Source organism: Gopherus evgoodei, chromosome 5 (assembly GCF_007399415.2).
Source record: "Gopherus evgoodei ecotype Sinaloan lineage chromosome 5, rGopEvg1_v1.p, whole genome shotgun sequence".
Classification (NCBI taxonomy): domain Eukaryota; kingdom Metazoa; phylum Chordata; order Testudines; family Testudinidae; genus Gopherus; species Gopherus evgoodei.
The window spans coordinates 121,324,953-121,397,041 of NC_044326.1; positions in this window are offsets into that span (position 1 = coordinate 121,324,953).

Here is a 72,089-nt window from a genome sequence, read left to right on the forward strand (position 1 = left end):
CTTAGTTTGTTTTGTTACCTCTTGGCTCACTTGCCCCTTTTGTCAGATTTGTCCACCATGTCCTGTCTGACATGTAAACCGCAAGCTCTAGGGCAGTGACTATCTTATTACTAGTCCATAGAGAGCCCTAAACAATGGAGCCCTGATCCTTCATTGAGGTTCCTAGGTGCTATAATAATAATAATAATAATAATAATAATTCAGGATAGAATTTAACCTTAACTTTTTTGCCAGTGTGGATACAAAAAAAATCACAGGTTTAATGTTATTTGAACACGTTTGGTAATTTAGTTCATCTCAACTTCAGTTCCTCCTCCCTAGGTATACTTTCAGAAACACGTACGGTACTCACTTAGAGACAAGGGCCTCAATCCTCAGATACATTCAAGGACAGCACAGCACAGCTCAGACAGGCTATGTGCACAAAGGCAGCTTTGCACTCCCCTGATTCTTGGCCAGCTGAGTGCCAGGGCTTTAGGACTGCATTGTCCCGGTTGAGTGATACAAAGTGTTCTTAATGCAGTGGAGAAGTGAGATAATAGATTTTATTTATATCACTCCATGACATCCTGCTCAGGTCACCCAAAACTGTGAGCCACTGTATTAACACTCTGCCTCAGCAAGAATGAGTTTTGCTGCTACTAAGCTGTATGTCAGCACTTTGACACACTAGCTCGTCTACCTTGCCAGAAAACTCTTCTGGACTCTGCCAGTCCAAACCTTGCCTTGCAGGTAACGGTTAGAGAACCCCAATTCCTGATTTCTCCAGAGCAGTCTTCCTGCAGTGTCCAGTCCCTCTCACTGGACACTCATAGAAGTTTAGTTATCTGCCTCCAAAAAGGCAGAGCAGACATCCACCTCTAAGGTTCCTGAAGACCAAACACTTCACTTCAATACAACAACACTGAGATCGTTTTGTAATAAAAAAAGAATAAGTGTATTAAACAAAGAACATAGGTTTAAGTGATTTCAAGTAAGAGTGAAAAAGCTATGAAAGGACACAATTTCTACTGCCTAAAGCTTGAAGTTAAGTTAGGGCATGGCTACACTTGCAGATGTAGAGCACTGGGAGTTAAACCAGCCCTCAGAGACAACAGCAGGGAAAGCGTTGCCGTGTGTTTACACTCAGCTCGAAGCACGCTGGGGTGGCCACATTAGCAGCTCTTGCAACGCCACAGAGAACAGTGCAACGTGGTAGCTATCCCAGTGTGCAAGTGGCTGCAGCATGCTTTTCAAATGTGGGTGTGTGTGGAGTGAGACAGGGAGTGTGTTGTGTGTATGTGGGGGGAGAGACAGTGTGTTTTGGGGCACTGTCTTGTAAGTTCAGACAGCAGCAGGGGGGAAACCCCTGTTCCCACCTCCCTTCACACACACACACACACACACACACACACCCACGAATGCCTCGGCAGCAGGAGCATTCCACAGTAATGGTTTGCTTTGTTCCAGAGCAGATAAATATGCTGGATGTCAGAAACGGAGCTTTGAAAGGGGATATCTGCATGCCTGCAGCCAAGTTCAAAACAATGACAAGAATGGCCACTTGGCTTCAAGGGATTATGGGACATTTCTGGAGGCCAATCAAAGTGCAGTGATGCAATTCATCATCCACACTGACACCCGGGCATTTCAGCCAGGGTGCAGCAAGCTCTATGCTTCTTGTGGAGTTGGATTGCCAGGAGTGCTCCAGCTGCAGAGTCCAGGCACTCTAAGTGTCTTGCCAGCATGCACAACTCTGCAATTAGGGTGACAGGGGTTGATTTAATGCGCGCTAACTTGCAGGTGTAGCCAAGGCCTTACAGTCTTTGTCTAAGTAGGTTTCTCACCTCTAGCCTGTTCCCAAAAAGACTTCAACTCCCTTGGCTGAAGGGCTGTCAGAAAGTGAGAAGTGGATAGTCAGACCTAGTGATTGAAGCAGCTGTGGTGATGCCTAGTGGTTTGGCCAGGGACCAGAATCAGGGTAGAACAAGGCTGGAGCAGAAAGACGCTGAGATTGGGGCAGTTTGTCAGAACCCCCAAGTTGCAGGAGATACTCCCAGCAAAATAGTGATGTTGAGCTGACTCAGGTGGCTGCTCTCATTAGGAGCCTATATCTGTAGCCTAGGGGTCACCAGGTTAGACCTTTGCTTGTGGATTGGATGAGCGGTGGTTGATTTAAGTGGAGGTGTCAGGTAATCAGGCTGAGGGATGGCTAATCACACTCAGCAACATTTTTTAGGCTGAGGCAGTACTCATTGGGCTCAGAGAAGACTCATTATATTGATACTTCTTGTGTCCCTCAGGTGATCGTTAGCAAAATGGCTTTCTATTTATATTTCCCAAAGCCAAGGGTCTTTGTTTCAAGAGCCAGGAAAGCTTCCTAGGGGAACAGCCTCCAATCCGCATCATAATTTCTAAGCGGTAATCTCCCTGACTTGCTAGTTTGATGGCTTTGTTTATCTTCTCTGTAAATATGCTTCCACTGTTTCTTGTCTTGCCTTGCTCAATCTACACTGGAGACACAGTCAAGGTGAAACATTTCTTTGTCTAGGACAGGCTTGGCTTATGCACTGCATGCCAAACACCCTTCAAGATCGTATTTCCAGCACATCTAGAATTCTTTATATACACCAGTATCTGCATCATGCAATAATAATAACCAGTCTGTTACCAGTTTGCATTTGATACCTTACATGACACCTTTTAGATAACAGATTTTACCGGCAAATTGGGGCAATCAGCATTCCAGGTCAGATTTGAGTTATGGTATGGTGTGCCTTCTGCCAGTTGGAGTATGTGAGTTAGGAGCCCCTCACTGCCCTAACATTTTTGCTGACTTTCTTTTTGGTCTTGCTTAGTTGTTGTAAATGTGTCTTATCTGTACATTCCTTCCTTTCTGCCTAATTCAGGACAAAGAAACAGCCCTGCACTGATAGCTCAGACATCTAATTGAGCTTTGGTTTCTATTTTAATTCATTTCTGAATAAGAACACAAGTAATCCCTTTTTGTTTGTTGTTCTATGCCTTTAAATGGTCTTCTGGGAAGGAGTCATTGAAGTGTGTTCTGTAAATTCAGAATTAACAAAGCAAAGCTAAAGACACTTCGGTCTGCATCATAAGTTATAGCTATTGTCTGGAGAAGGTCTAATTTCTTTCCCGGGCTATCTAATTTTATAACCTTTCAGATTTCTCTTGTTGATAAGCTTGGGAAGCCTCTGTAATTATCGATAGTCTCCACTAGGCTAAACTGCAAATACAGAAGATAAACAGAACCTGTGGCTGAGTTAAATGAATTGTATAATTTTCCCAAGCTGACTCAGGGTTGGTAGGTGAGTTTGCATTAAATATTGCAATAAGGAGGGAGTCAGGTAAAGGTCAAATATATATATATGACAGCTCTAGAGTTTAAATTATATCATCATTTCAACAAGTTTTAAAAGCACAAATGTCTGGATATTTAAAAATTAACTATAGAGTTTTATTTTATTTTATTTTTGAATTTCCATTTAAAGAGAGACTGTTTGATGTATATCCTATTTTTGTTGTAATGTACATAAAAACCACACAGAAAGCCCATAGAATTTGTTTCTGGTATGCCTCTTAGCACTTAATATTTTTTATATTATTGATTGGCTCTAAGTGGTTCTACATCTCTTAAAACAGTGACTTGGGACACTAATTCTCAGTTACAAGAAGTACCTTTCATTTAGTGGGGCACTTCACTTTGCGTTTATTGGAAAGATCCTGCATTGCTTCAAGATGTCTCTTGAATGTTACATCTTTGCTAATCTCTGTGATCTGTTCATTTACATCCCTGCTCTTATGAAGGAAAACTATTATGAGTCACTTCAAATAGAATAAAATATTTGTTATGTAGAAGAAGTATATAAACAGACTTACTTGCATTCTGTCTTCTACTTCAGACAGGAAAAAAAAGCACTTTATTTGCATTGTGATGCTGTAATATTTATCTGATACATCTGAATTATTTGTCATTTGAATTTATGGTTCCATGTGACACATACAGTTATGGAAGACGTTGTTTGCTGCTTTGAAAAGCAAACTGGAAACAAGGACTCCAGAACTAGCTTCTGTTCCCAACCTTGCTGACTTTCACTGATTTGTTTATGTGACCTTGGGGAAACTAGTAGGGTTGCTTGTAGCCAAGTCCTGGTTTGACAGGAGAGAAGGGGGGAAGAGGTCCTATGCAGAGGCCATTCATAATCTTGTAACAGAGTAAAAGTTTTCAAAATATCACCACAGAAAAAATTCTACTTCAACTAGAGTTCTGCAAATATTGCAAAAACTTGTGTGTTAATCATTTGAATTTTTAAATATATTTGCTTTGACAGTGTTAACGTATTTTTATGTTGACTTGTCTTGAATATTTTAGCAAAGGAGTTGATTGGCAGGAATGCCTGCCAGAAGCAGTGAATTTTACGCAAACGTTGCAGAATATTTGTACAAAGAAAATTTTGAGTTTGTATGGTTTTTAAACTGGGACTATTCTTAGCAATCCCATTGCAGTCTTGGACTGCTTTTGCCATACATTATTAGAAGACAATTTGTTTTCAGTTCTTTAGCAGTTCATTTGCATTTTGGGACTCCACTACAGCAGTGGGCTCAATCTGGGCACAAGACCGAATGCAATCACTATCACTATTTGGAAGCCAGGAGTTTTGATTTTTTTTATGAAGGACATATGATGAAGACAATTCAAAATGGATTTTTAAGATGTTAAAAAGAACAGAATAGACTTATATCAGGGTAACAAAGGGTCCTTTTAGTTACCAACCCTTTTATTAATGAAAAAAGTGAACTACTGAGATACAAATAACTCTTAAAGAGAAGAACAAATACATAAAGGTAAGGGTGGGAACACTTTTTGGCCTGAGGGCCACATCTGGGTGGGGAAATTGCAGGCAGGGCCATGAATGCAGGGATGGGCAGGGGGTTCAGGTGTGGGAGGGAGTGTGGGATGTGGGATGTGGTTCGGTGTGCAGCAGGGGGCTCAGAACAGGGGGTTGGGGTGCAGGCTCTGGCCCGGTGCTGCTTACTGGAGTGGCTCCAGGATGGCAGTGGTGTGCAGTGGGGCTAAGACAGGCTCCCTGCCTGTTCTGGCCCACACCACTTCCGGAAGCGGCCAGCACCACATCCCTGCGGCCCTGAGAGGGGAGGGGGCACAGGGCTCTGCATGTTGCCCTTGCCTATGAGTATCTCCCCTGAAGCTCCCATTGACTGTGCTTGCCCATTCCCAGCCAATGGAAGCTGCCGGGGGCAGTGCCTGCAGGCGAGGGCAGAGCAGGGAGCCCTCTGCCCCTCCCCCCACCCTCCAGGGGCCACAGGGATGTGATACTAGCCGCTTCCAGTGGCGGTGCAGGGCCCGTGGTGCCACAGGGGTGGCAATCCCATGGGCCAGATCCAGCCCATGGGCCATGGTTTGCCCACCCCTGGGATAGAGCAAAAGTGAGGCAATATAAGTCATGGATTACATACTGTATTTTTATTTATTTTTTTAAAGAAAAAAACATTCATATAACTTTTGTAGTCAGCTAATGACATTTGGTTCATTTTCCTTCAAATAGATCATTTACCCCAACACAGAGAGTAAATCATTCTATTTCTCTTAATTCTTTTATTCTGGTCAAGAGTCCTTTTAAAAATCATTCCTATAGGCAACAACAGGAAACTTGTGTACATATGGAGCTGTCCCCTTCTGCTGTGTTTCTCTTTTCTCATACACTGCATGATTAGTCAGAAGGAGCTACATAGCAACAAACACACTGAAGAGCAAAGATTTACACAGAAGCACATAGATAAAGTACAAGATTCAGCCATCTCAATATCAGTGACTTATAAGATCAGGAGAGCACAAAGCTTCAGCTTTCACCAACTAAACAAATGACTGCAGTCATACCTGCTACTTTGGATTACCTGGTCTGAAAATTTCATAACTGTGTGATAGCTGCATTTTACCAGGTGTCCCTCCTGTCTCTGGAATATAATGGAAGGATGGATTGTGTTCAATTCCTGGCTCTGGGACAGACTTCTAGTGTAACCTTGGACAAGTTACTTCATCCATCTATGCTTCAAGTTCTGTTTAGATTGTAAGCTCTCAGGGGCAGAGCCTCTTTCTCTCTCTCTACACACACACACACACATTCTATATATATTCATTTTAGTGCCTAGCACAATAGGGCACCAATCTTGGCTGGTGGGTCTAGGTGCTAGGCAATAATAGCCTCTAAGTACTAGATAATAATAGGTAGTCTCTAGTCTAGATAATAATAGTATCTTTGAAAATAAATTTTGTGTGTGTTTAGAAGCATGCCTGGAAACTACCTGGCTTCAGCTAAAAGGAGATAGGAAGTGCAGAGTTCTCTCTTTGCACTCAACACAGAATTTTGTTGGTGCCACAAGTGCAGGTGCACACTGCTTTACAAATTTGAACCAGAATGCTGTTTCATGTTAGTATGGAGTCATTAAGGTGCTTAATCATTAAATGGCGTTTCTTGTTTAGACAGTTCTAATTTTGAATATCCTGGAGTGATTATAAATCCTGGCCTGCTTCACAGGGACCATTCTTATATCTCTATTACAGCAGATGAGTGTCTGGCTTATCATTCTGAACCTCTTTCTTTGTCTTACAAACAAACACACCAGCTTAATCGGCTTCTAAAGTAATCATATGTTTTAATTTCTCTAAGCTGAAAACTTCGTTTAGCATGAAAATTACTGGGATACAATCTCAATTAGATTAACCAGCACAGTCTTTTGTTCCATTAATTTCATTATTTTCAAGAACATTGACTTGTACTTTTTAATAGAGTTTCTAATTGTTTTACATCCTTCAATGTTTATAAATATCCTTACAGAAAAATAGAATAGCATTTCTTTTTGCTCCTTTTTATTGATCTACGAGTGCTTAAGGAGCTGAGTATTTCTTCTATTGTAATAATTACTTATATTACAAGTGTTTATGATGCTTAGTTTCTTAGGGACAGATTCTGCAAATATTTACATCTTGGTACAGAATATCATAGGTGTCCCTGGCTGCGTCTGGTAAACAGAGTCCTAGTCACAGTGCAGTTAGCGTCTTAATGGCAGATGCTCACATCAGTGCAGTTAGCCCTTCACTTTTGGGAGAACCAAATCCACGTAAAACATTTTAAAAGAAAGGTAAATAACTAACGTCTACACTGAAGTAATTTTCTCTCACCAGCGCTTGAATTGTCCATATTCTCAGTTATGAAGGATAAAATTGCTATGCATAATTTATTGTTTTTAATGTCAGCCTGATGACTTATTAAGACACTTGCTTATACTAAGAACAGTAATTTAAGGCATTTAAAAAATATCAATTAAGTTGCAACTATTGCTGAAGCTAATGTATAGCCCAGCTCCTCATTATTTTGAATATCCCTTGTTAAAGAGCCAAGGTCTTGTCTCTTTCCCATGGGAAAAGTCTCACTTCATAATGTGCACTTGAATTTATAGAAGCAATAACTCATGTGAGCCAATGTTTCAATTAAAGTGCGTCATACGAGTATCAAGGCACTTCTTTCCCATCTCACAGCTATCAAGGTTTCAGTCTCAATGGATCTGTGACTTGCTCTACATTACACCTCCTTTTCTCACATTATAAGTTATATTCTTCAAAGTCAAAGTTCTGTGTGAGCTAAGTATTTCTAGGTCACAAAAATAACTGCATAAGACACATGTGGTACAGGACAGTTTTACTTGACATAATCGGTCCAAGTCAGGCAAGCCAACAGTATCTGTACAAAAGGAGATTTATTCACTTATGTTCCCAGAGTTGATGAGGTGACCTGCACCTAATCAATCTTTATGTCAGTGTCTTTCCATCACAGTAATGAAACATTAAAATAATATACTACCAGTTACTGTATATGACTCCTCTGACTCCTAACCCTTGCATTTCTTGCCAGGATCAAATTCTAATCATCATTATCCTCCTCCTTATCTTTAAGCCTCCTGCTTGGAAGGACTCCCCAAGTCCTTCCCTCCTTCTGCTTCCTAAGAGTTTTCAAATCTGTTCTATAGAAATAACAAATTAATCTCTTCCCCATATGCTGGGCTAGATTTGTTGTGTGATTCAGGATTTGGCTGTTATTTTAAAATTAGATTTCTTTTTTTAAAAGCAGATACAGTTAAATAAAAACAAAGAAGGAAGGAAAAAACAGGGTAAAGCAAAGGAAATGCACCTGGCCCAATGTCCTGTTTCGTCTACATCTTTCCAGTTATGTGTAAAACCAGTTTAATGGTTGTGACACAGATTCTCAGTTCATGTAACTCAGCACCACTCCTTTGACTTCAAGGGAGACTTGCTGATTTACACTAGCTGCGGATCTACTCTGGTGTTTCAGTTTGGTGCCTTATTCCATACTTCCTACTATTCCCCTATCCATTCTTTTGTAATCCAAGAAAATTCTCTGCTTTATTTCACAACTATGTCTGTAACCAATGTAGCATCAAAGATACAAACAACAAAGTTGTCCCCAAACTTTTTGAGCAATGGTAGTATTTTACCAGATTCAGAGTCCAGCTTTCCTGATGACTCTTACCTCCCATTCAACTATGTGTGAGAATACAACACTGAAATTTGAAGCATCCACTGCTAAGTAGGATGCTAAATAGGAAGTGGCAATGCTAAGACTTCAATAAAGAAAATTAATAAGGTAGGAAGGGGAAGTTAGTACAAAAACCAAAAACAGAGGTACTGCTATGGGTACCACTGTGATAATAGGCCTTCGTCTTCAGGTTACGTAGGAGACTACTCTTGATCACATTTCTGATTGCAGTCAAACAGCGCCTCATAGCATCTCTAACCAGCTTTCTATTTGAGAGACCACCTACCTTAGAAAGATATTTCTGAGCTTGTTAAGAAATATTCCCATCCGTACTGATCTGTCTTCTGTATGTCACGCTCAATGTCCTATGTGACAAGAGATATGTCTTGTCTGTAAAGGAGGAAGATATTTCTGGAAATCGGAGAGGATTTTGCTCTTCTCTGGTAATGCTTAGTTTTCTTTTGTTCTAGTCCATTCTCTGGAAGATGTTCTGATGGAAAGAAAAAGTTCTTTTGGCATTCTTTTATTTAGATTCTGATCTTTAATTTATCTCAAGTTCATTGTGTAGCTCTCATTTTGGAAACATTTCTTAAAATCTAAATTATATCACTCTGGTGTTAGTTTACAGAATCATCAATCAAATATCATGCCTGGTTGGGTTTTAAAAACCCTCTCTTGTGGATAAATGGTTTACTAATTAGCAGAATATAAATTAAAGATGGTCTGAAGAGACTCAGATAAAGGTGCTTTGTTTTATTTTCACAGTTATTCAATAAAGTTGGTCAATTGCAGAGAATCCTGACTGAACTGTTTTTTGTTCTCTCATGTGGCAAAATCCAGTGATGTAACCAGTGCATGATTTAGTAACACAATTAAAACTGAATAGTCTGGCAGTGACCACACTATGAAAGAAAGTGCCTTTTTGCAGTGAGATAGCCAGCACATGATAGCTCCTACTAGAGTTCACCCTGGCAAGCTATAATTGAAGTAACGTTAAAACTTGTCCTGTCTTCTCTAGGACTTTCCAGTGTGATAACTATCATCAGTTAGTTACCTACACACACCTACACCTAGAAAGCCATGGTATCTTTCCCCAAGCCTCTTTTATCACCATCCTGGAATAGAAAAGTAATTACTAAGTTTTGCCACAGTTGCATTCAACAGGAGCCATTCCTCTTCCTCCCCTTTTATAAAAAAGAGAAGGAGATGGGAGTAGAGCATTCTCTAAAATAGCCCCTTACCTTTGGAGTGCTCTTCTGCCGACATCCAAAATAGTTTTTTTTTTTTTTTTATCCACCCGGGTACACTGCAGAACCCATCTCTTTCAGTGGGCATTGGCAGGTGGCTGAGGGCAGGATCTGTGCCTAGTGAGAAAGTGTGATGGACATCTTGAAGATGTATAGGTCACATCACTGGGGATTAGACAACCTATGAGAGAGTAGGAGGAAAAGGTACTGCTGCTTTGGCCAATTTTGACTTTATATCATCTATACGGTTGTATTTTTCAGTATTTTTCAAAGGTACCCAGAGATTTGGATATGTGTGGAGTTTGTGTAAGAATGAAATCTAAGATTAATAAATAAATAATATTCTGGAACTGATAGATGTTATGAACAGCAAAAGGTATATTATCAGGAGAATGCTTGTCCCTTCTTCCCCTTTTTTTCTCTTTAGCATATTGACTTCCTTTCAACCTACATTAAATTCTCTATTTCTGGTGCAGCAAAGGGGTACGTCTCTCTACGATACACTTTTGCAGAGTTTCAAGATGAAATGCAATTTTGTCTGTAAAATGTAATCTGTCTCTAATACATTTACATCGATATCCTGCCATGCATCTTCCAACCAACCATCACATTTCAGTTAGAATAACAGAATATCAGGGTTGGAAGGGACCTCAGGAGGTCATCTAGTCCAATCCCCTGCTCAAACCAGGACTAATCCGCAACTAAAATCACCCCAGCCAGGGCTTTGTCAAGCCTGACTTTAAAAACCTCTGAAGGAGGAGACTCCACCACCTCTCTAGGTAACTCATTCCAGTGCTTCATCACCCTCCTAGTGAAAAAGTTTTCCCTCCCCCACTGCAACTTGAGACCATTACTCCTTGTTCTGTCATCTGGTACCACTGAGAATAGTCTAGATCCATCCTCTTTGGGACCTCCCTTTCAGGCAGTTGAAAGCAACTATCAAATCCCCTCTCATTCGCCTCTTCTGCAGACTAAACAATCCCAATTCCCTCAGCCTCGCCTCATAAGTCATGTGCTCCAACCCCCTAATAATTTTTGTTGCCCTCCGCTGGACTCTTTACAAAAAAGATGTGGAAAAATTGGAGCGTGGGGCCCAAAACTGGACACAGTACTCCAGATGAGGCCTCACCAATGCCGAACAAAGGAGAATGATCATGTCACTCAATCTGCTGGCAATGCCCCTACTTATACAGCCCAAAATGCCATTAGCCTTCTTGGCAACAAGGGCACACTCCTGATTGATATCCAGCTTCTCTTCCACTGTAACCTCTAGGTCCTTTTCTGCAGAACTGCTGCCTAACCACTCAGTCCCTAGTCTGTAGTGGTGTATGGGATTCTTCTGTCCTAAATTCAGGACTCTGCATTTGTCCTTGTTGAACCTCATCAGATTTCTTTTGGCCCAATCCTCTAATTTGTCTAGGTCCCTCTGTATCCTATCCCTACCCTCTAGTATATCTACCACTCCTCCCAGTTTAGTGTCATCTGCAAGTTGCTGAGGGTGCAGTTCACACCATCTTCTAGATCAATAATGAAGTTCTGAAGTAGTTAAATTTCCTGCTATTATTTCCTGCTTTCTTCAGTTTTCTAATTTTAAAATATAAGATCAGATCCTCAGGTGATGTAAATTGGCATAGCTGCACTGAAATGAATGGAGTAATGCTAATTTACATAAGCAGAAGATATAGTCCATAAACTGCACTTTCTTGCCATTGCATACACAATATTTGATCTCTTTCTCTGATGCAGTAAAGATTCTCATCTATTGTTTGGTTTTCATCTCATCCACTTGACTAAATATCGAAACTACTATCTCATTTTCCTGAGACTACTACTGTTTGATTCTTTTTTAAACAGAAAACTACAAAAAAGTCCTAAAATCAAAATTGGCAGGATTTACAATTTTACTGGGTTTGATTAACACTGTACTGGTTCACAACATTCACGTCAGGTGGAAAATAGTAACAAAATTTGCGAAATTATCTCCTCGGCTACTTTTCAGCCTGCATAAGTCCTGGCTTGTTTAAATATCTAAGAATTTAGGGTGGGATTTTCAAAAGTGCTCAAACTCCCATTGACTTCAGTAGTAGCAGAGTGAAGTCATTGCTGAGCAATTTTGAAAGTTCTTTCTTTGGGAAACAGCTTACACCTTCCAGGTGCTTATGTGTAATTTGGCCTTAATCTGGTTGTCCTAATAATCATGAGTTCAATGTTGTCTTGAGTCCTGCTAATCACAGGTCCTTGACCAATGAATATGGTTAAACCGCCAATACTGATTCCTTACTTGGTATGAAGAAGTATCAATAAACTTTATTTTTCTTTCTTCAAACCAACCATTTTTTAAACTACTTTTGAGCAACGGGCATTCCCATGCAGGCTTATGGGGCTTTTGTAACCAGTGTCAGTACGATGCAGTGACTAATACTAGTAAACTTTATAGCTTTAGACCAAGATTTTCAAAAGTGAAAAAGCAGAACTGTGGAAAATATTACAAAAAACCCCACTCCTCAAAAATACAGGTTTCTGGGGTTTGTTAAAAATGCAAGGCTCAGGATATATTTGTTCGAAAGATTCATTAATGCTCATGAACCTTTTGTTCAAATCTGGGCCATTTTATGGTTTTCTATTAAAGCATGCAAAATTCATATTTTCCACAGTTCCAATGTGTAACCAGATAAAATTAAGCTGTGTTTACTGAGTTTCAGTTTGAGGTGTTTTGTTTGTTTGAATGCAAAACTCAGAGCAATATTCAGGGGGCCTGAATCACTGACGTAGATTGAAAATGAAGAATGTTTTATAAACCTCTACAAAGTAAAACCACAAAGATCTTGAACAAAAAACAAACAAACAAACAAAAAACTTAGCGACACACCCACCACACAACCCATAGCCAATTTTGCCAATAAACCCTGCTTATTTGTTTGGAGTTAACATCACAATTAGTAGTAAAAATGAAATCCCGTGTTCATCCAGAGATACTCGGTAGGGTATATAAGAAAGAATTAACACTACAAAAAGCAAAATAACTCTGCAATATCATCTTTTCCCTTCATCCAAATATTACACGTTAATGTTGTGAGATAACTGTTCAAAATCATACGATTCTTTTCATTCATGCATGATTCACGCTGGAATCTATTTACAGAGCTATATAAAGTCTTGGAATGGTCAGCTAGGCCAATGATCTGTAAGATTCACCTCATTAGTAACTTTAAAATGGATTACATAACAGTTTACTGGGAAGAATATAATAGGCCTAATTCTTTGTTATACCATTTTGCTATTTCCATGTCCACTCTCTGGATTTCATGTCTCTGTTCTCCTTAAGAAGAACATCACAAAATTCTCCAGTCTCATCTTCTACCATTTGAACCAAAATGGGCTAGTCATAAACAGCAGACATTTAGCTGTACTTTTGGGCCTGTGAATCAAAGAGGAATAGTTTTATTTTGTTATCTTAACTATTAATGAAATATACTCTAACTTAAATGGGGATCCAACCTCCATTGAATTCAACTTATGTACTTAAAGTTAAGCACACGCTTGAATGCTTTTGCTGGATTGAGCCAAAGTATATTCCTGTTTTTCATCCCTTTATTCTAGTGATCTACATCCTCATCTTGCTTTTGCTACTTCTATCTACAGTCCTTAATCTAACTTTTAGCAATGATTGCCTGTTTATGTAACCCACATGCTTTATAAAGCAGCATTTGACTGTTTCTCCAGGGAAGAGGAAAAGAAGCAGTAGGGATGAGTTCTAGTTCTTAGTTAGATACTCTATGTCTTTGCACATGTGCAAAGAACAGAGTAAAACAACTCAGTTTGAAAGACACAGAAACTTCTAGAACAGGATGTGGCAGTTATAACTATACAACTTCAAAAGAGCTACTGTTTTCATTGTGGGGAATCCACCTAGCAAGTCATCCTCTAGTCATTCTCTGAGGCAGTCAAAGGCAGGGGAAAGGTGGTTATAAATGAAGGAGTTTAACACAGCACTTGGAACTTAGTGTCCAATTGACAAAGGACCAAGAATTGTGTTTGGTGTGAGGGCTAGGTCCAATGCCTGTACCATATTGGGTATAGCCGAGTTCTATTCCAGGTTCATTTACTAGGCAAGCCCTCCATTAGGATAATGTTTTGTCCACCGTAGTATGATTTTTGGACCTAGAGAGAAGGCTGGGGTGGCGGGGAAGTATTTGTTACTAGTAAAGGCTACAGAGCCTGGATGTAGCTATTAGCTAGTGGCCCTAAACTAGAATTTTATCCCAGATGGAAAGCGAGAGAATGGGGCAGCATTCAGTGAGGTGAGAGTTTGTGAATTCTTGCCTGACTTAGCTGGGTTTAAGGGGAAAGAGATGGTGTCCCAATGAGTGAGAGTTTTATAAAGGTCTATGGAATGGGTATTTTATACAGTGACCCAAAAACTTGTACTACTATGGATACAGGCTACAGACTTCCGTTTCACCAGCAACTGAGACCCCCAGTCAGCTCTTAGCCCAAGGGCTGGAATGCTGCTGGCTGTGAAGATCTCCAAACAGTTCATTTGCTGATAGGGTTCTGAAGTATTTGAACGGACTGAGATGCTGCCGCTTCTCAGGCTCTGTAGGTAACACACACTACATACTATAGTTACATTATAAAGCCTGAGAAGTCATCTCTGAGAAGATTAGAGGGAAATATGTTTTCATGTATATGCTGAATACAGAAAACACTGAAACCTTATATTTGACTATATGTACCAGAAACAAAAGGGGGAAGTCAGTATAAGGAACATCAGTGGATTTACTCTAATATATTTTTTAATTATTCATAATATTCCAAATACTATTTATGTTTTATACTAGTTACATTCTGTTTTGCAAAAGTAGAATTAATACAACAGCTATCAATAGTTACTTATATAACATCTTAATGATGTTGAAGCATTAACATTAGCTAGGCAGAGTAATACCACAAAACCAGTGCAAGTTAATTGAAAAATTACTTATAATCACATTCCTTAACAAATAGAATAGATTTGATAAGGGCTTAATGAAAACTCATTAAACCTGCTGAGTGCCCTGCAATGAACCTTAAATTCTCTATTGAATCATGAACTGTTCAGCAGATCAGATTGAAAGTGGTTTGAAGGATCACACTTTCAAAGGTGCATGTTTTCAATGTATTAGTATGGTCAGGCAAGAAGGCTTACAGAGAAGAGGTGGGAAATTGAATGTAAACACAATGATAATAGCAGAACAGAGAACAAAATGAAAATTTTAAATAGTTGTTCTTATGTGAGAATAACTGCCCATGAGTTTTACTTTAAATAAGTGCCAGAACATGGTAGTCTAGAGTTCTGTTTTCTTAGGTTAGATTCTACATCAAGAAATTTTCAAATGTATCAAGTTATGTATGTGCATAAGTGTTTGCAGGATTAGGGACATATTTGACTATAGGAGGATCAAGCAGCAGACCGTATGTTTAGATTCCCTAACATTTTCCAGTGTAAGAGATTCTTGTGATCTTTTCTTTAGAAGTTCTAACACCTTTATTGTTTGCAATGGGACTTTGGAATTCAACCAAAGGAAAGCCCTTGGGCTAGAGAAGTGCCTTATCTTTGTCCCATGAAATTCCATTCAGTTTTATTGAGATATAAATTGTTGAAAATCATCATAGATGGGAAACCATGATGCAAATTTAATGATAATGGTCTCTGTGGCTCCTGCTATAGCAATACGTAAAAACAAACAAACAAACAAACAAACAAACAAACAAACAACAATCCTGTATCTCCACACTATGATCCTATGTTCTTTACACATAGAATAGAATCCACTTAATTAGCACTTGATAAATGTCACACCGCCTAATTGGGATTACTAGGGAGCAGATTCATTGCAATATATTGGAATGACTAAACAATGGATAAATTGTACACCTACTTGTGACAGACCCTTAATAAGAGCTTTGCTGGTGGGCAGCACAGGAAGATGATCATTGTTTACCCACACAGAAAAAGAAAGACCTGGCAATAGATCTAATTGGTGAGATTGTGATTTTAGATGATGGATCTGGCTTTCATTTTGCTTTACCTGCAACACAGTGTGTCAAGAAATGTATAGAAGTGAATGAACAGTACCTGTTAAATCACTATTCTTATTCATCAGCACTGCTAATTAAGTTGCCAAAAGGAACTGTTTTCATTTCACATTCTCATAGTTATACCGTGTCTAACACAACTGCAAGAGTACAAACAAATGGATTACACACTGCATTTTCTTCATCTAAACAGAGGAAGGCCTAGTCTTTGCTCCCATTTTCTATGATGTTAGAATAATTGGCAATAGAGACAAAGGCAAAATGAAAAGAGAATAAAAGGAAAAGGAAAGAACATAAACGTTTTATGTAGGCAAACAACCATATTTCTGGTTCAAAATTGTTTTTACAGAGAACCAGAAATATGGTGCAGTTTGGAAATACAAAGTTAACTAGCTAAAACTAGAGCCTGTTATCTAAATTTTGTTTTTTCACTATATTCAAACACTGGCAAAGTAAAGTGATCTGATGTTTTTTAGAGAAGTACCTAGGAATGCAAGGGCTTGGAAAACATAGCAGAAAATAATTAGAGGATAGATTCAGAGAAGATAATCCCAGAACACTGACCTCACTTTTTATTCTCTGGAAGGGACTAATGAATTAAAAATGATTGCAGAGTCATAATTTAACTATCTTGATATCTCCCATACATCACCAATAAAGGGACCTGAGCAAACAGTTCATCAACACATTTGTTATAAATGTTGCCTTCACAGACTGAGTGATGACAGCAGCTTGAAACCATCAGTGATGTGGACTAGATTGTAAAAAGTGAACAGCAATAACTGTGGCAACTGCCCTTTCTTATACATTTCTGTATACAGAATAATCAGTTCCCAATATGTATAATCACCAATTGGAAAAAACTATCTTGTTTTCCCCCCACCCCCTGAGTAGTTCAGATTGTCAAAAACTGCAGACTAGGCTGAGAAAGTGTGTCTCCTGTCCTTCCTGAGCATGAGTTAGGTTCAGACAATCAGAAACACTACCCACATGGCCCCACAGTATGCAAACATTTTTATGGCTGACTTAGAACAACGCTTCCTTAGCTCTCGTCCCCTAATGCCCCTACTCTACTTGCGCTACATTGATGACATCTTCATCATCTGGACCCATGGAAAAGCAGGCCCTGAGGAATTCCACCATGATTTCAACAAATTTCCATCCCACCATCAGCCTCAGCCTAGACTAGTCCACACAAGCAGTCCATTTCTTTGACACTACTTTATTAATAAGCAATGGTCACATAAACACCACTCTATACCGGAAACCTACTGACCGCTATACTTACCTACGTGCCTCCAGCTTCCATCCAGGACACATCACACAATCCATTGTCTACAGCCAAGCTCTAAGATACAACCACATTTGTTCCAATCCTTCAGACAGAGATAAACACCTACAAGATCTCTATCAAGCATTCTTAAAACTACAATACCCACCTGCTGAAGTGAAAAAACAGATTGACAGAGCCAGAAGGGTACCCAGAAGTCACCTACTACAAGACAGGCCCAACAAAGAAAATAACAGAACGTCACTAGCCGTTACCTTCAGCCCGCAACTAAAACCTCTCCAGTGCATCAAAGATCCACAACCTATCCTGAAAGATGATACCTCACTCTCATAGATCTTGGGAAACAGACCTGCCCTCACCTACAGACAGCCCCCTAACCAGCAACCACACACCACAGAACAAAAACACTAACCCAAGAACCTATCCTTGCAACAAAGCCCAATGCCAACTCTGTCCACATATTTATTCAAGTGACAACATCATAGGACCTAATCACATCAGTCACACCATCAGGGGCTCATTCACCTGCACATCTACCACCGTGATATATGCCATCATGTGCCAGCAATGGCCAAACCAGACAGTCTCCATGCAAAAAAAAAAAAAAAATGGACACAAATCTGATATCAGGTATCATAACATTCAAAAACTAGTAGGAGAACACTTCAACCTCTCCGGCCACTCAGTAACAGATTTAAAGGTGGCAATTTTGCAACAGAAAAGCTTCAAAAACATACTCCAATGAGAAACTGCTGAACTTGAATTGATATGCAAACTAGATACAATCAATTTAGGCTTAAATAGAGACTGGGAATGGCTGAGCCATTACACACATTGAATCTATTTCCCCATGTTAAGTATCCTCAGAGCTTCTTGTCAAACTGTCTTAAATGGGCTATCTTGATTACCAATACAAAAGTTTTTTTGCTGACAACAGTTCATCTTAACTAGCCTCTTAGAGCTGGTTGGGGAACTCCCACTTCTTCGTGTTCTCTGTATGTATATATCTCCCCTCGCTATATGTTCCATTCTATGTTTCTGATGAAGTGGGCTGTAGCCCACGAAAGCTTATGCTCAAATAAATTTGTTAGTCTCTAAGGTGCCACAAGTATTCCTGTTCTTTTTGCAGATACAGACTAACACAGCTGCTACTCTGAATATGTAGGGGAGATCACGTATGTAACCAATCCAGTCCCTATAAACATAGTTCACAATGTAAAAGTAGACAGCAAAAAATCTATCCTGATGCTTTTTTGCTGATGTTCAGTGTATCCAGCTTCAGTGAAATTTTCAGACACAAATTGTCATTACAATTCATTTTTGTAGAAATTTTAAGATTTTAAAGGGTACATGTGAGTAGAATTGAGTCAAAAGGTTTCTTCTTTTCTTTGCCTTCATCTTGTCCCATCTGCCAGAGTTAGTGGCTCTTGTTCTTTGTCTGTGCTGTGAGGTAAGCACAAGCCATCACGGAGTGTCAGGACATCATCAAAGTGGCTCCCCTCCTGTGCAGGACAGTGTGACCTAGTGGCCAGAGTCAATAGGGTGGCCCTTCAGCATGGGGCATCGTGGTCTATCGGCCAGAGCCATTAGGGCAGTCCTTTGGGGCAGCGCCATGTGGCCTAGTGGCCAGAATCAATAGGACTGGGCAGACAGCCCTCACCATCTAGGTTCCCACAGCTTCTGACTGTTGCAAGTCAGTAACAAGCTTGGGCCTTGTGGCCAAAGGGGAGCAGGCCAGTGATGGGGCTGGTGGCAAGGGGCAGGGGGATCTGGTGCTCCCTACCCTAATGGATCCCAGTGGGGATCCTACCAAAACATGCTGACTCTGTTCCTGATACCACAACCAGACCAATGTCTGGGTCCCCTGGGCTACTTCCGACCATGTCTCCCAGCTCTGTAGTCTGCAGATCCTCCATCTCCCATGGGTACACTGCGGGCTAGATTTCCGGCGACTCCTTCCTCCCATAGGCCTTGCAGATGGGCAGATACTTGCAGCTTCTTGGCAGGAGCCTGCAACACTCATCTGCTCTCCTCCCCAGTCAGCCCAGTCTGAACTGGACTACTCTTTTTATAGCCTTTTTATAGTCATGCCCAGCAAGAGCGAGGAGACATGGCCTTCTCCGCCCATAAAGTATGGTTAAACGCTGCAGCACCAGTGCAGGGTAAGTACACCCCATCACGGTCTCCAAGCATTCCTGTCAAATGCATCTTCCCAGATGACACTAACCTTCTTTGTGTCTTCCTTTAGCATCTTAAACCACCTTTTTCTAGGTCTTCCTAATGACCTTTGTCCCATAACTGCTGTATTCTCTGGCCAAAACATCCCACCATCTCACATGACACAGGCATCTCTGTCTATACTTTCTCTTTGCATCATGGCTACCCTAATCAAACTCTCAAACCACTTTGCTCTTTAGTTTACTGGGTATATTCTTATTGCAGAGAATTCCCATCAACTCCCTCCATTTACATCCAGCACTTTTTATGCGGATCCTAACATCTACATTCCCATTCCTGTCATGGCTCAACAGTGAAACAAGGTATTGCTCAGACTATACTCTATCATCTATTTTTACTAGCTTCAGTTGTTCCTCTCAATGAAGCATTGGATATATTCCATCTTTTATTGGCTGATTCATAAGCCATTTTTTTCCTAATGCAGCCCTCCACAGTTCTAGATTCCTTTCCAGTTCATTTTTATCTTCATGACACATCATAAGGTCAATGGTAAAAAGCATGCTCCATGGAGCCTCTCCCCTAATTTTCTTTGTTAAGGTGTCCGTTATAATCACAAATAGGAAAGGCTGATTCTTAACGTAGCCCTACCGCACAGTGAATTTCTCGTTATGGCCGCGATTGCATCTCACTACTGTTTTACTACCCCTGTATGTCTATGCTAAACGTATCTCCAGCAGATTGTACAACCATAGCCACCACCCTAACAATTCTCTAGGAACTTTGTTGTAAGTTTTCTCTAAATCCATAAACACTAAGTGCAAGTCCTTGCATTTCTCCCTGTACTTCTCCAGCAATAAGCAGGCTGCAAACATTGCATCCATTGTTGACCTTCCTGGCATAAACCCAAATTGGTTGTCACTTGCTTGATGCTTCAGCTCCTCCTGAAATCTTCTCAATAATTCTTTCCAGCCATTTTATCATGTAACTCATTAATTTGATGGGTCAGTAATTACTACATTCTTGCTCATGTCCTTTACGCTTGAAGAGAGGGAACAAGGCACCAAACACCTGCCTTTCACACACCCACTTTCAGTTAAGAGCAACTCCACCACAAAAAGGCAAGTGGTAGGATTTTAGCAGTCAGAGGCTATATGTTACGATAACCACGAGTTATTTTCTAGGGAGTGAGAGCTTGTCCTCAAACCCACTTTAACCAATGAAGCTCTATAGGAGTTTCTGACAACAGTTTATTTGCTGAAAAATGCAGTTTTAGGTCACAAACTATTCACAAATTCATGTCGACTTTATTAAATAGCTTTGGCACAAAGTCGATGGAAGCATATGACATTATCCAGGGTACAATTTGGACTGATAGACAGTTGTGTGTCCTCTTTGGGTGCCTTTTACACTGCTTCACTTTGAAAGCAATCACTCCTGGTCTGCTCTCAAACAGCCTCCAGCATGTAAATTAATCCCAGTTATACCGTATGAGTGCTGTAGCCAGCCACTCATGAACTACACTGCAGGGACACACCAGCAAACTCCCAGTCCCAGACTTCCCCTCAGAAAAAAGTGTGTCTTGTACTGCCCAGCACCCTCCTGGACAATACAACCTCAAATAAAATCTGTCATTTCATTAATAGAATATGTTATACACAAATCCTGTTATCCCAAATGAAGTTTCCCAAACACTTCAATTCAAACACACTGGTTTAGATAAAACATTAAAATGAATGTATTCACTACAGAAAGATGGATTTTAAAAGATTACAAGTAATGACGCATAAAAGTGAGACTTGGATACAAAGAAATAAATAGGTAAAATGTAACTAATACCTAACTTAACAAGTTAAGTGAATTCAAAACAAAGTGCTCTCTCACCATAAGTCCCAATAGTCTTACTGGCTGGATCTTTCAGTCAAGATCCTTCCCCAATGCTGCTTCCTTTGTTTTTCAAGTGTTGTTGATGCTAAGGGTGGAGAGAAAGGGAGATATGGTTTGGGACATCTGCCCTCTCCACTTCTAGCCATTTCTCTAGCACAAGAATCTGACATTTAGGAGACAGAAAGTCTGTGTGGACACAAACCTCAAGCTGCTTCTTTGTAAAAATGTAGATTCTTTGTCCACACCATCTCTCCTCCAGAAGATGGCCACTTAATCAGCTAATGGTCCATTTGATCTTGTTGACACCTGGCTGAACCCTTGGATAGCCTTTTGTATCTGGGGAACTGGTTTGTGACTTCCCTCCAGAACATGCTGCAACATGTCTCAGTAATATCAGACAGTGGAATCTTATAACTTTACATAGAGGGTTGACATATGCATTTTACCAAGACAATAATGAACAGCAAATCATGAGTTTTCAAATGATATGGCATACTTTGTACAAATTTTACCATAAGCCTCTAAAACGAGCAAACATAGAGGGTACACAGACTGTCACAAGGCGATAGAAGGCAAAAGGTAGGTGCCATTCACATAGGAGAAGGTAGTGGTGTTCCCCCTGTCGATCTTTGTTTCTCCCTGTTAAAGCACTCACCAACAACCAGATGAGACCTCCACAGGACTCCAGACCAGGGAGTCAGGAGAGGACCTTGCCCGACCCACAGGCGAAGACTCTGTAAGGTGATCCTTTTTTGTTTATGCCAGCCACTGTTCACGGCCCTGCAGCACTCATCCTAGACTTCTTCAATGTACCATCCACCAATGAATGTTCCAGGCAGGGAGCTGGGGGTTGGGATAAACTGTAAGTGTTATGAGCTGGGGAATTTATTTATTAATGTTTAGTACTGAGGAATTAATGTTAACCTTTTTATTCCCTAGATCCTACTTTCCTATTCCTAATAAAGTCCCCCTCCCCTTGTTATATGGTTATTTTTGGGTGTGACATTCCTTTTCAGGAATTTGTATTGATGTACTTTGTTTCTTGTATCTGGGGTTTTGTACTCCTTGCCAGCAGTGGTAGCATTATTCACTTTCCCAAGGGAGAGCACCCAGGCACAGTGTGGAGTAACCTTGGTATGAGGCACTAGGTGTCACACATAAAACAAAACACAGAATCCAGGACCCAAACCATGTAAGGAGAGGGGAGACGTCGCTCTGTGTAGCGAGCACCAGCGAGGAGACTACTTAAGTATCAATTGGAACCTGGACTGGAACTTGAATGTTTCCCTCCTTCCCCTAGTAAGTGCCCTACCCACCAGGCAATAGCATTGCTCTGATTCGTTGCAAAATTATTGACACAGCTCAAAATTGTTTCAGTGTCACCAACTATTCATGAAGAAGAATAGGGGTTCAATTATTCTGATGTGGTCTGGATTATAACTGGGAAAATCTACACAGTTGCCTTGGGCTACAATTATCTCTTCAACTTCTACTAGTGGAGGGGACTGAGATCCAACAAATTTTATCTAAAGGCTTCGTCATGACTTTGCAGTACTATTTCCTTCCATGGTAACTTGTAAAACCTCCTTTACTGGGGCATTGCAGAATCTGGCCTCTACAGAGTTAAGGGTGATAGAGGAGTTGGAACAGGGAACCAGCTGTTCTCCATGGAAATGTGGAGATCCTTGGAGAGGCTGTCTATACTCACCTTTGCACAGAATGGTGTAATTTGGCCCACAGATGCTAGTTTAAAACTGATACAACAAAAATATTCCAGAGACTTTATTGCACTCTATTGCAGTAATAAATTGACATCTGTTCTTAATTTGTGATGGAGATGCAAAGAGTATGTATAGTTTACAAATTTACTATTAAAAAGCCACCATTGCCAAACACTATATCTGAATGACCAATTATTTTCTATGGTATGTAACTGTCAGGATCTCAGAGACGTGTGTGTTCTGACTTTTTTAAATGGTGATCATTTTACTCATTGGTAATATTTAAGTCCCTTCAAATGCTAAGACAATATCTTTTTTTGCCCAGTAATATTACCAGAAGGGAAGAATCATCATCTTCAACAATTAGGCTATTTTTACACTAAAACTAAAAGAAGTGAGAAGTATTTTTTAAGTTAAATTAGACCTCTCATGACAATTTTAAGGGAGGTTATTTTAAAGTGCAATACTATTTGAAAAGTCATTATGTAAAAATGACACCTTTTTACTCAGATATATTTCTTTCCTGTAATCAGCCTCATAATTGCTGACTTTAGTGACAAAAACAAGGTGACTTTGTGTGTGTGTAAGTTTTACTCCTCTTATCTATGTTGGCTCTGCAGGGCTAAGATAGAGTAAGCTGAATTCTATTCCAGCCCACTGTCAACAGCAATGTCACTAAATTCTAAGCAATTACATTTTACAAACCCTTCGCGATTGCATAGAAATAAACCAAGGATCTAATTTAGCTTGTCCCATCTTTATTACCTGTGATGATGCACAAGTTGGAAAGGACTAAGCATGACTGTGCCCGGGCTGAGTTGACAGAGTTGGCAGTTAGGAAAACATTGTTTTCCTTGTAACTGGAGCTCAGCTGACCTGGGAATTATTTGATACATAACAGACATGGAGATGCTTGGTTTTTTGGTTTGTTTATTTGCTTTTTTAACATACGAGTCACCTTTCAAAATAAAACTGCACTTTATCCTTAATGGTAGCAGTAGAAAAACTGTTTTAAGAAACAATAGCCCCAAAATTATATCTTTTTGAGGACCCTGAAAGGTGTTGTGCACTGTGAAATTCTGTTAACTTCAGAGGGGGGTTACAGGTGTTAAACAATTCACAGGATCAAGCCCTTAATCTTGTTTTGTTTGGCGATATATTGCTTGATGAACTTACCCCACTCTGTGTTCATGTGTTTCCAAATGCTTCTAGTTTATCGTTTGCCTGTATGCAATTTTTCTCACAAAAGTTCCTATCTACTTAGGGAAGTAAATTTGAATGTATCTATCTACATCTCTGAAGGGAGGTACTATCCCTTTTGCAAGTGGAGGGGAACTCAGATCACTCAAACTCATCTTGGGGTTATTGCTGGCTCTACTGCAACATTTCAGACATAGGGATCCCACAGAGCTCAGGATACACGGGGTTGTACAGATGAGGCTGTAGTGAAGTAAAAGACCAGCTGCTCTCCATGGCAACATTGCCTGCTGATGTCAAAGATCTCCTAATAGATATCAAAGGGGGAATTAATAATCCTAAAAGCACCATTAATTCCTACTGAATCCTTCCATAGTTTCTAATATCAGCAACAGGGAGTTCAGCCAATGGCATCACACCTCCTGAAGGTGCTGTGTGGCTATAGAGGGAATTGTCAGAGTATAAATAAAAGAACTAGCCACTTCTCCACTTGGATATCTTTTGCCACCATGGAGTGCACCTCCCTAAATTCCCAGAAAATCTATCAGCTATGCTCACCCCACTAGATGAAACAATTTCTTGGAAAATTGGCAATGTTAATCTGGTGGATTTTCTGGGTCATTCTGCCTTCTTCCCTGGGAATTTTCCTTGGAAGAGAATGAGATAAATTTAAATTTGGAAGCCATCATTGAATTAGACTGTCAGAAAATATTTGATTAGTCTTATAGATTCTGAGGTTAGCAAGCAGACAAGATCTATGATGCATAGAGTTCTTTTTCTCTGAGGCACTGAAAAAGAAGTATTTTTCAGATTTCATATCTTTGGTTTACTTCTCTTTACACAGGAAGGGGTCAATGTCTGAAATCAGTAGGATCTCTAATCTCAAACTCATTTAATCTATAAAACACTTCAATATGCATATGCTCCATCCTCTTTAGAAATTTTGTTACAAAGTTTCTCCCTCTTAAATGAGGCTTTAATAGATCATGGTTCCTCCCAGCTACATTAAACTCTTGATCATTTACACTGATCTGAGTACACTTCATATAGATTCATGTCCTCATCCAATGCACGGAATGCACAGGTGTGTTATACTGGCAATCTACACTAACAACCATCCACAGGAATGGGGAGGTGCCAACTCACAAGTTGAATGATACTTGCTTTTGGGTGGAAGGTTTCACACTGGGCAGACTATATAGGCCTCTAAAATGCATCTCTTCTGTAGAAGCCTCTACACTCTGCCAAAACTGCCAGATTGGTGCCAAATGCTTCTTTACAATAGATTCCATGTGTTCTCCCACGTGCGCCAAGAAAAGAGTACCGGGACCTTAAAGGAAAGGAAGGCACAAGACTCAGAGATAGCTCTGGCTGCCAGAAAGACAGGTTGCATTGCAGCAGCATCTGAGAAAGCCATGACGACCACTTGTGGTGTTAAATTATGCATCAACTGGAGACTGTTGCCTGCAGGTACCTCGAATGAAAGCGAGGAACAAACAATTAAAAAGACGAGACTAACTGGTATGATACCTTTCTCCTGAGCAGTAGTCACATTTAGAATGTTACACTCCTGGACATTGAAAGAGTATTTATATGACCTGAAAATACCTCACTAATTATCTATCTCCTGTCTACTGTGCTAGAGGTGTGTTAAGAATTGCATCACTAGAGGAAGCTGTGGTAATAACTAAGAGCTTGTGTATGCCTTTTACAAAAGTGAGAGCTAGAAAACCCACAAATATCAAGCCCTATATGGTCAATTTTAACTAGTTTCATTTTTAATAACCTCTAATTATTTTTAACAGTGGGTGAATACCTGTAACTGTAGCCACTGGAGGCAACAGATACTGACCTTGGTACTGCGTCTGATCTATGTCTGTTAACAGGAGCAAGAACATAAAATTCAGTTTCTTACCAGAACCCCTGCGTATGACACCTACCAATACCAATGATCACTTATTAGTGGGATTGTGTAGGCCAGGGGTAGGCAACCTGCAGCACATGAGCTGATTTTCAGTGGCACTCACACTGCCCAGGTCCTGGCCACTGGTCTGGAGGGCTCTGCATTTTAATTTAACTTTAAATGAAGCTTCTTAAACATTTTAAAAACTTTATTTACTTTACATACAGCAATAGTTTAGTTATATATTATAGACTTATAGAATGAGACCTTCTAAAAACATTACTATATATTATTGGCACCAAAACCTTGAATTAGAGTGAATAACTGAAGACTCGGCACACCATTCCTGCAAGGTTGCCAACCCCTGGTGTAGGATAAAGGAAATGGGCTATAGGGGAGGGATTTTTCCCCCCCTTATGGCTGTTTTAAGGCTCACTCCAACAATCCCTAGCACAGGAAACATGCTAGGGGGAGCCTCATTTCTTGTAGCACTATAGGCGCTCTCAGTGACAACGCTGCCCACAGCGGAGGTTGCAGTAACTTAGGGCAACTCCTGGACATCTGCGTTACATCAGGGCTGTTTCTGTTCCTAAGCATCTTAGGATCAGGAAAGCAGAAGTCATTAGGCTTCACCCATCTTTGTCCTTCATCCCTGCACCTCTGTCAAGTCCAGCATAGATTCTGACCCTAGCTTTCTTCAGAGGCTTGGAACAAAGTTTAGAGGGTGTTTCACAACACTATTAGGTCAGTAGCCACAATTCACACAAATTGTTTTATGATCCTCACAACAGTTTGTGAACTGTATGCTCCTAAAGTGGATAACACAGTGTTTATATAAGACTGCATTTGGTAATGTAGTTTGGTGCGTATTAGATTAACCTGGCCTCTTTGTGTTTTGGAATGAAGTCAATGATTATATAAATCATAGTTGATTCAAACATGCTTGGTTTTACATCTACAAGAACACAGTGATATCCTATTGTTAAACATGTAGGAAAGCTTTGAGATATTATAACAATATTGGCAATTAAGACTATCCTCAAAAACTCATCTTCACATAACAATGGCTTACATTCTCTTTCCCAAGCACAGAGCTCTGAGAAACAATACACATAGATTGGATTCATTGCACAGTATACACAGTGTACAGTCAGCAGAGGGCAGTGGAAAGTGATTTTTTTTAAGTGTCATTTTCACTTGTTTCTAAGCTATAGGATTCTACTGTCCTTCAGTAGTGTCTTTTAGTTGCATCTGAAAATCTTTTGGGACTGATTCTGATCTCTCTGATTTACAGCATACAGTTGAATTACTCTGAATTAACCCAGGTCCCTTATGTACCTCTGTTAGCTTTTTCCTATTTATTCAAGATGATATACACATCAAAGTGAGTAAACTGGAAAACAAGTTTAGGGTATGATTTGTAAAACTGTCCCGTCTTTTGCACCTGCAAAGTTGCTGATCATTTTTGCATCTGCATACCAGACAGTCTTCTTCAAATTCCCCACTATTCTACTGCTATAACAACTGCCACAATTGTAGCAAAGGTAGGAGTGCCAGAGTAGACAGGATGCTGCCAGATGCCAGCATTTAGGCCACCATGTTGTCTGGGCCTGCTCTGAGCTACTGTCTTTTTCTATGCTTTGTTGCATTAGTCCCATTAAAGTACGCTGACTTATCACATATGGAGAACTACAATGGTCTATGCTTAGAAATAGACACTTCAGATACTTTGCCAGAGTATTTCCTGCTCCAGAGTGCAAAATTCTAAAAAAAGAGATCACCATTGCACATAGGATATTAGCCTATAAAACTATTTATTTATATGGATATGACAGAGAAATACACAATTGACAACTATTGTGGCACAGATCTTTCATCTGACCCATGACTCCTGACTTCTGATACATCATGATGTTGTACTAAACCAGACATTATGTACAGCTATTATTGACCTTGCTTCCTTTTTTACTGTTTATCCATTAAATAAGAATAATCACCTTTTATAGTGGTAAATTTTCAAAGAGGGAAAACAACTCCAATTGCTTTGAACAGTCACAGATAAAGATCGATAGTATTAAGGAAACTTTTGATTTAATAATAGTCAAAACAAGATGAAAAACACTAGACTCTGCCACAGAAAGCCAAAATACAATTTATATTCTACAGTATCAAAAGGAAATAGAATTGAAATCTTAATTATCTGCAGGACAACATTCATAGTTTTCAAACCAATTTACTACATGATTATTTCAGTTAACATTTTATTTTTATCATCCTCCGTGTATATGATGTTGATTTTCATAAGGGTGAAACCAGAGTACTGCAATTACATGGTTCAATGTACTGTTTTCCACTCCATTTCATCATCTATATATTTTTTTCTCTCTTAAATACTTGATTCCTGCCCTTTACTGGCATTGTCTTTAATTAGACTTAGTCACTGACAATCATCCATGTTTTAAAAGTCAGAAAATTAGTATCTGTATTGTATAAAAGCAAAAGGCAACCTCCCTCTCCTGTTTTGTTCTATAGAAAGTCCCAGAAGATGCATCATTAGGATTTTCAAGCTTTCCTCAGGCTTCTGAAGTCCATCATTAGAGTCATTAAGTATACGATTTCTACAAGCCCTCAAGGAGGAAAGAAAATTTGACCACACAAAATTTCTTATTAAACTTTTCTTAAAGCTGAAAATAATCAGATTAAAATAATCATTCAATTTTCTTAACTTCTGTTACTAGCAGCACTTAAGACTGTTAAAATAAGTAATTTTAAAATCTAATTTACTTTTCCACATTAAGAGAACAATCCTACAAACTAATACTATGGAGGACAGGCAACTTCATTTTTTGTTTAGTGTCAGTTTCAGTTTCTAGGCTCAAATGCACTGGCATAATGCTGCAGTGTTTGGGTTTCAAATACTACAGAGGAAAGTTTATATCCAAACATTTATTTTAAATTCTATTACTTTAAAAAAGGTTCATAGAAATATTATTGTTTAATCTTATATTTTGTAAATCTTTGAAATTTTAGGTGTTCTAAAATCAGATTGATAGATTGAACCTAATATCTGCTCACTGATGTCAATGGAAAGACTTTCATTGACTTCAGTGGGCTTTTAATCAGGTTCACTGTGCATGTCCCTTTGATAACAAATAACTGGCTGCATGAAGCAAAGTTGATCACTCAAGCACTTGGCCTACACATCTATTAATTGTGTGACTTTCTAGACCAGGCGGAGACAACCTATGGCACGCGTGCCGAAGGCAGCACGTGAGCTGATTTTCAGTGGCACTCACACTGCCCAGGTCCTGGCCACCAGTCCGGGGGGCTCTGCATTTTAATTTAATTTTAAATGAAGCTTCTTAAACATTTTTAAAACCTTATTTACTTTACATACAACAATAGTTTAATTATATATTATAGACTTATAGAAAGAGACCTTTTAAAAATGTTAAAATGAATTACCGGCACGCAAAACCTTAAATTAGAGTGAATACATGAAGACTCAGTACACTACTTCTGAAAGGTTGCCGACTCCTGTTCTAGGCTATCATCTCTCCAACAGAACAGGTAACAAAACATACATAAAATTTCTCGTCAAGCTTTTGCCCATCAAAGCAATCAGGCATTTGATGGAGGTGAGAGGAAACCTTCAGTGAATCTTCTGCATAAGATCACATGCTACTATTAGCTCCACTGTTTGCCAGCTCTTTATACTAGAAAATGGTGCTGCATATTTTCATCCTACACTCAAGATTCACTCTACCCTTCACCCAAGAACACAAAAAGAATCTTTTCAATCCAAACAGAACAAAACTCCACACTTTTGAGGTTCAATTTTTTTTTCTACTCCAGCCACTGCATTTAGCAGCACTGCCTATTGAATGCAGATTGCAATAATACACAAACCAATGGACATTCTCTCTTGCACAACTTTGAGAAAACAAAATTATCTAGTCAACAGCAAACATACTTGATTTGTCCTATAGACGTTATTAAATTAATTTTTGTACAACATGTTGAAAGTGTGAAGTGCTATAAAGATGAAGGGTATTTTTTACTAATTAAAATTAATAGGAAATGTAGCCAGAACATTCATGATAATAAATAAGGCATTCATTGGAGGAAAAGATAATAGACAGCCTTTCACCTACATCAGTGGTTAGAATTTCTTGCAGATACGCAATGATGGATGTGACACACTGTCTATATCTCAAATTACCAAATTCTCTGATAGGGTCCACAGAGGGGCCAAAAACTGAATGAGCATGTGTCATAAACAGATAGCTAAGGGTTAATGTCTCTTTCACCTGAAGCACCTGACCAGAGGACCAATCAGGAAACCGGATTTTTTCAACTTGGAGTGGAGGGAATTTTGTGTCTAAGGTCTTTGTTTTCTGTCTGCCTGCTTTCTCTGAGCTTTGGAGAAGTAGTTTCTGCTTTCTAGTCTTCTGTTTCTAAGTGTAAGGACAAAGAGATCAGATAGTAAGTTATATGGTTTCTTTTCTTTGGTATTTGCATGAATATAAGTGCTGGAGTGCTTTGATTTGTATTCTTTTTGAATAAGGCTGTTTATTCAATATTCTTTTAAGCAATTGACCCTGTATTTTGTCACCTTAATACAGAGAGACCATTTGTATGTGTTTTTCTTTCTTTTTAGATAAAGCTTTCTTTTTGAGACCTGTTGGAGTTTTCTTTTCTGGGAAATTTCAGGGAAATTGAGTCTGTACTCACCAGGGAATTGGTGGGAGGAAGAAATCAGGGGGAGATCTGTGTGTGTTGGATTTGCTAGCCTGATTTTGCATTCCCTCTGGGTGAAGAGGAAAGTGCTTTTGTTTCCAGGACTGGGAACGGAGAGGGGGAGTCACTCTGTTTGGATTCACAGAGCTTGTGTCTGTGTATCTCTCCAGGAGCACCTGGAGGGGGGAAGGGAAAAAGGATTATTTCCCTTTGTTGTGAGACTCAAGGGATTTGGGTCTTGGGGTCTCCAGGGAAGGTTTTTCAGGGGGACCAGAGTGCCCCAAAACACTCTAATTTTTGGGTGGTGGCAGCAAGTACCAGGTCCAAGCTGATAACTAAGCTTGGAGGTTTTTCATGCTAACCCCCATATTTTGGACGCTAAGGTCCAAATCTGGGACTAAAGTTATGACAGCATGGAAGAGACTACTGGAGTTCATTGGGAGCAGGTGGGTGGTCAGCATTTTTGAAAAATTGGGCAACATATATGGCTACTTAAATATGGATTTAGGAGCATAAATTAGGCATGGTGCTATTTAATTTCAAGTAACTCATAAATCAGGGCAGCACAAAGAGAAGAGGGAACTAATTTCAGTGCTCAGAAGCTAGCAAAGAAGACAGAACCGTATAAGACAACATATCCCTAGAGCAACGTAACATGACACGACTGTTTCACTTCTTAGAATTTTGCTTTTGTTGTGGTTGGTCACACAATAGTTCCATTAATGTGAACCTTTAAGGATGGGATATTCAAAAAGGGCTTCGGAGCTAGGGTGCCCAGCACTTCTCATTGACTAATTTCCCTTAGTCCTCTTTTGAAAATTCCGGTCTTCAGGCACATACGATTTTCAAGTCAGCAGGTCATTTTCCCTTTAATTAGGACTCTTGGTTTATTTTTAGATCTTTTAGAAATTGCAGTTTTCTCCTTGGAACATCTGTCTCTGCTGTGAAAAAAAGGCAATATAGTTGCCTCGTTCGACAGTCTGCTGTTGAAGAATAACACTAAAAGAAGTTTTGGAGAGTTCTGTAATCTGATTAATTGGCTTTAGTTTACATTACACACATTTTCCTTCGACAGCTTTCCATTATAGTGCATGGTGCTGCTTAGGTAACATGCATCTTCTATGTGTAAGAAGAGTTAAGAAGAAGATGCTCTTGCTGACGTGTCCAGAGTTCTAGAATTGAAGTTGTGGCTTTATTTTGTAAAACCAGGTTTTTCCTTATACCATCTACACCTTTTTGCCTAATATTTGTTTGTGATACTTAGGGCAGTGCTCTGATTGATGCATCTGTCCAGCTGTTTATATCATGCCCATTATTACAGTATCCAAGTGTCCATGATGTAATAAATAATGCTTTTACTCCTGCTGCTGCTTGCAGTCATCTAGGATTCACTGGGTACCTCCCTACTCCGAAAGGTTTGTCACACTGCCCCTGCTACTGTCCCAGGGGTGGTGATGGTGACCGAGCTCTACCCCCACTTCCAGTGCTGCCGGTTTTGATTTTAGTTCTCTCTTCTTCTTTACCAAACTCTACCTACATCCCCTTCCAACTCCCAAATGTGAAGAGATTTTGTAAAATGTCTGCACAAATGTCTTGCAAGTAAATTCTCATGTGACTATGTACATGCACATTCCTGACACCAACTCTTTCTGCAGACATTCTGGAGTTCATCTGAATCAAGGACAGTGAATCAGAAGGATTGTGGAAAAAAAATATTAAATAGTGCAAAATCCAGAGCACACTCCTTCATGACCCCACTTGGTATGTCCTCCCAGTTTGATAGTGAACCATTGATAATATTATTTGAAAACAGTCTTTCATCAAGCTGGGTGCCTACCTGACACTAATTTCATCTAGTTCACTTATGAGAAAGGCTGGTGACACAGTCCCACATAAGGTACTAAGAACTGTAAAAACCACAATGACTGCCCCCGAAATCTTGCACTCTGGTTATCTTAGGATTTTATACTGTAATCAATTTACCATAGTATTGGAAGTGCAGAACTTCCAAAGTATTTAGGCATCTAATTTCCACTGGGAGTTACTTACCTAAATACCTTGGATGATCTGGGTCTGAGTGCCTTACACATCAGTCAGAATGGCAGGGTCCTTAGTGGACTATATTGAGTCTCTGGCTCTCTTCCTTTCAATCAAAACAGAAGCATTTTTAAAGCCAGGGTTTTAATGAGGTGTGAACTCAATTCATTTCACATCTACCACAAGAGATGGAGATTAGTTTTTGTGCATGTTATATTGCCATTTTTATATATTGACTTGTTTATACTTGAATTAAACTCTCAAATACTCTAGTTTATTTCAAGAGGATTAAGGAATATCAAAATGCTATCTGCCTTATTTTCAGAGCATTTTGCAGCTTTTGGGGGGTATGTGCAGAAAAATGACATTTCTGTCAGAATAGCATGAATAATGTTTATGAACAGAGATCCAGGAGGATATCAATAATTGACAAGTAAACACAGCCCAGTAAGTTTGATCTTCACTGTGGCAAATCTCAGTGGGGATCATTGTTGTCTCCTGAAAAACAATGCAAAAAAGCTGAAGTCAACTCATCTTAGCTTCTTGAAATTAAGTGACCCCATGGTGTTCATTTAAGAAAATTAAAAATATAGAAATCAAGACTGTACAATTTTCTTTCTAGTTATTCACATTTTCTTCCTGTAATTGCTATTTGTCATTTGGAAGAAGCCCAGTGTCTAGAGTAAGAGTGGAAATTTAAAAGTGCTTTGCTTTGTTTTTAAAAGCTGCAGAGTAAAGAATTTTGATCTTTGTGTGATTTGGGGATGGATGTTATCAAGCAGAGCTGGGTGTGAAACTGTCCTTAAGGTTCACTGCTTTTCAAGATTGCAGAGCTTCCACAAACATTCAAGATTATGTGCAATATTTATCACACTTAGAAACAATATTGTCAAAGCTTGACACAAGTATTTGTCATTCCCTGGCTTCAGGAGAAATTTTAGTGCAATAAAATTTCAAAACATTTTCTTTAGATGGGCTGGATTTTACCACATAGTTGTAGTGAGACGGTATTTGTGTGCGATTGGCAGAAGCAACCATCCCAAGAGCTCCCCAAAATCCATTTGCTCTTATTTTTCAGGCTTGGGTAGGAACAAGGAAACAATTTATACACCCCCACAAAAGTGGCTGCCCCCCACCCCAGTCCCCACTCTCCATCGTCAAGTCAGTGGCATTTGGCAGTTCTATTTTGAAGTCATTTTTCAGGAACCCTTTTAAGGTTCTTCTGCCACTGAACCATGTAGGAACCCAGCCTCCTTTCCCTATTAGCCAGGGATAATCTCTTAATGTACAGGGCCTCCGCCTGGTTACCCACGGGCTGCGGGAGTTTTAAATAGTCACAAGAAGCAAACGGGATTTAGAGTACACAGAGCAGGTGTATGGAATGTCACTGTGAAGATTCTTGACCTTCAGGCTATTAATTGCCTGCTGTGGCCAAACCATGCAGCTCTGGCCAGCTTTGCACCTTGTACCACGACAAAGCCAGAACAGCCTATAGACAGTAACACAGGTAGTCAATAGTTGGACTCTTGGCCAAAGCTGGATCACTAGATGCTTTGGAAGGGACACCAAAATCTTTTTTATTATTATTTTCTCTGGAGTCTGGACCTTGACTATATCTTGATCAAGAAATTTGGACCTTGAGGGGAAAAAACCTGACTACCCCTGCTGTAATGCAATAATCCAGTGCTTCTTAGGCTCGGGCTTGTATTTGTTGTGCACCCTAAGCTTCCAATCTTTCCTGGAGAACAGTGCATGCACAAGGATTCCAGAATTGGGCCCTTTCTTTGATGCTCTTTTTTAAGTGCCTGCACACATAACTCCCTAGCATATTATCATAAGCACACAGTAGACTTTCATAGCCACAGCATAATATTGAGACCATCGTAAAGCAAATTACTTAACGATTTAGAGACTATTTGGCATAGTCTCCTTCTAGCATTCTTGACTTGGCTTCTTTTTTGCCCTTGTGTGCGCTCTGCTTTTAAATCCAAGCCAACAGCTGTGGCCACACATTTGGCACCGAGTGTGCTGTGGACTCGGATGCTAAGCTCTTGAACAGATTTTTTTTTCCAAGGAACAGATTCAGGGTCTATGACTGCTGCCCCGACTGGTGCCTTGGCAGGTTTTCTGGCTAATTTGATTGTTGGCAGTATGGCTGTGTTGCTGACTCCGTGCATAATTTCAGAACTCCTCCTGAGGGTTACAAAGGTCAGCTTGATAGCATGTTTGAGTATCCTTTATCTCTGAGGAAGTGTGCCCTGTAACGCAGCAAAGATAGAGATTTTCTAAGATCTAAGGTTTCATTAAAAAAAAGAAGAAACTATTTTCATGGTAGATAGTCCTGCATGCTGCTAGCACAGATGTCTGCATGCATTCAGGGGGCCCCAGTGGTGCAACTGATATCAGACTGAAAATATTCCATGTCCATTCCAAGATTGACTTATTGCCCCTCCTGCAAGACCCATGTCCTGTGGGACAGTGGTTCTCAACCTTTATGGGCTCAGGCCCCCTTTGTAAACACTGGTGTCCTGTTGCAACCCAGAGACCCCCAAGACACATCCAGACCCAATGACTTCCCCCAGAGGGGCCTATAGAGTGGGGGAAGCTCAGAGATAAGATTCCAGATACTCCAGCAAGATATGAACAGCTGGGGAATCTGCCCATCGGCAACTCAGAGGAAGGATGGTGAGCCAAGACACCCCCCCCACCCAAATATACAGATCTCTCATTTCTGGGGGCAGACGATAATAGTTGGGGAGGGATGTGGGGTCCTGGAGGTGAAATGAGGAAAGCAAAGGATCTAGAGGTGTAGTGAGGAAAGAGTTGGGGAGTTGTTGATGTCAGGAGAAGGAATTGGGGAAGAGGTTTGTAGTGCTGCAGTGCAGGGCTGAGGGAAAGATATGGGGCAGATAGGTCTGAGGGATGGGCAGCAAAACACCACCTCTCCAAAAAAACAGACAGCCCTCACGCATCAGTCCATTTCAGCCTTACAAAGTCAGGACCAAATTATCTTTTTTTCAGATATGCATCCCCAGACCTCTTGGAGTTCCGCACACAACCAACATAGCAATTTGCTTTTCTGTGCTTTATTCTGACTACAGCGAAAGCCAGGGAGAGCTAATCACCCAAAATCTTCCATGTTCCCACCACCAAGGAGTGGCCAAACATATTGCATTCATCCAAAAGCCGAGAAAAAACCCATCTGCGCCAATCTTGCCTTGTGGCATTAGCAAGTCAGCTTTAACTGGATAAAGCAACAGCTAGTTGTATCCATTAAACTACTACTATGTTTATTTAAGCAACAGCACTGAATCATAATCTAATCTAGGAGAAGGGAAAAAACAAATAAGGAATTTTTTTCATGTAACAATGAAACTAGCATGCCACCCACACATAACAGCAAGTGGTGGAATGTTATATTACATGGGAAAATACTATCAATTGTGCTGGAAGCAGATTCACAACCTGAAACCACCAATAACCAGGCCTTTGAGACAGAGAAATGTCAAAGTGAGTAGAGCTCATGTTTGTCCCAGGGTATGAGACACACACAAGGTGGATGAAGTCATATCTTTTACTGGACAGCTTCTGAAAGGGACCTGAAGAGCAGCTCCATGTAGCTTGAAAGCTTGTCTCTTTCACCAACGTCCAATAAAAGATATTACCTCATCCACCTTGTCACTCCAAAAGAGAGTAGAGACAGTAGCAAGCAATCCAACCCAGTATTAGATGAGCCTGTAAAACTGTGATCCAAATCAAAAGTTGCTAAAATACCTGCTTAACACACTTCTAGCAAAGGACTGTCTACTAGAAAAAGGAGCAGATCTTGAGACAGACATTCTATTACTCAATCAGACTTTCCCTTACAAGAAATTACATGAGATTATTCTCACTACCATATATATTGAAAATGTTACTTAAAAGTAAACAAAAATGGACTTTCACTAGATGATACCTCCTTATTTCACAATGGTAAGGAGAGATTATATACGTTCATTTTTCTAAAAGTGTTTTGAGATCTTTGGATGGAAGCTGCTAAATAAGTGCCAAATATTACAAATATTAGTGTATTCTTGAACAGCTGTCAGTTGTTGACAAGATTTGTTTTTAAGAGAAGTGATGGTAGTCAATTTCAAAGAAATGGTCTGACATATTGGTGGACCAGGCATGAAACATTCTCTCTAAGGAGTCAAATCTGGCTGTGGATGTGCTGAACAGGTGGTTGGATGCAGCTGAAAGCCTACTGTAGTTACAGAAATAGAAGATGGAAATTAGACTAACTTTTGCAAGTAAAAGTTTCTGAGCAAAGATTCTGTACCTTCCCCAAGCCTGTGAAGCTGATTCATGTTTACATTATCTAGGCACAGACTGGAGGAATACTCCAAAAGGAGCCATTTTATCTTACACACAAACAAAACTAATTTTAACACTCACATATGTTTCTCATTTATTCAGGCAGCATTCAAAGATGTGGACTGTAATGTAATACAATTTTTCTTTAAGCAAAAGATTTCTCAGGGAAGAATCTAAAAGCGATTCCACACTCTGCTAGAACTTGACTTGAATGCAATTCATACAACACATTTCAACTCAATCCATTTACACTCTGCTACAAAGTTTCACCTAATAGTCACCTAACTTGTTAAAATCAGAGGGATGCATTTTTCAGAGCATTCTGCCAAAATTGTACTTTCAGAAGTGCCTGAGCTTTATAGCAGAGAGTTTTTACATCCTTGTTGGAATTCCACAATGGTTTTAAAGTACCTTGGTCATAAAAGACAACTCCGAACTATCTCCTTCATATTGTATGTTGATTTAGAAAAATGCTTGACAGTGACTCTCTCTCCTGGCATTCTAGTTGCTGCAGCTGATTTAGAATATGCGGTAATTAAATTTGATCTAAGACTACATCCTACACAAGATAATGAGCACCTCCTTAGTGATGTTGAGTGCTTTCAGCTTCGACTATCTTCAGCTGGGATTGAGGGCACTCATCACTTTAAATCTTTAGTAAGCGACAATATAAAAATCCACTGTCTCGTGTACTGCATTAGCTACTATAGTATCCATTGCATTGTCATCTGAAAAGTAAATAGGCAAGATCCTGAAGTCTTATGCAAGCAAAGCTCCTATTGATGTCACTGGACATTTTAGTTAAAGGATTGCTTTGAAACTTAATAATTTGCACTTTGTTACTTACATATAGTGGGTAAAATCCTGGCCACATTGAAATCAGTGGCAAAACTATCATTGAATTCAATGGACCTAGGATCTCACTTTCTTTCATCCTGCTATATCCCAAGGCATTTTATGAAGTATGGACCCAATCTTGTAGTCATTGTTCAAGTGAAATGCCCACAAGTCATCTTAGTAGGAAAGATCAGGCACTCTATCCAGTCACTCAAGTGTACTGTAACTTGAATCAGCTCTGTCATGATCAGATAGAGTCACTGCCAGGAAGGGGAAGACAGACAGGAAAGATTCTTGACCGTGGTTGGGCTCAGCAAGGATTCAGATTCTGACTGAGAACAGATTGTCCAACAGAGAGGAGCAGCTGAAGCTACTCCAGTAATGGCTCCTGCTTATTAATGGGGAGAGAAGTCTAGAGTAAGGAAGGGTTAGGTGAAAAGGAAAGAAGAGAGAAAGAAAGGGGGAATTAAAGAAGGTGAGCATGCATTAAAGATAAGAAGGAATGCATGTAAAAAAAAAAGAGGGAGTGTGTGAAGTGAGAGCAATAAAAACAAACAACTTGCTTCGCTTAGCTGTAATAGTAATGTACCTATTTGGAGCATGGAGATGCAGTTTCCCATTTTCCAGCTGCTGGTCCACAGTATTCCCCATTGTAGATGGCTGATTGATTAATCCTCTTGACAAATCTCTGAATTTTCCCCTTACGATTCAAAATGAAATGAAAATTCCACAAAACTTCTATCTAGTTTTTTTACTTGGTCACTGACCTCTTCCCAATATACCCTCCCTCCACCCAAACCAGTCTACTTTTTCTTCTCTCTGTGGTGTAACAGCACATCTCCTGTCTCCTAACCTTTTACCCTCATTTCCAAGGGTTTTTGTCCTTTCTCTGTGGCATTGCTGGGCAGCCCTCCTTCTTTTCCAGCCCCAAAGACTCGGTTTTGTTATGAGCAGCTGTCTGCCCTCATACCCCACTTCACTTTTCCCAGAGATACTTCCTCACATCCCCAATCTCTTAGAACATCTTAACTGGTTCCCCAATACACAAATCCCTCCCAGTGTTCTTCTGTGTGTTTAAGACTTCTCTGTAACAGCTCTTCCTCCCCAATAGCTGCCCACCCACCCAGCCTCCTCCACAGTCTCACTACTGAGAGCTCAGTCATTTATCATTTCCCCTCAATTGCAGGTTGGAAATTAATCTGAACCAGGCACTTCAACAAGAGCCTCCTCACATCTCATGCAGCGCAAATCTCCCCATAAAGAGGACACAGGTTTAACGTATATACAATCATCCAGCCACATGACTGACATTGGATCTCCATTCTGTAGCAGGGCTTAGTCCCAGCTTGGTCATGTGAACCTTCTGGTGAGCTACAAATCCCAGCCTGCCTGGAATTCAATGACCAAACCTTGGTAGAGGGCTGGCTGGACTAGAGAGGTGGATGAACAAATTGATTTTTTTGATTCACGGGCAGTTATGAAAAAAATCAGGGAAAAATGGTGATACTGAAAATAAATTTTTCAAAGTTTTTAGCAAAATGTCTAAAACATTGCATTTTTGGTCAAATGAACAACCCAAAACAGAATATTTTGTTACCATTTTAATGTTAATATTTTCAAAAACAATCAAGCTTTTATGAAATTTCAAAAACTTGTGTTGAAAAATGTCAGAATGAAATGTTTTTATTTTTTTAGATTTTGGGAAGTTTTCCCCCCTGAAACAAACCATTTGATAGAAACGTTTTGTGAACTCATGCTGATTTTATCACCAAATCTTTATTTTTCACTGAAAAAACATTTTGATCAAAAATTTTCACCTAGCTCTAAGCTAAATACAAGCCACAGCTACTCTTAAAGAGGACAGACTGCCTTGTAACTTAAGCTGCCCACAATAATAGCAAAAATAAATAAGAAAATAGATAGGGAGAGAAGGGATACACGCTCCGAAAGAAGGGGGAAAGAATCCTCCTGGCATGTAGAGAAAATGTAGGGTGCACTCTTTAGATCCTCTCTTGAGTTAGGATTGTCTTTGGAGACGTTCGGATGTTACCATGATGGGTACCTGAGAAATACCTAGCAAAAGAGAGAGAAAGGAAGTGTGAAATCAGAAAGAGAGAGTGTGAGGGTGAAAGTGAAATTAGGAAGAACAAGTGGAAGGGGAGAGAGAGTGTGAAATCACAGAAGAGCAGTCTGTGAAAGGAAGGAGTGAGTATTCGTTCTAGTCTCCATGCCCCCTTCACTCAGTTATGACCAAGAGAAAAAATAGGGGGGTGGGGAAAGAGTCCGTGTCAGAGAGCATGAAAGGAGTGAGAGTGATTATTGGCAGTGGGAAGACAGACACAGAAAGCTTGGGTGGGGTTTCAGATCATGGTACTGTGCAACATTCTCTTCAGGGACTAGAACTCCTTATATGGGACAGGCAGCCCCTCAGCCTTACTGGTGGCCTCACCTGCTTGTTATTCATCTCTGTTTCGGCCACCACCACCACATTCAGATGTATACTACTTACATGTATCCGTATTCATGTACAATAATGTTAAAGAAAAGTTAACAAGCAGGTAAAAAGGATGAGGAGAAGGAAACTAAGTGAATACCAGAAGCTGGAGACAAAATCAACTGTGCACGGCGCATGAGGTGAGTTGGTGGAAAAGGATTGGGTGGAGATAGGGGGAATATTACATCTCCTGGTACCCAGAATTCTTGACTGCAGCCTCCCTGATCAGCACTTTATTTAAGCATGATCCAATAGTACTGACTGTACATACTCTGTATTAGGCATATTTGTACAAAATTTCACTCTGAGTTACGTGACAATGGTAATTCCATCATTACTTCAAAACAGAGGATGGTTCAGCTGCAGATAGACTCTTCCCTGATCTGTTTGTTAATCTTGTAACAGGCAAAATAAGACACACAGTATGCCCTGCTTCATAGACCTTAATTGTGATTTCTCCTTGAGGACTGGAAAAAATAACTCCATGCAGCTGGTTAATCCTGATTTTCAATCGTTTGTCCTAGTATTTTGGTGTGTTGACATGTTTGTTTTTGTTTTTAAATGATATCTCTCTTCAGATTGTTCCCTTTTGTGACTTTCAAAGTTTAAAAGTTGCTTTTGCATGTTAAATCCTACATTAGAGAAATATATTTAACTAGCTTTTCTCCCCACTCAAAACATACAACATTTTGATCCCATTCCGTCTAATCCCAGCTTTCTTACTCAGCCACAAATCCTTTGGCCCCTGGGAAAAAGATTTTAGGGCTTGGCCCATGGAGTTTGATCATGCTACCCTTCAAGTCAATATAAAAACTCCGAATCACTGGAATGGTGCAGGATCAAACCTATGATGAAAACACGCTGTGAAACACTGTCTAAAGGGAACTCTAGAAGACAGGGACATAAACAGATCATCATGAACAAAATCTTTATGTAAAGAGAAACAAAAAGGAGAACTGCAACAGTATATACTATACACAAGGCATCACTGAAACTTGGATAAGAGTATGAAGGAAATACACTCTTTTACAAAGGACAAAGCATTTGTGACATCCTTCATAACCCAGTATAAAATTTTCCACCTGAGAGCCCTGAAAAGAACTATGCAGAATACCTTATGGGAATTCTGATGCTGAGTATATTAGAAAAATCAAGGCAGAATTCCATGCAAGAATAAGCCACCACATGGCAGTCATCGCAGAAGCCCTGTCAGCTCCCAGCTAGGGAACATGCCTTATATCCACAGGTTATAGAATAAACACAGATGTGGCAAAATGAGTCACCAGAGGAAAACAAAAATTTAAATTGGAAGCTTTGTGCATGTGCATGACAAGAAAAACATTGAGCAAAACTAATTTTATGCGTGCGGCAGAATGGCTGTCTTGAATGTTGAAAATGAAGAAGAGAATAGTGAGGAGGAAAGTGCCACGTAATTTCAGACTCTGAAAAATACCAACATAAAGAGGAATGTATAACCCAAAACTGTGTTTATAAAAGAAAAAATAATTAAACACATTAAGGAAAACAATAGAAACAAAACAGCACTATCAAAAACAGGGTGAGAAAAACAGTGTACATATCAAATCATCATCTAGAATTTATTGTGCTTGCTTATACTGATACTAGTAAAAGGAATACAGCAATAAAACAGGCTCTGATTGATGAAAATGTGTCGTCTCACACCAATAAATTTTATTGTGGATGCCCAATATCACCTCAGAACATCCTGATATATACTCAAAGGAAACTAATATCTAAACTGCACCAAACTGACTGGAACATGCAGTGTGAAAGCAATGAGCAAATCCTAATCATATCCCTTCTGAACTGAGAGTTAAGAAAAGTAAATTTCATAAAGACTTAAGTTGAAGTATGTCTTAAATGAATGCAGTCTGGAAAATGGCATTCTTTGCACAGAAGATCTTAGCCCTGTACTTCCTATCAAGAGAAATTATGATGTGTCTGATAATCTGAGATCACTTCCACTGTAAAATAAACTGGATTTATAACATCTTTGGAAATTAAGGAAATAATTAATAGCATACAGAAGTACTTGTTTTATACCCTCATGATTTCATACCATTTCATCTCTTCATAAGAGCCTTTCTAGCAAACAGATTCTGAATAGTATGTGGGCTTTGTCCTCTATTCTGAGCAAACTTACTCTAGAAATCTGATCCATAGTGAAGTCTGTTGTCTAGTGGCTAGTCATCCCTAGGTTCTTTTCCTGGCTTGTTCCTGATCTTGTTCCTTGCTGTGTGATCTTGGCATGTCATTCAACCTTTTTGTGCCAGAGCTCTGCCAAACGTAAAATGTGGGAAATGATATTTATTTACCTCACAGAGCTGATGTGAGGCTGAGTTAATGTTTGTAAAGTGCTTTCAGACACTCCAACAGAAGATGATGTATAAGGAAAATGATAAAGGCCAAATTTTCCAAAAACACACTTGTGTATGTGTAAGTGGGTGTGAAGGCTGGATATGTCACATGTTCAAATGCCTTTAAGTGTTTTAACCACAACTTGTATGCAGAAAAAAACCCCTCTTATTTGTGAAGTCACTGCAACTGCACTAGGCATTTTTCCAACCACAAGTGAGCACTTGTTTTTGAAAAATTGACCCCAAAATTCCAAGTAGAGTTGCATGGGAAAGTAATCTCACATAGAAATAGCTGGGAAGGGCTGTGGTATTGTAACTCTTGCTAGAGTTGCTAGGCAATATAGTTTTTATAGGCCAGATAGGGCCCTATCCTGCATGGGAGTATCCTTCATAATTAGAGGGAATGAGTGGCAGCATCTCCTCCCCAAATGCCTCCCCAGAACCCCTTTGCTACTATAACTGCTCAGCAGCTTCCCTACTGACCTCCTCACATATCACAGGGGAGAAAGGAGAGAAGTTCTGGTTTCTTCGTTGCTTGTTTCCTGGCTGGGATATGGAAACACCAAAAACAAGCAGGATAGGAGCGCAGTTGCCTCTGCCTTAGCATTGGGAGTGGCTAGTAAAAGATAGCTCCCTTTCTCAAAATGGGGACCCAGAGCAGCCAAGGAGAACAGAAGGAGCTGAGAACCAAAAGCCACCGTTCAATGATTCCCTGCCTCAGCCAAGATCAGAGCCGTCCTTGGCTAGTTGACCGTGGTCACTAGGAACCCATAAGCTCACCACAGTCCAACCACTCCTTGTCCCAGCCTGATGAATCAGACATAAGAACCAGTTGTACACCCACTGGCTACTTCCACACATTGGGAACATCCCCACTAAGGATTTCTGGATAGCCTTTGCTTCTGTTGCAGTGTTAAGGGAGTAGAACAGGCCAAAGAATCTACCTCTATCTGTTACGGTCCCTTGATCTTTCTAGCTTTTTGGCACTGAGGCTGAAATCTGTGAACACCACTGGGACCCATCCATCCACACCAATAAACAGGCTAAACAGAAAAAAAAGTATTATTTGCAGAGATGTTCTGATGCTCCTGATTATCACTTATACCAAAAACTATGGAGAATATATCACAGTATGTTATTGTTGCAAGATGTGTAACAGCTGGCAATCTGCATTTGTTGGGTATTAAATATTACTGAAAATGTTAAAGAACAAAAATTGTAGTCTCTGTAGACTCAATGCTGTAAAATGCTATGCACTGATTCCCACTCTCTTTACTGGGAGCTAAACAAATTTAGCATTTCACAGGAGCACGTATCTCAGATTAGTTTGTTTTTTTTTAAACCTGGTGTTTAATTCTGAAAGTTCTGGATCTATAATAAGCCCAGCTGGTTACTTGTGCTATATTTGAAAACACATTAGAGGTTAAAATCTAAATTTTAATAGTATGTGCAAGTGATTTTGCTGCAGCCAAAACAATATAGTGGGCCATAACATCCAGTAACCTTCTCACTCTTGTTTTCTCAGTGCACGTGTATATTAGATTGGAGAAGTGTGTCCCACTATCTAATCGCAGCAATGAACTTTCTGAAGTGTATGCTCATATAAATACTGTAGAAAATACATAGCATGAATTTCAGAAAGAATTACATATTTCACTTTGTTTCATATTTATCAGTTACATTGCCAATTGAGCTTTATACTGTACCAGAACACAGATTAAGAAGAATTAATCAATCATTCTCAATCAGATTCTGACACTTTACTCTCATTCAGTAATAACTTAACTCCATGAGTAGTCCTAGTGACTAGGTGTGGAGTAAGATGTTACTGAACTGGAGTAAGAGCATCACAAGTAAGATCTGACCCTTTGTGAGTAATTTTTCTTTATCTTTGTTGGGGTGCAGTTATTTGTGGCCTGCCTGCCTGTATTGTATTCTTCTAGCTATGTAAAGTAATTATATTTTCAGTTTAATGAATGTACAATGTTTGTCTTTATCGTTATGCATACAATTTAAGCAACAGAAAAATGCGGAGAAGACTGGGATATTTATGTAGTTACCACAGCTGTTATTCTTGATCTTTTTAAAGATATGGATGAAATAGATGTTTCCACTCTGGAATAATATTACAGATTTTCTGAAAGACCTATTATGTAAAGTTGGGAGAGAGCTGCTTTCCATTTGTGTCCTTGAAAAACATAGGTTCTTGGGTTATGAACTCAAAAAGATGGATTTGACAGATCTTGCATTCTGCTGTAGAACAACCTCACTTGATAAAGTCTGTCTCTCACACACATACTTTTCACTAAATCACTAGTCTGTAGCTTGGAGAGAGGTCATTTTGACCTTGAAATTAAATTATGGTGTAATACAAAGGTAATCACACTGTTCCTTTTGATGGGGAAGAGGAGCACATTGCAAACTGGGACTGGAATTACAAACTAGTGACAAGAGAACTCAACTTTCATAGGATCACGCTTTAACAAGGGAAGTAAACATTTTGCTAGGATTCATGAGATCATAGTTTTCCAAATGGTAGCATTGTCAGTGTTTCAGGATATGTGGGTTTTTGTTTCTTTAGTTCCATAAAGAAACATCACAGCACAACTCATGATAGCTCCGCAACTGTGAATATATGTAATAGGCCTAGGCCACCCTCATTGTCAGATAATAGCCTTTACTCATGGGAGTAGTTTCACTTAAGTGCTACTCAGTTTGATGGAGGACTTCACAATCAAGGTTCACAAGCGTAGGCAAAAGCAATGAGTTTGGGAGTGGTAATGGTGCATGGAGGGAAAGGCTTGTAAGAGGAGAAATAGGGCAAGAGAGAGAAGGCGAGGTGGGTCTGTAAGTGAGCGAGCAGGAGGGTCTTAGTGAAGTCACACTTTAACAGAAAAGCGGTATACCTTAATGCAATCACAGATCTAGTATAGTTGAAGTATGTTGCCTTTTCATAATCAGAACACTCACACCACAGTCGCAGCTCCAGAAACAGCCCTAGCATTTTCAACAGGATTACTCAGAGTGAGATACAATGCAGCATGAGTAAAGGAGATACAATCTGGCCCTGAGGAAGAAACAAGGTATAAGAGAGCAAAAGTGTGAAAGGAGGTCTGAAAAGAAAGCAAAGCGAAAAAGTTGAGCTAGAGCTTGATTTAGACTAAATTTTAAAATTGGGGGGGGGTAATGTTTAAAAATTTCTCGTGAAATTTAGAGCCCAGAAGCTAAAGGCAAAGCTCACATACATGCCAGTTTCAGAAGACAAGATGAGAATAGATAAATGAGAGTTTATTCCTTTCTGACAGGGTGGGTGAATGCAACTCCAAAGCTGTGCTGAAGACAGCATTGCAAGTGCAAATTTAACAGTTAAAAAAATAAGGAGCTGACAGCATACAAAAACTTCCACTTGAAAATATAGGACTGGTCTACACTGGGAATTTACATAGTTAAAATCAACGTGCCTGAGAAATATAGATATGTTGACCTAACTCCTGCTGTAGACAGAATAATTCTTCCATTGACCTAACCATCACCTCTCAGGAAGATGGATTACCTATGCCAGCGAGAGAACCCCTCCCATTGACATAGGTAGCATCGACACAGAAGCGCTACAGCACTGCCACTGTAGTGGTATTAATATACATAACCTTAGTGAGTTTCTCAGTATGACATTAAAGAAGTCAAAAAGAGGAATTATTGAAGGTGGCTCTAGGAGATATAACTAGAATTAATGGGATGCAATTCAGGTGAAAAAAAATAGGCTGTATATCAGAAAATACCCAAACAGTGTCACCCCATTTGACTGTGGAATGGGCTATGGATAGAAGCAGTGAGAGCTTCATCATCTGATTTGTTTAAAAGATGAAGTAGGCAAAGGGAAAGAGAACATACTGTAGGGAACAAGAAGTGGAATGGACAAGATGACCTTCTGGGCTAAATTATGCTCTCATTAACACAGACAGTAAACACTAAGGGCTAACACATGATGACCTGAGAGAGTAAGGGTAACAGCCACTCAGGTGAAAAGTCCTTTGACTTCAGCAGGACTATCTATGTGAGCACTTTTTTGGCAGGGGAAGTGGGAAGAAACTTTTGCCCAGAAAGGGAGAAAATTTATTTTGGCAATAGGGTCCAATCATTAAGTTGCCCGACCTGATGGGGAAAGTTGTTTTTAGAAAAGGAAAATTGAGCCAACTGCCCCTCATGCTTAGGAGGCTCTCCTCATAAACATCCACAAAGTTACTTGGTTATCCTTCTTCAAAACACTTCTCATGATACCTACAAACAACTTGACAATGGACTAGTTGCTGATGTGTTGAGATCACAGCCTATCATGTTGACCAATATTGTCTTATTGTTTCCTTGTACTCCCCACATCTTTCTGTATCCATCTATTGTCTCTTGGCTTATACTTAGATTGTAAATTCTTTGAAGCTGGGACCATCTTTTTGTTCTGTGTTTGTACATCACCTAGCACAGTGGGATCCTGCTCTATGATTCTGGCTTCCAGCCACTCCACTAACACAAATAATAAATGATAAGTGGTAACAGGGGCCATGGAGAGGAAAGTTTCATTCTAATACAGCCATGTTATGCAAGCAGAAAATTAATTAATTCAGAGACATGCCCCTTCCATTTTCACTTTGTTAGTAATAATGATAGGAAGACCTTACAATATTCCACTTTATCAGTCTTCAAGACAAACAAAATAGCTGAAGTGTCCCTCCATTTTAAAATATTTTCTAATTCTGGTCATAGATATCTGAACGCTCAGCTCACTTTAAATGCAAGTAGATACATGAAATCTAGAAATATTCCCTTTTTACAGAATAATCAACGTTAGGGTTGGAAAACACATACTGGACCCAATTCAACTTGATTAAAACAGTGTAAATCCTCATCTGTTGAGCTAATAGCCGTACTCTTGCTTTATAAAGGAAAAACAGTAGAGTTTAGGCACTAGAACTGAAGGTAAAAAACACAAGGACAACTCTTCAGCTTTTGCAAATTGGTATCAATGGAGCTGTGAGGATTCACACTAGCTGGGGATCTGCCCTGAGTGTGGGAGTAGCATATTACAGTTGGTAACTTGAGATAGACGAACTGTTGAAAGTAGATGACTGCAGAGAAGAGAAACAACCTCTTACTAGTGTTCTGTACCTATCTAACCTCAGAGTTGAAAACCTCACTGTACTTTAAAATGAGGACTAATGCAAAAGTTGCTCAGAAGATTTTAAATAGCTTGAAAATCTGGCTGTGATGAATGTCAGTGGGAGGACAAAAAATATGCCAGAAGGGGTACAGCAAAACCAGAACCAAAGTAGTTTTCAGGCTCAATCAGAAACTGAAACTATTTCAGAGCCTGTGCCAAAAATAATGCCCATTCAAGTACATGTTACTCGACAGCCATTTTAATGAACCTGCTTAGAAGTGACAGAACAGAGATGGTATTGGCATGGAACAACATTGAGAAATCTGAAGCTGTCTGATTATAGTCCAAGCATTTATTACAAAGTTCAGCCATAGATAAAACAGGACAAATAACTGAAGATTAATTAAGTTTTACACTGCAGTAGAATAAATCTCATACTAAAATGAATGTGGAATAAACAGGCTATTTCCAATACGAAAAAACAATACCATGCAAGATATATTGACAGTCTTTTGAAAAAGAAGGAAGGGGTTTCTTTGCCTCTTCGGAATTCCTTTGAGTTTCATGTAAATTGTTCAAGACATAATAAAAGCTATAATCAAAGCCCTACTGTACCCCAGTATTCAGATTTGATATTTGTGTATTTTTTTTTCTTCCTGCCCTCACCCTTCCTTATCTGTTTTCCATTTTCAACATAGCACTTTGGGATCAGTGCACAGTGACGGTGTTCCAGGCAGTTCTGGATAGTTGTGCTATGCCAAAGCCAGTTATAATTTTATAGCCAATGAACCTACTCAATAGTTCTAAGACATTCACCACTTCAGTCTTTTCTGCTCCCTACACAGCAGCTGTTCTAACCACCACACAGCAGTGCCAGATTTAGAAGTTACACTCTATTAGAAATCTTTTGCACAACTTGGAATAGTAACATGGGTATTTCTAAACAAAGGGCTAGGGAAAGGAAGTTCACCTGTTAATATACAAGTGGAATCAATTTTGTGTGTTGACACTCTTACACCCACACTGCATAATGATCCTGAAAGGCACTGAACAGCCTCAACTCTCACTGCCCTTCACAGGATCAAGTGGAGACTGCTGAGAATGGGCATGCTGACCACTAAACCAATGGAAGGTTTAAAAGAGATGGATGTATAACAGCCTGCCCACACTAGCAATGGTGTGCACACTTGCAGAGACCTCTGGCTAGTGCTTTAACCAGCGTGTCATTTTACACTGCTCAGAATGGCTTTTCTATGCTAGACTCTCAAGGATACAAGCAATGGCATTTGCAGGTGATACTAGCAATGGATCTGTGTCAGTGGGAACAACTGTTACGTGCCTGGATGCTCTGCAAGGACGAGGCCCACACGCACGGTGATTTAATTGGCTTTAATGAAGGTAATGTGACACACCCGCAAAGGGGACTCCAAGCGTTACTGTCACTGGGACGGGGAACCCAGTGCACGAAAAGTTTGGCCTGGTACGGAGTCCGAAGGTGCAATCAAGAGCTGGCAGCAATTATAACATCATGCTAATACTATACAAAGCAGCACATGCATATGCAATCTGGGACTTTCCATCAACAATGGTCGCCCCCCTTGGCCTATGGCCAGGGGCTTTCTGTACTTCCTCATAAACACCAGGGCTTCCCAAGCAAAGGGGCTCTAACCAGCTAGAAGCGGCCCCTGCTAGTATACTGTGTCCGATAGAAACCAGCCACCGAGAAAGCGGAAAGCCCTAACTAGGCTGTGACAAAGTCTTCCGGGGTCCCCTACAACCACCATGGGGGAATGTCCATCATAAACAAAGACATAAAATGCTGGTCTGTTAACCTTTTGGTGAAAGGCCCAACTTTTGCCAGAGACATTGGAGAGTTTTTACTTTTTTTTTTCTTTGTTTACTAATGTGCATTTTATTAGATTAATGGAGATGCACTCTGAGATGTATAACGAAAGAAGTTCTCAAATATCAGTAAGTAAGCAATGAGAAAGAACTATGGCTGATTTTCTCAATCCTACTCCATCGAAGTCCACAGAACTTTTGCCACTTCTTTCAGTGGGTCACAGAGGAATCCATGTCAGAAGAGCAACTAGGGCTCAAGATTCCCAGCTTGTTCTAGGGCCACTGAGCCAGGCACCACTCATGGTAGGATATTAGATTTTTTAATACAGGGCCCTAGAGCTTGCACTAGATATAGTCTTTAAAATAAAATAAAGTTTCAGGAGTTAAATAATTAGGCTTTCTTGCTTCTGTTTTTTTCAGTGACATTGCCAGTTTTAGGCTCCCAATTTAAAGCATTTTAGTATTACCTGATTCAAATAAACTGAAAATATTTCTATTTTGTTCATGAAAATGAGGAATTGAAGTTTTGACGGTTTGGTTGCCTTGTCCAATCTGATTTTTCTGTTTACTTTTTTCCTTTTAAAAAAAGTTTAAGTACAAACAGTAAATTAGTGTCTTAATGTTTTTACTTTCAGCAATCAAAGGGAATATTAACACACATTTTTCATATGATTTATTTTGGCAGCATACCTTTCAACTTGTATCTGTACTTGAATCTGGACTAGCTGTAGTTAACTTCCAAGCCTGTTCTTGAACAATAAGAAATAATAATTGATTGGTGAGGGGATTCAAGCCCTGACAAACACAGAAGGGATGAATGCATTTGGATTAGGTCTTCAGTGACTCAGCCAAACATAGCATGTTTGGTCAGAATGCAAAAATCTGCTCAGTTTTATGTATTAAGTATAACTAACAATAAATATAGGGAGATGCTCATTATGGGAGACTTTTATACTCTTGACTGTATGTGCCAGGCACAAGTGTCACATAGGTCAGAACCAAATTACAAAATAGGAAGTGGAGGGTCAATTGTAGTCTGTCAATGTAAGCAGCACAAAGAAGAAAAACATCAGGAAAATATTTTTTGTGGAAAGAGCAGACCCTCACCTAGAAAAGAGTTAACCCAGACTAGTTATTATAATGCCCAAACTGAAGTTGAACCAACACTTTTTCAAGGTTTATAGAGGTTGATCAACTTTTTTCTCTCAATAAAATTGAGACTTGCTCCTGCACAGCTTGATTTCTACTGGATTTCTCCTTCAATCCTGAGGACAAAGGAGATAGCAACAGTCCAGCTTGCAGGAGCAATTTAGGATCTGATTTCTATACATCAAACATTCAGAGAAGTTCACATAAGCTTCTGGGACTTTTAGATGCTTATCTAGACCAAACCAAGGAACTTATTTATGCTTATTCTTCAATTCTTCATTATTTCTCATTAAATAATTGATCTGATGCATCTCTACACTTGTGAGAGGAGAGATGGATCTGATCTATGAAATTCAGGTCCTAAGTTCCCCAGAGTTCATGGTTGTTTGGATATTGGCTCATTCTGTTATAGAGTTAGAAGCCAAAGTGGAACGTGTCCGGATTTGAGGTTTTGGTTTGGTCCATTACAAGTCATACAGGTGGGAGAGAGAGAACAGCAGTGGCTCAGGAGGAATAGGACAGAAATCTGTGGCATTTCTGTACCATGCCAACTGCTTTCAGGTCTCTTCCTCCGCTAAGCTGTCTCTCCCTTTTCATTTAAAACTACCCGAATACATTACAGCAGGGGTAGGCAACCTATAGCATGTGTGCCGAACTCAGCACGTGAGCTGATTTTTAGTGGTACTCACACTGCCCGGGTCCTGGCCACTGGTCAGAGTGGCTCTGCATTTTAATTTAATTTTAAATGAAGCTTCTTAAACATTTTAAAAACCTTATTTACTTTACATACAATAATAGTTTAGTTCTATATTATAGACATAGAAAGAGACCTTCTAAAAACGTTAAAATGTATGACTGGCACGCGAAACCTTAAATCGGAGTGAATAAATGAAGACTCGACACACCGCTCCTGAAAGGTTGCCAACCTCTGCGATACAGTTTGCAAAGTTTAGTTGCTATGAAAAGTCAAATCACAGTCCATAAAAGAAAGCTGGTTTTCCACCTATTGAGGGGCAAAATCTTGGAAGGTGGTAGTTTCTTACCAGCAGTTACGGGTACAAAGTGTTCCTGCTGTCTAATTCCTAAGGAAATATAAACAAGTATTGGTTTAAAAATCAGCTGATGATCACCTGCCTGTTTCCGTTTAACTTGACATCAATATGTCTTCCTTTGCATGCATAAAAATGTTTCTGCCCTGATAAGCAATAATAAATAACGTCCAGCAAAGCACGTCTTCCATTTCTTCATGTTTTCTTTAAAGTTCATGCAGGCCAAACTAAAGTCAAACAATCTTGTTGAGGTCTTACATACATTTCAACAGTGAGTTTAACCATTGGGGCAATTTACCATGGGTCATAGTGGATTCTTCATCATCGAGCATTTTAAAATCTTTTTTGTAAAAGACCTGTTCTAGGAATTAGTATGGGGAAGTTCTAGGGCCTAGTTCACAGGAGATCAGACTAGATGATCACAGCAGTCTCTTCTAGCCTTGGAATCTATGACTATGTTATGGAAAGCGTGAGCTAGTATTTTTAATGAAATTATACGAGGCAGGGAACTAAATTAATTCAGTATTTCAATTATCTTTGCCATACATTTCCGAGTCTACAGGATTGGACTACAGATGTGTCATGGTCACATTCAATGTTTCTGATCTTGGGAAGGTAGAATAACAAAGGCAAATGCCTCACTAGAGGCTACATTGTATGGCTTAATATCTAAGGAGCTTGTAATGATACAATGACAGTTTTAAGCTGCAATTTATCAATACAAAAATCTAAGGAAAGGTCAATCATAAAAATGAATGTTCATTGTACCTACTGTAGAAATGGAAAATGAAACAAAGAAGAATTTGAAGAACAAATTTAACAGACAAATGTGATAAGGGTGACTTACCTGGCTATATCCAATGCAGAAATACAAAACATAATACAAGCTCTTCCAGAGTAAATATTTAAAGGAAAGGAGAGGAGACTCTCTGGTTTCAGATTTACTATATTTCTAAGAAAGGATATCCTCAGGATCATCTAAAGGAAGTCTCAGTTTGGGACTATGTTCCACTGTCTGGACTTGCACTAATCACAGCAGAAAATAAAGTGTATTCAGCATTTTCAAACTATAATGCCTAAAGTTAGGTATCTAAACAGGGTGTTGATTCTGACTCTGAGAGTCAGAGTAAACCACACCCACTCCATCACATGATCAGACCCTACACTGAAATAACAATCCACAGCTCAGGGTCTCAGAGCCCAGGTCAACTGACTCAGGCTTAAAATTGTGGCGTAGACATTTCGTCTTAGGCTGGAGACCAGTCTTGGCCCAAACCCAAAACATTTACACTGCAGTTTTTAGCCCCACATCCAAATTCCTCCAGATTGGGTCAGTTGATCCAGACCAGCAATAGGTCTTGTACTGCAATGTAAACATACCCAGAGGTGAAAGTAAGCCAGTATGGTCCAGTACGGCATACCAGCAAGAGCCAGTAGGCCGTGCCAGACTGGACCAGCTTCTGCAGTGGTGATTTAAAGGGCCTGGGGATCCCTGCAGCAGCTGGAGCTCCAGGCCCTTTAAATCACCACTGGAAATCTGGCAGCTGGGCTCCCGCAGTGATTTGAAGGGCCCAGAGCTCCGCGGCGGCCAGAGCCCCGGGCCATTTTATTCACCCTTGAGCCCCGGGGCTCCCAGCCACCTTTGCAGCTGGTAGCTCTGAGGTGGTTTAAAGGCCCTGGGACTCCGAGCCACAGCTGGAGCCCCAGGACCTTTAAATCTTGAAAGGCCCTGCTTCTTCCGGTTGCGGCCATGCCACTGTTCAGGACTCCGATGTATTGGTAAGTCCTTTAAGTTACTTTCACCCCTGAACACACCCCAAGTGGCCTGATTTTTCAAAGTGCTGGATATCTGCAACTCTTATAAATGACAGTAGGACCTGATGCATGCTCAGCATCTGAGAAAATCACAGTACTGATTTATTGCCTATATATGGCTTCAGGTCCCAGCTGGGGGCACTCAAGTTGGAACATTTCAGCTTAATCATTAAGAAGATTAAGGGGAGCTGTTCAAGAAGTAAAAAAAAATGATTCTTATCACAGGATGGAAAAATTCTGCTACATTTTCTGTGGAAGTTTCCTCTTCATTTGCCAGCCATCCATAAATATTGTTAGTGTCACTGATAAAATAAATGTTGGCTAGATATGTTTAACATAGATGAAGAGCTTTTAATGATTCTTTTGGTACAGTGAAGGATTTATGCTAATCAACAAAAAGAATAGCAGCTCCTTTTCTGCTAATCAACTCCTTTTCTGGAATGTTTTCCCCATGCCATTTTATGAATATATTGCTGGATTTTCAAAACCGCTAACTACTCACTGAACCCATTAGTGGAAAAAGAGAACTGCAGGTACTTAATGCCTTTGAAAATCAGCTTAACTCCCCTCCCCCCTAATTACAGCTGCAGAAAAATCATGGGGGTGAAAAAAATCTTGTATGAAGTCCAATTCCCTATCATCCTGGTTGCATGAAGGATCTGCACTTTATGATTAGAAGGGAAATGGTTTGAATATCAGACATGAGGACAAGTCAGTTCTGAGAACATGAGTTCCTCTCACTTGGTGTCTAACGGAGCTCTCTCATTCCATTGTTGGTAAACCAGTAACAAAGAAAAAAAGCACTCGAGGGAGAGCAGTTTGTAGTAACGTAATTGCTTTGGACCGTCTGCTCATTCATGAAGGCCACAGAGTGTAGGTTTGCTGTGATAGGATCAATTCTCAAATGGTGAAGTTGGATGTAAGTGATGCACAGACTCTGTGCTGACTCTCTGCACCTGCATAAAATTCACCTCAAATGCATTAGTTTGTCCAAGCCTGAAGAATAGTGATCACATGGAGGTGTGATGGCTTGCTCTCACGGGAAACTTTGCCTAGCGGTCAGGGCTTAGGCCCTTTGACATGCAGGGAAGAGTGGGGTTGGTAGGGGACCCCAGGCCTTCCCACTCCGTTGGCTCTGGCCTAGGACCCTGTGAGGGCTATCAAAAGTCTGACACCCAGGAGCATCTAAAGACTGCCCTCCCTGAGCCACTTCTTACCACTCCACAATTGTCCAATTTTTGCAGACGGTGGCAAGAAGGTGCAAAGGGGTCAGTCACTGCTGGGTTCCTCCTCGTGGCTGTGCTTGGCAGCTCTCTCAGGTCATCAGCTGCTGCCTCCTCCTGTCACTTGGCTGTCCAGCCAGGTCAATACCCAGTCTCTCCCTTGTTCTATAGTCCATAAAAAACACAAGGACAATCAACACAAACTGAATTCATATGAGGGGGGAGAGGGGAAAGAATAGTACTTCCCTCTGAGGGTGCATCTGAAGCAGATCCTCCCTTCCTTCAGGGAGAGATCTTCAGGCCATTGTTGAGAGGTCCTGCCTTCTGAGGAGCTGCAGTTCACTGATCCGCTCTCTTCCCTACTCTGCCACCAAGCGAGTTGTTCTGCTCCCTTTCAACTTCTCCTCCAGTCCACGCATCTTTTCCAGGTGTGATGGGGCAGGGCTGACTGAGCCCAGAGCAATTCCTTCACCCCTTGTTGCCCACTGTGGAGCTTGTATACCCCCTTACACAGGAGAGCATTATATTCATAGTTTGAAAATAAATTGTGTCCAAGGATGTCCACATGGTTTGGTTAGTGATCCTATGCATCTCTTTATCTTGCAAAGTTTACCCAATAGCTGTTATTCACAGATTTTTTGCTGCTATGTCTGGAAATGCCATCTTGGGCTGCCTGCCACAGGAACCTTGTAGCACTACATGGAGGTTTTAAATGCATTCTGGTCATGGATCTGGCATCCTTTTCTCATACAGTGGTTCCAGTTTATATTGATATCTTTCAGTAGCAGAAAGAGGAGGATAAACTGGTTGAATTTAACTGAAGCAATCCTTTGGTGATGGGGGAAAAGAAGGCTAGGCTGTTGTCTTTGCCCAAGCAGTTTATAATCCCTGATGTTTAGCCTCCTCAAAAAAAAACAAAGTTTGGTTTGTATTTCACTTTCTTTGTGTTAGAGACACAGCAAATTTTCTGCATATCCTTGGGAGACCTTACTGAATTAAAGATTAAGTATCTTTTGGGTCCATTGCCTTAAATTGTATATGTATTACTATGTTCTCTAAGTGGGACACAACAGATGTGAGGCCTGGGAGTTCAAAGTATGATACTGAAAAATGTGCCAGATATCAATGAACTTGGGGGAGAATCCTCCATATGGAGAAGTTAATGCAAATTCCACACCTCTGGTTAGGCAAAAATCCCAGCTTTTTGAAGCTACTCCCTGAGGAAAGGATGATTGTCTGCTGATTATTTTTCCCCAGAGATGGGAGATCAAAGGCCCAAACTGTATAAAGAAATGGCTGAGCTGCCAGGCTGGGTGAACCTGTAACCACAGGGAAAAAGCAGAGTTGTGGATTTTGAAGGCCTGACACTTACCAGAGCCTGAGGCTAGATATGGGGTGACATCTGTTAAGCTTTTAACCAGGGATTAATTACAGGTGCACTTACCTTGAAAAGTGACCCATTGCCATGTCTTTCATTTACTGTACTAGTCGACATCTTCGGCAAAATTAATCCTCCCTCCTTCAGCTTGCTGTACAATGAGTTTTGTGACCGTCATAGACCTACCGGGGATAAGATATAGAGGGGAGAAAGAAGTGAATGCCTCATTGTATTGTAATTCTCCTGGTGGCCTTTTAAAGCCCTCATAGTCAATAACGAGGAAAGACAGTGTCAAAGGTAACACTATTCTATTCATAGCACCATGGCCTCTGCACATGACTCTTATCTTTAGTAAGAACGAGTACTGAATTTTATTTTGTATTTTTGGTGTGGACGTCCAAAAAGAGGAGTCAAGATGAAGCAGCAACAGGTGTGCGAGTATCATACCGCACAGACTAGCCACTACCATGTGTGCACAGGGTTTTTTTCGGCAAGATTGCTGCTATGACGGAGCATGCATTTCATTAGCACATTTGTTCCCAGTTGGATTCTCTTGTGATCTTTCCTGGTGCTTTGTTTGTAGGCAGAGTACCCACAGTTTTGCTCACTGTCAGGTTCCATGATAAAGTGCAGAACTACACTATGGAGTTAAGTGATGTGAATAACATAGCTGGAGTTGACGTAGCTTAGATCAACTTACGGCAGTGTCTACACCACGCTGGGTCGACTGGAGATTTTCTCCCATAGACTTATCTTATAGGTCTCATTCCAGTGGAGTAATGGACTTGACAAGAAAGTGATCTGTAGTCACATCAGTGGGTTTTTGCTAGGCAAGCTAACTCAAGCCGTGGTGGATCGATTGCCACAGCATGGATGCATGGTAAGTGTGGACATACCCAAAGAGAGTCCAAACAGAGATTTTAAGGCTATAATTGAGTGGTCTCCTTCCCTCTCACAGCACCCCCTGCCTTATTCTTGCTGGATTGTTTGGGCTCTGGACAAGTCTTTCTGAAGAACTCTAGTATAGTAGTTGTTATTTCTTTTTTACATTTACCTTCGTTTTTCATTCCCAGACTAATCTTAAACCTTTTAAAAATACCTCTCTTTCAACTTCTTCCTACTGTTCAGTCAGTACCCTAACTGTAAAGAATCATTTTCATTACTGAAGGAAGCAGGGAGATGGTCGCTTATGGCATCATCCATCAGCTGTGGCTATAAATCCAAGGCCTGGTGGATACCAGCAAAAAACTTTGTTACAACATTCATCCACTTACAACTGGTTTAGAAGGAGTCACAAACAAGTTATATATTTTTTTGACTCTTTAAGGATTAATGTTTATCCAGAATGACTTGCAGAGCAGCAAAGCTTTGAAAAGAGGCCACTTAATTCTAAAGATGGACTAAGGAAAACTTGGCATTCATAGATGAGGAAAGTGAATGGCTGGCCTTTGTCTGTCCATTAAATATGATCTGTACTGTGAAATAATAAAAATAGAAGAAAAATAAATGCTAATACAGGCTGATTTGAGCCACTTGCAATACCTTTAGGGAAAAAAAAACCCAGAAAGCTGTTATGAGCGAAAATGAATTGTAAATTTTGTACATGAAATTAAAAAAAAAAACCAAAAAAAAAAACCAAGTGATTCATCTCATGCCACATTCTTCATCCAGACATCTCTAAAATCTGATCAATAAAGTTATTTTAAAAATTGTTGCTTAAAACAGATGGTGTTAAAGGAAACAGGCAAGATGTACAGAGAAGAGCTAACCCATTCATATAATAAAATAAGGGTCTGGCCTTCAAAGTGAGCTGGGGATGTTCCCTCTGGAATTTTAAGATGATTTAACTCTGTTTAATTTTGATGGTCCAGATTCTGCTCTCACAGACACTGATGAGAATTAGTCAATGGAGTTATCTTGGTAAGAGATCAGATTGAGAGCTTGTCTGTGTTCCAAATCCATGTGAATTAATGCATTTATTAGACTGTACAATACTGTTCCAAGAGAACTTGGAGACATTGCAGATTAGCCTGTGCAAAATAGCAAAAATACACAAGAAAGAGTGTTGCATTGGCAAGGAGATGTACTGACTACATGATCTGACAGGCCCTTTTGTTTTTTTTGATGATTCCATCAATAGAGGGAGAGAAAGCCAATAACTTTCCGAATGTGAGATTAGTGTAGATCAGCCCTCTTTAAAATTATCAGTCCTCAGGCAGTTTAAAGATTTTGCCTCATTTATACCTGAATCATAGCCTAAGAGGTCTTCTTCAAGCTTAGTATCAATCTAATCCCACTTCTTGCCATTCTTCTGCTTAATCTCTCAAATGTTTTATTTTACCAACTCTTAAACACCTCTAGTGTTGATGCCTCACATTAAACAGATAATTACACCGCAAAATTACCTTCGTTGTTAACATTATTAAGACTAAGCAATTTAGTAGTCCCCAGGCAAAGCAATTTAGTAGTCCCCAGGCATTAATTCTTTCCCTGTTGTTTAAGCCACTGCAAATAACTCCGCCTTTCTTTGGTTTTACTGTTCCAACATTTATTGACAATCATTTCTTAGAAATTCTGTAAAGCTGACATGAGTGAAATCCCCATTAAAGTCAAATACAAAACTCCCATTGATTTAAATTTTCACCCAATGTGTGTTTGAGTTGGAGAAGTGTGAGACAATAGATGGGGAAACCAGTACTTCTAGACAACTTTTTAGCTAGATGATTTCATTAGACTAGAATACAAATGAAAAATGTACTTTCTAAAGTATGAAACATTGTTGTTATCCAGATTTAAAGACTCCTAATATATTATTAAGTATGCACTTTCTGGCAAAGTCCAGGACACTCAGTGTGGCTTTAGACCTGGTTGTTACAGTGTCAACCATATCTTTACCTTGAGACAGCTTTTATACATAAGAATGGCTATGCTACAACAGACCTATGGTCACCCATAGTGGCCATGCCAGATTCTTCAGCGGTAATGAAGAGAACAGGGTAATTATTGAATAATCCATTACCTGTCATCCAGGCCCAGGTTTGGCAGTTGGAAATTTAGGGACACCCAGAGCATGAGGTTGCATCCCTGAGCAGGTTGGCTAACAGCCATTGATGGACCTGTCCTCCACTCACTTGTTTTTTTTTTTGAACCCAGTTATACTTTTGGCCTTCACAACATCCCCTGGCACTGAGTTCCACAGGTTGACTGTGCATTGTGTTAAGTACTTTTTTTTTTTTAAAGAACAAAAAAAATCTGCCTATAATTTCATTCAGTGACCCCTGGTGCTTGTGTTATGTAAATAGGTAAACAACAATACTTCCTTATCACTCTGTCCACACCATTTTATGGTTTAATAGACTTCTATCAGATCACTGCTTAGCCATCTTTTCTAAATTGAATATTTCCAGTCTCTCATTTCAATTCATATGCAAACTGTTCCTTAAACCTAATCATCTTTGTTGCCTGTCTCTGAATCTTTCCCAATTCTAATATAGATTTTTTTTAAATGAGGGCAACAAGGACTGCATGCAGTGTTCAAATGTGGGACATACCATGGATTGATGTAGTGACATCATGATATTTTCTATCTTAAGAACAGCCATACTGGGTCAGACAAAAGGTCCATCTATCCCAGGATCTTGTATCTATCCCTTTCCTAATGGTTCCAAATAGCATTAGCTTTTTTGGACAGCTGCTGACCATTGATCAGATGTTTTCAGAAACCTATCCATAAGGACTCCAGGATCTCTTTCTTGACCATTTTCTGGCCATTACCATCAACCAGCCACCACTTCACAAACAACTCATTATTAACTTATCCAGATGGGAGACTGAGCATGTGACAATTGTCAAATGTCTGGGCAGCATCATAGAGCTGGAGGATACTTAAAATATGTGGATGTTTGTATAATAGCAGCTGCTTCAGAGACCTCTTTGGGAAAGATGTGACATCAAGTTTGCTGCAGAGCTGCAGATCTATAGAACTACAGTTAAACCAACTGAATTGTATAGAAGTGAAAATGTGGGCACTGAGGAAGGCTGAATAGCACCAGATTAATACTGTCTACTTTCATTGTCTTCATCAGCTATTCCTTATTAAGTGGCAGGACAAATTCCAAAATGAGGCTATTCATAGTCAAATCCATCAATCGTTTCTATCACCACTCACTCAGTTCCAGCAGCTTTCTTGGTATGGTATTTTAGAATGTAAAAACCAATGAATTCTGAAGCATATGTTCCAAGCAATGCGACTACAAAGATTGGTGATCAGCTGGGTGCCAAGAAATTCAGTAGCATCATAAGATTGCCAGTAATGGACATACTGAATATCCAGCTAGACCCTCTTAAGAATTTAGCCAGAGATTGATATGGGTGGCATTCAGTCTGTGAAGAAGCCACATCTCTGACTTTTGCCATGATGAGGATATACTATTACAAGTTAAGCCACGTTGAACTGCTGTTGTGTTCTTTTGAGTGTCCTGATGAAGGAGTCTGAAGCCAGTGCTTGAGAAAGATGATTCTTTATTGAAGATAACACTGAGCCTGTTCCAGCATGTAAGAGCTGCTAAAAACAAAACTGAAACCTCTGTGGGTAGCTGTACCAACTCATTAGAGCTGCTAAGGGAGAAGAGAGGGAGAGGGAGAGAGGAACAACTGGGTCACAGGCTAGCTCTTGAAGAGACATGATCTTCACAACTGCAGCCCTTCATTTAAGATAGTGGAAGTAGCAGTCAGTCTTCAAACTAAAACAAAGGCACATGCAAGGCCACTCAGGAATTTGAATGATTTCATAATGGTCTTTAATTATCTGAGTGGAAGGGCTCCTCTGGGTATTGTTTGGGTAAGGGAAAATGTGTATGAGTTTGAGACACAGAGTGCAAAAAAGGGGAGAAGGTGAGAAGCAGGAAAGAGGCCCACAGAAAAAGAGTGAGAAGGAAGCTGCTGATAGAACTAAACACTATCTGTGTCCAGGCTGTGGTAGAAGCCTTGACAAAAAGATTTGCACCCAGTGTTGAGTAAAAAGTTTGGGGCTGTAAGCAAGAAAACCGTCTCCTGTGTTCAGGAAAACAAGACTTTGTACACTATGTAAATTAATACCATTGTATCCGAAAGTAACTGGGTTTATCATCAATTCTACCTCCTAATTGGAACAAGCTGCAAGACTCATTTTTTAAACTAGCTGCTTGGGCTACCTGTTTGAAGCCACACTTGTTAAAATTTTGAAAGACTGGGTCTGTGTGTAATGGACCTCTAGCCTCAAATGGCAAGAATGAGAATTTAATCACATTCCAGTGCCATATAAGCAAACAAAATATATAGTTCATATAAGTAGTTAAATATGGAAAATTATGCATTGACGCAGCAGGGATTAGCAGTGTATATCTGTTTGTGTGTTTTTTCCCCATTTGTTCTTTATTCTGTTTTAGGAATAATTCCTCTGTATAAATGAGTAAGGGACTAAGAGCTGTAGGATCAGGGTCTTAATTAGTTGTTTACATTTGTTAGCTCTCTTTTTTACTTGGGAAAAGATTCTTGTACATGCTTTATTATCTCGCCTGCAAGATTAATACGATTAGACAAAATTAATATTACATAAAGATGACAAGGATTTAATATAAGAAAACAGATTGCTATTTAACATTACTTAACAATTTGAGACTTATGGTTAATGAACATGTTTAATATCTTCGATAATTATAAATGTATGCTAATTAATGCATACTTTGTTCTATATTACTCAGCTTTATAATTGTGTTGGAAGAAATTAGATTTTTACAGACTGCATTTTGTATGAAAAGTAGAACTTCTGGAAAGTATACATCTATCAACTTTTCCCATTAAAGTTATAGCATTCATTTATACACTTCTCCAAACTGGGTCACACTACTGGAGCGGGGCAGGAGAAGAATCTATTCCAAAGAATCTCATATTAAAAAAAGTCAAGTTAGAAAAAGAGCAGTTCAACTACAAGGTTGTGGACTTGCTTCTCTTCTCATAAGCAGTGACTGCTCCAAAGCTTACTGAAATTCATAGATTCCAAGTTCAGAAGGGACCACTGATAGTCTATTCTGACCTCCTGCATACCACAGGCCATAGAACTTCCCTCAAATATTTCCTGTTTGAAATACATGTATTTTAGAAAAAAAACATCCAATCTTGATTTTAAAATCATCATAGACAGAATCCACCACAATCCCTGATAAACTGTTCCAAGTTTAAGGGAGTCATTTGACTTACCTTATTTAGAGCCTAATCCGAAGCCCTGAAAATAATGGTATTTTACCAGTGTAAAACTGGTTTAAGCAAAAAGCATTGGGTCCAGGTGATGTATATAAAAAAAATTGTGCTAGAAATTGGTTAATTGTTTGTTTATTTAAACACACACACACACACGACAGAGCTTACTTGGCCCAATCCTGCAAGCGCTTACACATATCATCATCTTCAACATCCATGTTTGCAGGATCATTTCCCCAGTTCAGAGCTCCCATTTGCACATTTTGGAATGCTTTGCTGTTGGTTATGTTCACCCAAATTCTGTTCTGAGTCATTTGACCATTTTAACTGCTAAGTCTTTGCTAGCAGGGCATGTTTATAGATAGCACATCTTTACACAGCTGAACTCTTCTCCCTTCCTGCTCGCCCACTTGGTTTATTTTGCCATGCGAAATGTTTTCAGTCAGATGTAATAAACCCAAGCTAATCCTCAGACTCCCACAAGTCTCTTGTGTTCGTGTGTGTGCGCAAATTTCCATATACTGAAGGATGATAAAAGATGAAAAAGGAGAAGGCAATGTGCAGCTTAAACATGTGTTCCTTATGGCCTGCTGATAGCCTTTTTGTCAGGGTCAAAGAAAAGATTTAGGAGGCTTACTGTTTGAGATCAGGTGCTGAAATTATACTATCTGCACTTCAGGGCTACAGCTGATCCATACCTGTAAGGTTTTCTACAAAATCTTAGATCCTACAGGAAGCATTTTAGTATCATCTAAAAACTTCCTGCTGGCTATATATGTATATTATAAATTTCAGAGTATGTTTTTCCCAGCTATATATATATATTATACATATAAATTTCAGAGTATGTTTTTTAAACTAGTTGGCAAGGGATAAAAAAAACCCCTGCCTGATACCAAAAGCACTAGGAATAGTTTTCTTTGCAAAAAACAAGTGTTTTTTTAGAGCAGCCCTGTAGTCATTTGCAGGCTAGCTAAGAAGCAATCTATAAAAGCATCCTCTCATCTTCAGTAAGAGGATGGCTGAGCTGCACTTTGAGTTGTTAGAAGTTTGAGTCATAAAATTCTCCAGCAGCAAAGAATCCTGTGGCACCTATAGACTAACAGACATTTTTGGAGCATGAACTTTCGTGGGTGAATACCCACTTCGTCAGATGCATCTGACGAAATAGGTATTCACCCACGAAAGCTCATGCTCCAAAACGTCTGTTAGTCTATAAGGTGCCACAGGATTCTTTGCTGCTTTTACAGATCCAGACTAACACGGCTACCCCTCTGATACGTAATACTCCAGGAAAGACTTGACACTAGAAGCAAACAGGGGCCTGGTGCAAAGGAAAGCTCTCCCCACTGAGAAGCGTCTAGACCTTTCAAAATAATTTGTTCTTTTATACCATTTTCCATGTGGGAGATAAAAATATTTCTTCAACCTCACAAATGTGTAATCATTGCCATTTTAAAGCACAGGAAAATGGAGGTACAGGATGGTTAAAAGGTTTATCCAAGGTCTGACAGTTACGAACAAAGCTCAAATCATCATCATCCCTGAGCCATAACCCCAAAGGTTCCCTTCCCACAAGATTATGTTGGCTAGAGGTGGCAAGTTCTAGTCTTGGGCCAATATTTGTGCTATTCAAACATTTGACACCCCAGTCTCATATTATTGTTCTGCTGAATTCAACACATCCCTCCACGGATAACAGACATGGCAAAAGAAGTTGATTTGCTTAAAGAGACAAAATATATGGCTAACGATGTCCCCAAAAAAACAGAGTAGACAGAAAGAAACCAGAAGTCAGTCATTTTACTTATGATAAATTGTATGGTCAACTGCTTGACTACACGTTGGTTTGTTATGAAATCTAGTAAAGAAAACAAAACCAATATCAGACAGGTTTATTGCTGAAAGCCCATGATACAGTAAAGGAAATGGTGCAATACGATACCAGACTCTGGGAAAATGTCTCATGCAGCCTTGTTACATTCATCTTACACAGAAAGCATGGTAGGAATATTTATAGGATGATTTTACAAGTTACAAAACTCTTTATATATCATTAATATTCACCCCATTATTTTGTCCTAGTTCTTTAACTTGTTCTGTTCCTTTCCTTATCTTTGTTTTCAATACTAGTATTCCAGGTACTGGCCTATGCAGGCATCACTATAGTTTGTACTAAGGAGTTGTCTAGAATTCAAGTGGCACAGCTGTGTAGACACTTTCTTCACAGGAAGGATGCTCCCGTCAGAGTAGGTAATCCATCTTCTTGAGAGGCAGTAGATAGGTTGACTGAAGAATTCGTCCTTTGACCTAGCACTGTGGACACAGCAACTTAGGTTAGCTTAACAATGACATAGTTAAACCAACCTAATTGTCTAGGCCAGGCCTCAAAACATACAACAAACGTATCTTGATTTTCCACAAGTTTCCTACATGTTTAAGCCAAATGCCGAGTTGTATTATTGCAGGGTATTGTGGAATGTAACTTAGTATGAGTGAACAGAACTCTGGGAAAAAAACACAGGCAAGTTCAGCTCTTAACTGCCAGGCATTTGTATAAAGTGTATAGTAACCTAACATATGTCTTGGCTCACAGGCCCCTGCTTGTCACTCTGATTATTATAATCAGGGCAACACCTTTGTTAAATTAATATGAAGCAAACATAAAAACATTCTTATTAGACTTGTACTGTTTTAGAAAACTATGCAAGTGGCCATACATAATTAATACGATTTAAATGAATACATTTTTGTAATACGAGCAAAACTTTAAAATGAAACTTCTTTCCACGTATGGTAAATTTTGAATTTTGGATTTATGTTGAGAAACTGGAATAAGTATTATTGTCTGACCACAATGCTATGTAAATAAGGAGTAAATTAGAAATTTGGAGTAGTGAAATTATAAGCGAGGTCTTTGGTAACTAATTACAAAACAATACTATTTATTCAGATTATTCTCAGTGCTAGTAGCCACACACTGGAGTTGTGCCTATGTGGTGGTGGTGGTATCACGTCTCAATTCCCTGAATGGAACCACAAGCTGTGTGCAGTATCCAGAAGATTTGCATTGCTGAGTGATACACCAGTAGTTGAGGTAGATCTAGACTTTTTTGTAGATGCCATATTCAGGTAACCTACTGAATGGACAGTACCTAATTTATCAAATATTGCTTTGCCAGAATCCACTATTGGTAACAATATCATAGAACAACGATACGTACGGAATTTAGCTACATGATTTAACACATTGCCAATTTACCAGTTGTTATATAGACTGAGGGCAATACCATTTAGCTGTTTGTTGCTAATAATATCAGGCAGTTTTCCGTTTTCAATATCCCCTAATGAATTGGCTATGATAGTTAATACATAAGTTCCATAAGCCATTCAAATAATGTTTCTACCAACATAGTTTTCCCTTGCCTGCATATTTACTGATATTAGTTTATTAACTTTTACTTATTTGATTAAACAGCTTAGCAATATCATGCCTATTGTATTGTACTCCATGTACTGTTCAGTAACCAGGCCCTTGATATTATGAATCATAAGTTTAGAGAGTCCTTAAAATAGGTCATTTTTTTTCATATTGCCCTGTTCCAAAGAGACATTCCAGATTCAAGTAATCCTGAAATGTAACCAATAATTCCATCTGGAGTCCTAGGAAGCCTTTTGCACAGCCATTGAGTGTCATGTACATTCCTGATAAGATGCTATTATTCTGATTAATAAAGTAGTAGATAGCAATGATATGTTTGCTTTTGCACAGTAAAACAAATTCAGCTATATTCCGATGAGATATTTAAAACCATAGTTGCAGGCATAAACTCACTTTGCTTAATAAAATACAGTTTAATCAAAAGTTATATCTGACCCTGCTAGTGGTCTTTACAACTGCGTATGCAATAGACTATAGAGTTAATATTTATATTTATTATAATGTTAAAGGGAAGTTGGCCTGTCTCATTAATAAGAGACACTCTTTTCTTCACTGTGCACTGCTATTTTGGTGTCTCCCATCTGTGTGATGCACCCTTAAACAGTTGAAATTAACACTTAGCAAGAGTGAGTTGTGCAATAATGGCACTTCATGCTAGATATCAAGCAAACAACTTTCACAAACTTGAAAAGATTTGGAAAAGTAGCATGATTAGCACTGATACAAAAATACACATTTTTAACTCCATCATCATCATGTCTGTCCTCATTTATGGATTAGAGTAATGGAAATGTACAACAGAATAGTGACTCAATCTAGTAAAGTAAATGCCTGCAAAACATCTTTAGAGCTCATTTGAAAGAGTTTCTTGCAACATCAGAAATATCTTTATTAATGATCTGGATGATGAGATGGATTGCATCATCAGCAAATTCATGGATTACACTAAACTGGGAAGAGAGGTAGATATGCTGGAGGGTAGGGATAGGGTTCAGAGTGACCTAGACAATTCAAGGATTGGATCAATAGTAATCTGATGACAAGTCTGATAACAAGGACAAGTGCAGAGTCCTGTATTTAGGATGGAAGAATCCCATGCATTGCTACAGGCTGGAAACCAACTGGCTCAGCAGCAGTTCTGCAGAAAAGGACTTGGGGATTACAGTGGATGAGAAGTTGGATATGAGTCAACCACGTACCCTTGTTGCCAAGAAAGCTAATGGCATATTGGGGTGCATTGGTAGGAGCATTGCCAATAGATCAGAGAGGAATAATCACTTCCCTTATCTGGCACTGGGGAGGCCAGATCTGGAGTACTGTGTCCAGTTTTGGACCCCCCACCACAGAAAGGATGTGGACAAATTTGAGAGAGTCCAGTGGAGGGCACTGAAAATGATCAAAGGGCTGGGGCACATGACTTAAGAGGAGAAGCTGAGGAAACTGGGCTTGTTTTGTCTGCAGAAGAGAAGGGTGGGTGGGGGGTGATTTGATAGCAGCCTTCAACTACCTGAAGGGGAGTTCAAAAGAGGATGGATCTCTGCTGTTCTCAGTAGTGGCAGACGACAGAACAAGGAGCAGTGGTCTCAAGTTGTAGTGGGCGAGGTCTAGGTTGGATATTAGGAAATACTATTTCACTAGGAGGGTGGTGAAGCACTGGAATGGGTTAATTACGAGGTGGTGGAATCTCCATCCTTAGACGTTTTTAAGGCCTGGCTTGACAAAGCCCTGGCTGGGATGATTTAGTTGGTGCTGGTCCTGCTTTGAGCAGGGTGTTGGACTAGATGAACTCCTGAGGTCTCTTCCAACCCTAAACTTTCTACGATTCTTCTAATAGCTGCAGCCGAGAATACCCAGAATGCAAAGTCTATGAAAAACCTGTGGTCAGTTCCCAAACGTAGCCACTAGAGGGTACTTTAAGTGATAATATATGCATCGGGATTATGCATGAGGTGCATTTACGGTCTATCATTAATTATTATTTTCATTGAACCATACACAATTCCTGTTTATTCACAGCAGTTTCACTTTCTGACGCATTAATGAAGGAAGACAGGAGTACAACCTTAATGCTTCTCAGAGGGGAAATATAGACTACAAAGGGAAGGAAGAGAACAAAATCAAAGAGCTGACGATGAGCTGCATAAAGAGAGGAGAAAGCAGTGAACAAAGAAGAGGGAGTATATTCAACCTTTCACCTCTGTCATACCAGTTAAGTCTTGAATGCTCCAAAGCAGCACTATTAATGAAACATATGTTAAGGCTGAGCCATTAACCCCATTATTCTTTGGCACCGTCCTAGAGCAAATATGTCATTGGAAGTCTCAGCACAGTGAAAAAGCCTAATAAACTCACTTTAACAGTTACAAAAAAATTGAACACAAACACAGGGCATAAGTAATTCCAAAAGATAATTGTCTGAGAGAGAGAGAGACAAAGATAATACATATAGGATGAGCGGATTCATTACGAGTCCGAGAATAAAATATGATATGCCAGGACTTGTATTATCGTTAGCCCTAAACTTCTTTATTAGTATGGAAAGTGTCATTCTAATATACCTTAGCATTGCTTTCTAGTATCTATTAGCATTGCCTATGGGGTAATAACCATGTCTCCTTACTAGCTTGTACAGCAGCTACCACACTGTGGGAGGTATACAAATGAAAATACCACCATGAGAACAGTGGGGTTCAAAAATGCTGGTCTGCTTGACAGAGCTCCTCCTTGGTAAGGATTCCAGGGATTCCTATTTCATTCCAAGGAATGAGTGAGAGCAGCGGAATAAGGACAAGTGCGTGTGTGAGTGTGAGTGAGAGCGAGAGAGAAAAGAAACAACAGCAGACTTTAACAAACCCAGAATTGGTAGGTAAGAACCCATGGGAAGAACATCTAAGGGAAAAAGGAATTCAGAAGAACTAGCAGTTTCTCAAGGAGGCAATATTAAAGGCACAATTGCAAACTATCCTAATGCAAAGAAAGCGAGGAAGAAAAGTAGGGGGCCAATATGGTTCCATCAAAACATCCTTGATGACCTGAAAAAATCCCAAAAGAATCCGACATAAAGTCAGAATATGGACAAATTGTTAAGGAGGAGTACAAAAAAATAGTCCAGGTATGTAGAGACAATTTCAGAAAGACTAAGGCACAAAATGAATTATACCTAGCAAGGGACATAAAAGGCAATAAGAAGAGGTTCTTTAAGCCCAATAGAAGCAAGAGAAAGATGAAGGAAACTATCAAGTCCTCTGCTTAGTGACAAAGAAGAGCTAATAATGGAGGCCATCAAGAAGGCTGAGGTATTAAAGCCTATTTTGCTTCAGTCTTCACTAAAAAGGATAATGGCGACCAGATACTCGACATGATTAATATTAACAATAAGGGGGGAGGAACACAAACCAGAATAAGGAAAGAACAGGTTAAAGAATGTTTAGGTAAGTTAGAGATGCTCAAGTCAGCAGGGTCTGTGGAAATTCATCCTAGGGTACTTAATGAACTACCTGAATAGCAATTATCTTCAACAACTCAAAGAGGATGGGTGAAGTCCCAGAAGACTGGAGAAGCACCTATGTTTAAAAAATGGGAGGTGGGGGAGAAGAGGACACAGGGAATTATAGATCAGTCAGGCTAGCTTTGATACTTGCAAAGATACTGGAACAAATTATTCAACAGTCAATTTATAAGTCCCTAGAGGACAAGATAGCAATAAATAGCCAACATGGATTTATCAGGAACAACTCATGCACAACTAACCTAATTTCTTTCTTTGATAGGGTTAATGAACTACTGAATGGGGCAGGGAAGCAGAAGAAGTGATATATCTTGGTTTTTATGAAGACTTCTGATGGAGCCCCACATGACCGTCTCATAATCGAACAAGGGAAATATAATCTAGATGAAGTTACTATAAAGGTGGGTGCACGACCTGTTGAAAGACCATATTCAAAGACTGGTTATCAATTTTCTGTCAAACTGGGAGGGATAACTAGTGGGGTCCCACAGGGGGCAGTCCTGTGTACAGTACTATTCACTATTTTCGTCAATGATTTGGATAAAGGAGCAGAGAGTATGTTTTTAAAATTTGCAGATGACACCAAGTTGCAAAGGATTACAAGCACTTTATAGGACAAGATTAGAATTCAAACAAACAAACTTATTAAATTGGAGAACTGGTCTGAAATCAACAAGATGAAATTCAAAATGGGGAATAACTGGAGGTAGCAGAACATCTGAAAAGGATCTGGGGGTGATATATTCAGTTTGTGATCTGCTAAGTCCACAATATGATGCAGTTGTTAAAAAGGCTAATGTTCTGGGCAGTATCAACAGAAGTGTCATAAGACAGACAAGGGTCATAAATTGTCCTACCTTACTCAGCACCACTGAGCTAGAGTAGTGTGTCCAGTTCTGGGCACTATGATTTAGGAAAGATGTCGATAAATTGGAGAAAGAGCACAGAGGAGAGCAACAAAAATTATCAAAGATTTAGAAAACCTGACCAATGAGAAAAGGTTAAAAAATGGGCATATTTAGTCTTGAGAAAATAGGACTATGGGGGAGACTTGATAAGAGACTTCGAAAAAGGTTAAGAGCTGTTATCAGGATTCTCCATGTCCACCGAAAGTTGGACAAACACAATGTGTCTTGCAACATCCAGACTATAAACTGACAACAAGAGGAAGAAATCCTGGCCTTACTAAAGTCAACAGCAAAATTCCCATTGACTTCAGTAAAGCCAGATTTCAATCCAAGGATTTTTGGAACTCTTGATTCTTATAGAAGTAATGCAATCAGTGCCGTTTAAAATTAGACTATGTGATTGCTCCAAAATAGGGGTAGGGGATGCTAGTGGCCTAGGTGCAGCATACACTGCCATTCTCTGGACTGTATCTGTTCAGTGGGCAAAGAGATTATAATTAGAACAGTGCCTACAGACTCCAATACATACAGCTAGAGTCAGTCCCTGTCAGGAAGACAAGACTGACAAAGTGTCAGAGTGGAAACAAAGGGACAAAGAATTAAGTGACTTGCTCAAGATAACAGATCAGGTCAGTGGCTGACCCAGGAAAAGAATACAGGTTTCCCAAATCCCACTCTAGAGTTCAATCCACACTGCCTCTGAAACACACAATAGATAGCCTGATGATGACGACACCTATCTCGGATCCTCCATGTTACCAATTCCCTAAAACACCAAGCTCTTCCAGGGGAGCACTTCCTGACACATAAAAGGCAAGTACGGAACAGCAACACCAGGATTTCATGTTAAAAGCAACACACACACAGACCCTGAACCTTTCCTTCTGTTTGTTGTTTTGGGTAATATTCTGCTAATTCAGATTAAGAAAATCTGACATAATTGGAGCAAGTTTCTGGAAACAGAAACCACCACACATTGGTTTTTAAAAAAACAAACAGTGGAAACTGCGGCAATGACAGCAACAACAGTAGCAAAATGTGTTTGTCTTTCTCCTTCAAGAGCAATAGAACATGTGGAGATATGAGGGCTGTGTCATTTGCAGAAAGTACAGCAATTTTACTAAGACAGAACCCATCTGCTTGAAGAGGAGTGGAAGATTGTTTGCTTTATAACAACTGCTTTGTGTCTTGCATAAGATCTCTTAGTGCATTAAGCACATAAAGCAGCACAATTCCACCTTCATCTATCTTGCTGTATTTCATCTATTCCAATATTACAAAGAATGTTTTTCCTGCCACCCACACACACACACACACACACACAGGCTTTATTTAAAGAAAAGATTACAAATGGTATGTGGCCATGATGCTGCTTTCTCTTAATCCTCATTAAAGGGAGATGGTAGGTCCATTGCCCTTTGGAAACCTTTCAGGGACATCCCTACCCTGATAATCACCATCAACAAAGACCTGTTATT